General features: G+C 42.9%; 1 protein-coding gene and 1 long non-coding RNA gene across 2 annotated transcripts; both read left to right on the top strand.

The window, feature by feature from the left end:
• The first annotated feature begins 8,527 nt into the window (after positions 1-8,527).
• Positions 8,528-56,810, top strand: LOC120990681 (zinc finger protein 260-like). The gene is made up of 5 exons (XM_040419588.1): positions 8,528-8,578; positions 31,986-32,110; positions 54,694-54,823; positions 54,892-56,406; positions 56,641-56,810. Exons 1-5 carry the CDS (start codon positions 8,545-8,547, stop codon positions 56,808-56,810), a joined length of 1,974 nt encoding a protein of 657 aa, XP_040275522.1. The 5' UTR covers positions 8,528-8,544.
• On the top strand, positions 11,450-15,493 carry LOC120992084. The gene is made up of 3 exons (XR_005776918.1): positions 11,450-11,628; positions 12,877-12,882; positions 15,482-15,493. It is a non-coding gene; the product is annotated as an uncharacterized LOC120992084 (long non-coding RNA).
• Positions 56,811-72,089: the final 15,279 nt, after the last annotated feature.

Genomic DNA, 72,089 nt, shown 5'->3' on the forward strand with positions numbered 1-72,089 from the left:
ATTGCATGCAAACATCTGTAGATCCTTTACCGCTGTGAAGAGATTAAAGCCAGTTTTGGGGATATAGACCCAAACGCAAAACTTCAAGTTGGTCGTCACTCAGCGTCTGATCAGATAAATTATTTACCTGTAGGCGTTGACCATTGGAGTCACCCGTACCCTGAAATCTCTTGGTTGGGGGGGGCGGTTCCTCACTGTCTCCTTCCGTTTCCTCCCAAGCCGTGAGGTATACGATCTTGTATTGGTATCAGAATTTTTCCCTTACTCCGTTGAGAAGAGCGAAGATACCGAAGTGCTTTTACTACGTGGTTCATGTTTCTTCTGTTTCCACTAGTACTTCCTACTCAGTTCAAAGTCCTGTAGATCTCTTTCGTCTTTCGTTCCTTTATTTGTTTCTCCAATACTTTATAGGCTTCATCAATTTCACACTTAAACTTCTCACGTTCGGTGTCCTTCAATACTTGATTCAACTGTTCATCTAAAATTCTAAACTCCTTATCAACTTCAGAAAGCATTATATCATTAGTATGGATGAGTACCGGAATAAATGTCATGGAGCAGAGGTTGCAGGCTTCCTTCCATTTTGTGTTTAGCTGTTCCATACCCAAATTTTGTGAAGGAAAAACCTTCACCCTCAAACCACGAGGGATCAAATTCCTCAAAATATATTGCTCCAGTGAGGTCCTGTTCCACCAAATCTTTAGATGTACAGTACAGACCAAAAGTTTGGACACACCTTCTCATTCAAAGATTTTTTATTTTATTTTCATGACTATGAAGGCATCAAAACTATGAATTAACACATGTGGAATTATATACATAACAAACAAGTGTGAAACAACTCAAAATATGTCATATTCTAGGTTCTTCAAAGTAGCCACCTTTTGCTTTGATTACTGCTTTGCACACTCTTGGCATTCTCTTGATGAGCTTCAAGAGGTAGTCACCTGAAATGGTCTTCCAACAGTCTTGAAGGAGTTCCCAGAGATGCTTAGCACTTGTTGGCCCTTTTGCCTTCACTCTGCGGTCCAGCTCACCCCAAACCATCTCGATTGGGTTCAGGTCCGGTGACTGTGGAGGCCAGGTCATCTGGCGCAGCACCCCATCACTCTCCTTCATGGTCAAATAGCCCTTACTTTCAAAGTTTTCCCAATTTTTCGGCTGACTGACTGACCTTCATTTCTTAAAGTAATGATGGCCACTCGTTTTTCTTTACTTAGCTGCTTTTTTCTTGCCATAGTACAAATTCTAACAGTCTATTCAGTAGGACTATCAGCTGTGTATCCACCTGAGTTCTCCCCAACGCAACTGATGGTCCCAACCCCATTTATAAGGCAAAAAATCCCACTTATTAAACATGACAGGCCACACCTGTGAAGTGAAAACCATTTCAGGGGACTACCTCTTGAAGCTCATCAAGAGAATGCCAAGAGTCTGCAAAGCAGTAATCAAAGCAAAAGGGGGCTACTTCGAAGAACCTAGAATATGACATATTTTCAGTTGTTTCACACTTGTTTGTTATGTATATAATTCCACATGTGTTAATTCATAGTTTTGATGCCTTCAGTGTGAATCTACAATTTTCATAGTCATGAAAATAAAGAAAACTCTTTGAATGAGAAGGTGTGTCCAAACTTTTGGTCTGTACTGTATGTGTAAAAGATTCTTAAATTTCACCTTAATTTCCCGTGAATTCCTCTGTTCCACATCCTGTGAACTACTGCTGCCTCCATTGAAAATGGCTTCCACCTGGGACTTCCACGAGGCCTCCCGGGCTAAAAAAATCCATGATTATGGAATCTACACTTTTGCGAAAAGAAACAAATCTTCTTATGCAGGTAAACACACACCCAATACTCAAGGCAAAACGCCCGATGTAAAGCTGTCTTATAAGACATTAACAATATACCCCAAAGCTAAAGAAAACAACAGCAATTGTATAATACAAAGGATAACAAACTTTATTAGACATATAGTTTACAATAGCGTTTCATATACGTTAGCAGCATTACATTCACAGGACAAATGCCCACAGGACCACTATTCATGATACATACAGGTTAAAATTTCTCCTATTGATAGGGGATATCAATAAACCCCAACCATAAATAAAGTACAAAGTGCCATAGAATGGATCAATACATACAGGAGACCTGACCTGACCCAAGCCTGCTGTCACCGCCAGTTCTGTGAGAAGGTCTGGCAGACGTCCTTCTCTACCTCTTGCATGATGTTCTTTGTTTTGGTTTCACTTTGTCATCTCCTTTCCTTCTTCCAGGTGTCACCTATTTAAACTAATTGTCTCCCTTTATATTCCCTCCCATACTGCCTCATTTTGCGGTTTATACTACTTCCTGGATGAAGTGTTCACTGCTGGAGGCTGCTGCTGCTGTTTACTCAGATAAGTCTTTTTATGTATTGTGTTTCCTTGCTGGCTTGATTCTAGGTGACCCTGACTCCGTCCGTATTAAGTGCAGGGAGCCGGTGGTCGTGTCCCCTCACTATTATAGGGTTTTCAGGTGTCACACAGTCTTAGGTACGTGGGCATGCAATCGTCTACCATTGAGACCCTTGCATGGGTATAGCAGTCAGGGAGAGTATAGCAGTCGGACGTTTATTCATAAGTTCCAGCTATCTGCAACATCATCCGTGACATTATAAACCGCCGTAACCAGTGGTCGTGTCCCCTCACTATTATAGGGTTTTCAGGTGTCACACAGTCTTAGGTACGTGGGCATGCAATCGTCTACCATTGAGACCCTTGCATGGGTATAGCAGTCAGGGAGAGTATAGCAGTCGGACGTTTATTCATAAGTTCCAGCTATATGCAACATCATCCGTGACATTATAAACCGCCGTAACCGGTGGTCGTGTCCCCTCACTATTATAGGGTTTTCAGGTGTCACACAGTCTTAGGTACGTGGGCATGCAATCGTCTACCATTGAGACCCTTGCATGGGTATAGCAGTCAGGGAGAGTATAGCAGTCGGACGTTTATTCATAAGTTCCAGCTATCTGCAACATCATCCGTGACATTATAAACCGCCGTAACCGTCTTAAGCATGGATCCGGTTTCAGCCTTGATTGACCGCATGCAAGGTCTTTCGCTGGAGGTAGCAGATCTCCGTAAAACTGTGTCTCAGTTTCAGGTGACCGGTTCTGCTGGTCTTAATGGAGTTTGTTCCGAGCCTAAGATCTCGCTTCCAGATACGTTAGTGAGAATTTTGTTTGCTTTAGAGAGGCTTGCAAACTCCATTTTCGCCTACTTCCCCATTCCTCTGGTGATGAGGAGCAGAGGGTGGGGATCATCATCTTGCTGCTCAGGGATAACGCTCGGTCTTGGGCCTTTTCGCTGCCGGTGGGTGCACGGCCCCTCCGATCGGTGGATGCATTTTTTGTAGCCCTGGGGCAGATATATGATGACCCGGATCATATTGCTCTGGCTGAATCTAAACTGCGTCTTTTATGCCAGGGATGGGCAGCTGCCCAGAGATGGGCAGCTGATACTGGTTGGAATGATGCTGCACTCCGAAGTCAATTTTGCCATTGTCTTTCGGAAAGATTGAAAGATGCATTTGCTTTTCATGAGAGACCAGCCTCATTAGAATCTGCCATGTCTCTAGCTGTTTGTATTGACAGGCGTCTTAGAGAGAGAGAGGAGACGACTCTTTCCTGTCATATTCAGCCCAAGGACAGTGGGGCTGTCTCATTCAGTGCACAGGGGTCTCAGTCTGTCTCAATCCCCTCTGAGGAGGAGGCCATGCAGCTGGGTTTGCTTGCCTCTTATAGTAGAGGATTTAGCTCTCAGAGGAGGGTTTGTTTCTGTTGTGGGGGTATAAATCATTTGGCTAATGTTTGCCCCTCTAGGAGATTCATGGAGTTTTCTGAGGGTAATAAAAAAAAAAAAGAAAGAAACCCTTTAAAAAACTTTCCATTTGCTACTATTGGCAAGGTTGTTGCGGAAATTGAAGGTTTGTAGTCTGCTTGTAGTTCCCGTTTTCTCCTACCTGCCAGGGTGGCGCTAGACAGCAAGAACATTGTTTTGATTTTTGTAGATAGTGAAGCAGCTGTCAATCTCATTGATAATCAATTTGCAATAACGCATGGTTTCCAGGTATGCACTTTGGAAAAGGATATACCTGTTTTTGCTATCCATTCCGCTCCACTTTCTCAAAGATCGTTAAAGGGCATAGTTCACAATATCCATTTGACTGTGGGTGACGCTCATGTTGAGGATATGTCATGTTTCGTCCTAAGCGGATTACCTACTCCTCTAGTGTTGGGCTACCCTGGCTGACTAAACATAACCCCACCATTAATTGGCAAGCAAGGCAAATAAATGGTTGGAGTGAGTTTTGCAGAGAGAATTGCCTCACAGCGTCTCTTTCAGAGGTTTCTACCAAGACTGTACCATCTTTTCTCTCTGAATTTTCGGATGTGTTTTCCGAGAGTGGTGTCCAGGAGTTGCCCCCTTACCGGGAGTACAACTGCCCTATTAATCTCATCCCAGGCGCCAAGCTGCCAAAATCACATTTATACAATCTCTCCTAACCTGAAAGAGTCGCTATGCGTACTTATATCTCTGAGAGCCTGAGAAAGGGACACATCCGACCCTCGAAGTCACCTGTTGCCGCTGTTTTTTTTTTTTGTTAGGAAAAAAGATGGTTCTTTAAGACCTTGTCTGGATTTCAGGGAGCTGAACTGTATCACAATTTGTGACCCATATCCGCTTCCTCTGATCCCGAACCTGTTTAACCAGATTGTTGGGGCTAAAGTTTTTTCTAAATTGGATTTAAGAGGGGCATGCAACCTAGTCAGGGTCAGGAAAGGGGACGAATGGAAGACGGCCTTCCATACCCCTGAGGGTCATTTCGAGAATTTGGTTATGCCCTTTGGTTTGATGAATGCTCCGGCTGTCTTCCAACATTTTGTGAACAGCATTTTTTATCATTTAATGGGTAAATTTTGTTCTGGTGTATCTAGATGACATTTTGATTTTTTTCTCCTGATTTCAAGACTCATCTGCAGGAGAATAAATTGTACGCTAAACTGGAAAAATGTGTGTTTGCGGTTCCGGAGCCAGACACCCTATTACCGTGTTTACCGACCATAAGAATCTGGCCTACTTGGAATCGGACAAGCGTCTGAACCCGAGACAGGCCAGATGGTCTTTGTTCTTTTCTAGGTTTAATTTTGTTGTCACGTTCCGCCCTGGGGTTAAAAATGTGAAGGCGGATGCCCTGTCATGTTGTTTTCCGGGAGGGGGGAACTTTGAAGACCCGGGTCCCATTTTTACTGAAGGGGTGGTCGTCTCTGCTCTTTATCCTTATTTGGAGGCAGAGGTTCAGGCAGCCCAGGCAGAGGCTCCTGATCTTTGTCCTCCTGGGAGGTTGTTTGTGCCTCTCGCTTTACGACACAAGGTTTTAAGGAGCACCACGATACTGTCCTTACTGGACACCCGGGGAGTAGAGCCACATTGCTCGGAGATTCTGGTGGCAGGCTCTTCGTAAGACGGTTGACGGTTTTGTGGCAGCCTGCGAGACCTGCGCTCGTGCCAAGGTCCCTCACTCACGGCCATCGGGTTCTCTCCTCCCGTTACCCATTCCTTCCCGTCCTTGGACGCATCTGTCCATGGACTTCATTACGAACCTGCCTCATTCCTCGGGGAAGACTGTGATTCTGGTGGTAGTGGACCGTTTTAGCAAAATGGCGCATTTCATTCCTTTCTTGGGTTACCCAATGCTAAGACGTTGGCACAAGCGTTTGTTGATCACATTGTAAATTGCATGGCATTCCTTCAGACATCGTTTCTGATAGGGGCACGCAATTTGTTTCCAGATTCTGGAAGGCCTTCTGTTCTCGCTTGGGGATTTGGTTGTCGTTCTCTTCTGCTTTTCACCCGCAGTTGAATGGTCAGACCGAACGCGTCAATCAGAATCTGGAGACATATCTGCGCTGTTTTGTGGCGGAGAATCAGGAGGATTGGTATTCTTTTTTGTCCCTTGCTGAGTTTGCTTTAAATAACCGTGGCCAGGAGTCCTCTGATAAGTCACCATTTTTTGGTGCATATGGGTTTCATCCGCAGTTTGGGGCATTCTCTGGAGAGGGGTCTTCTGGTTTACCTGATGAGGAGAGATTTTCCTCGTCTTTGTCATTTATTTGGCAAAAGATTCAGGGTAATCTGAAGAGGATGAGTGAGAGATATAAGGGTGTGGCGGATAAGAGACGTGTGCCTGGACCGGACCTGAATGTGGGTGATCTGGTGTGGTTGTCTATAAAGAATATCAAACTGAAGGTTCCCTCCTGGAAGTTGGGTCCTAAGTTTATTGGGCCTTACAAGATCTTGTCATCAATCCCGTTGTCTTCCGTCTTGATCTTCCTCAGACTTGGAAGATCCATAATGTTTTTCACAGGTCCCTATTAAAACCTTATGTCCAACCCACTGTACCCTCCTCTTTGCCTCCTCCTCCGATTGTTGTTGATGGTAATCTTTAATTTCAGGTCTCTAGGATTGTGGATTCTCGCATTATCCGCGGTTCTCTCCAGTACCTTGTTCATTGGGAGGGTTATGGTCCTGAGGAGAAGATGTGGGTCCCAGTGGCGGACATTAAGGCCACTCGTCTCATCAGGGATTTTCATAGGTCTCCTCCTGAGAAGGTGGGCTCTGAGTGTCCGGAGTCCACCCGTAGAGGGAGGGGTACTGTCACCGCCAGTTCTGTGAGAAGGTCTGGCAGACGTCCTTCTCTACCTCTTGCATGATGTTCTTTGTTTTGGTTTCACTTTGTCATCTCCTTTCCTTCTCTCAGGTGTCACCTATTTAGACTAATTGTCTTCCTTTATATTCCCTCCCATACTGCATCACTTTGCGGTTTATACTACTTCCTGGATGAAGTGTTCACTGCTGGAGGCTGCTGCTGCTGTTTACTCAGATAAATCTTTTTATGTATTGTGTTTCCTTGCTGGCTTGATTCTAGGTGACCCTGACTCCATCCGTATTAAGTGCAGGGAGTCGGTGGTCGTGTCCCCTCACTATTATAGGGTTTTTAGGTGTCACACAGTCTTAGGTACGTGGGCATGCAATCGTCTACCATTGAGACCCTTGCATGGGCATAGCAGTCAGGGAGAGCTCTTAGGGTTTTATAGGGCTCACCTATATGCTCCTTAGTTTGGGATCAAGCCAGTCGACGTTTATTCATAAGTTCCAGCTATCTGCAACATCATCCGTGACACCTGCTTACCGTACTGACCCTGTGGACTGACCTGTGGACTGTCTCATGGATTCACACATGGACTGCCCACTTTGACCTCAGCCTGTTATTGACTACAAGATTTGCCTGTTCACATATTGTCTATGATCTTTGTTGGTCAGCAGCCAACCACATGGAGACTACTCCATGAGGTAGCAGCCCAGTGCGTTCTCTGCAACGAAGAACAGATCCCTGTATAGGGGATAAAGTGTGAATACCAGGGAGCCGCCAGGATAATGCCCTTAGGTTCAGCCCTAAGTCACGTCCATTGGTTTGAACAGCGGTTCCACAACCATTTTTTGTAAAACATTAACGCTTATGTAAACCCACATTCACACGTCAGGGTTCGGTCAGTGATTGTGAGCCAAAACCAGGTGCGGCTCTAAATACAGAACAGGCACCGATCTTTCCCTTATACCTCATGTCTGTGGAGGCTTCAATCCTGGTTTTAGCTCACAATCACTGATGGAAATCTCTGACCAAACATTGATGTGTGAATGAGGCTTATCTGTGTAAACTGTGTAGAAGTCTGGTTCTCACTCCTCTTTCCTAAAATTCAGTTCTCAACCCATCCCTTGGTTGAACTTCAGGGACTTATGCTGTTTTTTAACCATATTAGCTATGTAACTAGTTGACCAGCTATATAGACATCTAGAAGATGACAATAGGAGGAAAGACCATGGCTACCTTAATAATCAGTCATACTGCCTGGTTGGGTTGATCCTGCTAATTAAAATTATGTTTGTCTTGTGAAAATCACTTCCCGCGTTCCTGAGAACAAAGATGTTTATTCTTTATGCAAACGAGGTCTTCAGTGCACAGAGGGGCGGAAATACTGCACTTGATTTTCACAAGACAGGTATCATTTTAGTTAGCAGGGTCATCCCTACCAGCCAGTATACCTGGAGTAGTAGTATTGAGCCTGCTGACAGATCTTCTGTAAGGATTGTTTCCCTCTTCATTCATAGGAGTACACAATAGTGAAGAAGACTTCGGGGGACTGTGTGACTCCCATCATCCATCTCAAGGAGTCAGGTGGGCGAAGCAGGACCCCTTACCCCCTGATACATGAGCAGAAGATCCTAGAACTCACCCACAAGATGATGGAGCTGCTGACTGGAGAGGTGACACTGCTGGGAATGCTGGGAAATTCTCCAGTAACAGCACTGGAGGGGTCTGGGTGATGACGGTGTCATTGTGTTGTCAGGTTCCTATAAGGTGTCAGGATGTCACTGTCTATTTCTCCATGGAAGAGTGGGAGTATATAGAAGGACACAAGGATCTGTACAAGGAGGCCATGATGGAGGAGCACCAGCCTCTTATATCACAAGGTAAGAGCCGTCATGTGCAGTGTATACACGTGTGTGCAGTGACATGTAATGGAGGACCACCAGCCTCTTATATCACAAGGTAAGACCTGTCATGCAGTATACACACGTGTGTGCATGTAATAGAGGAGCTACGCAAATCTACAGGCTCTTTTAACATCATGTTAGGGCCCTGCATTTGCCTTATAAGTTAAACATAATCATAGGGCTTTATTCACCTTACAGATAGTAAATAGGTGTCGTATTGGCACTGCGATATTCGTGTAGACTGCTTAATGATGACATCATACACCAGACCACCGCAGAAGGACGCATGTGTTACTGTGAGCTTAGGCAATTGCAACTTATCAGGGACATGTGTCGAGTTCTCCGGCCTCTCAAAGCTACCGCCAGATGTGAGGGTAGAGAAAACATTGAGATCAACTAGGTCATCCCTGATCTTGATATTGGAGAAAAGCTCATACTGATTCCACAAGAGATGTTGAAAGTAGAACAGCTTACACCTCTTGATCACCGCCCTGTAGCTGTTGAGGACCCACATGGATGAAGTTGCATGGAGAAGCAAGGGGGAGGATGAGGAGCTACGACTGGTGGGGAGGATGTTTAGGAGAAGTTGCTGGTGCAGGGGGAAATGAAGTTTTCCCAGAGACAGCTAGGGGATGATGATGATGATAATGACGATGACACTGGCCGTGACCAACCATCTCAATGCAGCTCAAAACATGAAAGCTGTTTGCTTGATTGCTGATGATTGTTATCATCCAGCAAAATGATGACTACTGCTTTTAGACCCTTGCTATAGAAGTTGAACGGGGAAATGTTTTTCTGATACTGAAAGAGGCTAAATTGTTGGATTACTAGGATATGCTCATTACCCAGCTTGCCACTGATTTTGCTGAGCAGATGCCTCCCACCAGGAGGCCTCTTTCTGCTGACTTCCCGCCATCTTCAAGTAGCAGAAGCCACAGCAATTTTTTTTTAACAAAGCAGGTGATAAAATAGAACTAAACCCCATATTTATTACCCTGATTCAGATTTATTACCCAGATTGTAGAAATATCCCATATGTGACCCTAGAGTTCTACTTGACTCCAATACGAATCTCAGAATTGAAGGAGCACTTTGTAGATTTTAGGGGTCATTATTTTTTAGGACATTTTTCAGGCACCATTTCAGATTTGCACAGGCGTTGAGGGTCTAAAGCCTAAACAAAACACCCCTAAAAACCACATTTTGTTAACTATTCCTCTCAAGGAATTAATATAGTGGGGGATTCCTACCACAGTGGACACCTGAAGCCTATCTACACTACTAGGAGTAGCTATTAGCACAACAGTACTGCTGGACCAGTATTTGGACATTCTCCTTTCCCAATGCCCGAAATCACCCTCCGCTAATAAGAGAATAAGGAAGGAAAACGAGCCCTCATAGCTACTGACTTGGGTTCAGCTTGTTTCAGTTTGCCTTTTGTTTTTCTTTGCCATCTTTTTTCTTCTATGTTGCCGTCTTGCTTCTCCTGAGTTGCATCTAGAGCAGGGGTGCACAACCTGTGGGCCGCATGCGACCTCCGGAGCCATGGTTTACGGCCCCCATCCTGCTGGGCAGAAACACAGCAGATCGTGCGATCAGCTGTGCTTCTGCCTGGGGCCGCACAATTGCAGGATTACAGCTCCTGCTCCCGCACTGTAGCAGGAGCAGGACGGTCCCTCGGGGAAGCCGAGGAGAAGGCAGAGGCATTGTATCAGCACTTCTGCCTTCTCCTCACACAGGTGAGCGGCTCGCTGAGCAGTTTAGACCCGGCGATCACGTGATGTCAGGGGCAGAGGCCATTACAGAAAAAGATGCCGGCCCCCATTCACTACACAGGGCCCCTTATGGGGGATCTGTGGATGACACATAAGATGCTATATACACTCACCTAAAGAATTATTAGGAACACCTGTTCTATTTCTCATTAATGCAATTATCTAGTCAACCAATCACATGGCAGTTGCTTCAATGCATTTAGGGGGGTGGTCCTGGTCAAGAGAATCTCCTGAACTCCAAACTGAATGTCAGAATGGGAAAGAAAGGTGATTTAAGTAATTTTGAGCGTGGCATGGTTGTTGGTGCCAGACGGGCCGGTCTGAGTATTTCACAATCTGCTCAGTTACTGGGATTTTCACGCACAACCATTTCTAGGGTTTACAAAGAATGGTGTGAAAAGGGAAAAACATCCAGTATGCGGCAGTCCTGTGGGCAAAAATGCCTTGTGGATGCTAGAGGTCAGAGGAAAATGAGCTTCAGCTGGTGGACAGATGGCCTTAAGTTCTCCTGCAAAATGTCTTGATAAACTTGGGAATTCATTTTTCCTTTAATGATAGCAATCCGTCCAGGCGATGATGCAGCAAAGCAGCCCCAAAAGATGATTCCCCTACCACCATACTTCACAGTTGGGATGAGGTTTTAATGTTGGTGTAAGTAAAATAGAAAAATAGAAAAAAACGGCTGGCACTCGCTATGTGGTTTCCCATCAAACAACAATTTATTATAACTATACCGCTAAGTCAACAGTAAAATACATATTATCTTAAAAACATAATAGTTAAAAAAATCCCCTAAAAAATAAATAATAAAATACAATATATACTGTTATATTGGATCATAAACCGCACAAGAATAAAGTCTCTTGAAAAAGTATAATATTTCTTTGCCTGTTTAGGCAGTATGTATCCAATTCGATATAACAAGGATACTGTCACTTTAAATGAAAAATGCAGCCAAGTCCACAAGCTGTATTGATTACTGCTGGGGGATAGTGTCTCCCTCTCTATATTTCTCTTCAGCAGTTCTTACGTAAGTAAGTCTTGTAGATTTCAGTTTTTAGATATATAATCGATTTGCAGGGTAATTGTTTGGCTTACCCACCCAGACGAAACTCCGGCCGTCTGCTTAAGCCGCTGCTGCTCGCTCTCGGCGTCCCCGCTCTCCGGCGTTTGACACGTGATGTACCAGAGTTATCGCGGGATTTGGGAGTTTCAATCCGAAGATCTAATGAGAGCTGCAGAGTAGATGTAAGAATGAAAGACTTTATTCTTTCATTCTTACATCAGGATGGATATGTGGAGTCATATTGAACTAAAGAAACAAAAAGTGGACACCTTTCTATTTGAAGTTCCACTATTGGACAATACAGAGACCAAATCTGTACAGGATACATTTAGAGAATTAGAACATTTGGTTATAAAACAACTGAAACATAATTGGGAGATCAAATCCCTACGCCAATATTTAGATCAAGATAGGATCCCAAAAGGCTTGCAACTATTGAAAACTCCAGCACAGGATTTATATGGGGAGGAATTTAACCTTGAATGGACTAACCTCCTGCATATGCAATCAAGGTCACTAGTTGAACTAATTATAAAAAGGAGAGCACAAATTTTGGGAAATATCACAGATGAAATTAACAAGATGAAAATAAAAATAGATCAATTACCTAAAGACAGTGTTCTGGATTTATGGCAGGACAGAATATGTAAGAGTTTGGATAGAACTGAATCCGAAATAATTATAAAAAAGAGTAAAAAACACAATTTTGTCCCGAAAATAATACAGAATGATTATAACAAATTAGACAACAGAATTAGACCCCCTGTGGAACAAATAAAACCTATAATACCAACTAGAAATAGGTTTTAAACATTAGCGCAGCAGCCTTTTTTAGATGGGACCCCACCTCACCATTCACCAAGAGTAAAATCCAGACACGTACGGACACCAGAACACAACAGGAGAGCACAAACACCACAGAAACACCAATACAATTTGAGACACCACAATTATCACAGACAGGAGGAATCCTATTACACACCGCACCAAGCACGTCCATCAGGACAGAGGGATCACCAGAGAACACCACCAATATACACTCAGAGGGAAGGTCAGAAACAAACGTACCACAATCACCAATCAGAAATAATAAGACACGAAGGGGGAGGAAAAAGAAGGATTCACAGGTAAATACACATAGCACAGAATTGGATAACATTATCAATTTGAGCAACACGAGTTTAACACCAGCACAAAGTTCCCTTTTAAATAAAGGATTAAAATTCTCACCTAGCGCACAACTAAATAAATTTGATACCTACATCGGGATCCAAAAATTTATGAGGAACATATGTCTAAAAAAATATTTCATTAAAAATCCGATCTCTACAACTGTACAAACAGAAGTAAGATTCAAACACACGAATTTAAAGAAAAAGTCAAAAAAATTTCCCAGAAATGAAATTGGCCCAGAAATGGGAAGCTTCCAGAAAAATGTTGAAGCTGATCTCAGAAGAATAAAAGAAAAACAATTACACAGAAAAAATTTAACTAATGGAGAAGTGTCCACAATTAAAGAATTCCAAAAAAATGAGAAAATTACGATTCGCCCCGCAGACAAAGGGGGGGCGATCGTAATTTTGGATACCGCTAAATATATACAGGAATGCTTGAGACAACTATCTGACAAATTGACATAAAAAATTGGATACAGATCCTACAAAAAGATTCAATGATAAATTAGAAGAATATTGCCAGAAAGGTGCCCAGATGGGTATTTTGTCTCAACAAGAATCTGATTATATTATGGGGACGCCGGGAAGACTCCCGGTCTTTTATTGCCTTCCTAAGGTACACAAGGACATGGAGAGTCCTCCCGGCCGCCCCATAGTATCAGGTATTGGCTCTTTAACATCGAATTTATCTAGGTACATCGATACATGGCTACAACCCATGGTAAAAACCACTACATCATACCTGAGGGATACTACACAAATCATCCAGGTATTAGAAGGGTTAAACGTGGGAGAGGACTGGATTATGACTACACTTGATATCCAGTCCCTCTACACGGTAATAGACCATGAAGCTGGAATAAGAGCCATTAAAACCCAATTGGAAAACAGTAAGTCAATGAAAAAACAACAATCAGATTTTATTTTAGAAGGTATTAAACACATCTTACAACATAATTATTTTTATTTTGAAGGATGTTTTTATCTACAGATTAGAGGAACAGCCATGGGCACCAGGTTTGCCCCCAGCTATGCAAACCTGTTCCTAGCACAATGGGAACGTGAAACTATTGATTTGCATAGAGGGGGTGACCTGGTGCTCTGGCGTCGTTATATTGACGACGTTCTTTTAATTTGGAAGGGAGATCAAGATAGTCTTAATAGTTTTTTAACAGAACTCAATGCAAATAGCTTGAATTTAGTTTTTACCCAAAATATTAGGACGACAGAAATAGAATTTTTAGATCTGGCAATTACGAGGGTAGCGGATAAATACATTTGCAAGACATATCAAAAGCCTTCCGCCCGGAATGCATTTATCCTGAATTCTAGTTGTCATCTGCCCAACTGGCTGTTAAATGTACCCTTCGGACAGTTCCGTAGGCTAAAACGGAACTGTACCGAAGAGGCTCAATTCGAATTAGAAGCAATGCACCTGAGGGATAAATTCCTGGCTAAACAATACCCAACCAACATACTAGAAGGATCATTGGAAAAAGTTAGGAAATTACCGAGGAGCTTATTACTAACTGTAAAAACAGTAGAGCAAAATGAAGCAGATTCCCAATTCAGGATTATCCTTCCGTATACAACACAAAGAAGGAAGGTGGAAGAAATCATCAAACGGCATTGGCACCACCTACTACAAGACAAAACAATAGGTAGGATAATACCAGCCAGACCACAAATAATATATACTAGAGCAGCCAACTTAGGGATAAAAGTAGCCCCATCGATTAAAACTAGAAAGAGAGCTACATTGAATACCGGGAGACTAACTAATTTGAAAGGTTTTTACAAATGCGGACATTGTATCTGTTGCAAAACTACAAAAATTCCCAGGAATACTAAGACGGTATCTTCCACACAAAATTCTTTTGTGTGGGAGATTGAACAATTCCTTACATGTAACTCTGTGAGCGTGATTTATTTAGCATAATGTCCGTGCTCAAGGCAATACATTGGACGGACGAAAAGGGCCTTGAGAGTGAGGATATCTGAACACATTTCCAATATTAAGAAAGGGTATGAAAAACACTCACTCTCAAGGCACTTTAAAGAAGCCCATGGACAAGACCCTACAGGTCTGTCCTTTGTGGCTCTAGAAAAAATTGATAAACACTGGAGAGGTGGAAACCATATCGAGCGGATGTCTAGGGCAGAATCCAAACAAATATATAATTTTGGAAGTCTGATACCAGTTGGCTTAAACGCAGAACTGGAAATTTTTGGATTCTTATAGATTAGGCGGTGTGCCCCTCATTCAATTGGGGATCACATGGTTGGCCGTTTAGCGGCGCTGTGGTCCCCTCTTGTTTGATGTGCACGCCGCCATTTACGTTATTCTCCAGTACTAATATCAACATTGCAAGAGAGATAAGAATATAACTTATGGAGGATGAGGCCCTTTGCTACATAAACGTCCTTTATGAACTAGTATTTGTTACAAATTATCATGTAGTTCTTAATTATTTATAAAGTATTGATCTCCTGGGATATATTGTAAACTGTTTTTTATAATTTTACATATTGATTATTATTTTTGTGTTTTTATATTTGAGAATGACTGTGTTTGGGTAGATTTATACTAAATAAGAGGTTGCGGTTTCGATGCCATGAAAAACGCACATGCGATTTTAAAACCGCACCAGAAATGCACCAAAAACCGCATTAAGAGTAAAAGTGATTCCAGCCCAGATTTTGTGGACTGCTGATGATGATATAAAAGGAGGGGATTCGACAACAGGGATATAGCTACTGAGGAAGAGGATTGAAGTCCTCGAAACGCGTTTAGCGTTATATCCCTGCCAACAACAAGCTTCTGGATATGATCGACGAAATTTGAAGTATTTTCTACAAGTGGAGCGCTCCATTCTTACATCAACTCTGCAGCTCTCATTAGATCTTCGGATTAAAACTCCCAAATCCCGCGATAACTCTGGTACATCACGTGTCAAACGCCGGAGAGCGGGGACGCCGAGAGCGAGCAGCAGCGGCTTAAGCAGACGGCCGGAGTTTCGTCTGGGTGGGTAAGCCAAACAATTACCCTGCAAATCGATTATATATCTAAAAACTGAAATCTACAAGACTTACTTACGTAAGAACTGCTGAAGAGAAATATAGAGAGGGAGACACTATCCCCCAGCAGTAATCAATACAGCTTGTGGACTTGGCTGCATTTTTCATTTAAAGTGACAGTATCCTTGTTATATCGAATTGGATACATACTGCCTAAACAGGCAAAGAAATATTATACTTTTTCAAGAGACTTTATTCTTGTGCGGTTTATGATCCAATATAACAGTATATATTGTATTTTATTATTTATTTTTTAGGGGATTTTTTAACTATTATGTTTTTAAGATAATATGTATTTTACTGTTGACTTAGCGGTATAGTTATAATAAATTGTTGTTTGATGTGAAACCACATAGCGAGTGCCAGCCGTTTTTTTCGATTTTACTTATCCCTTCTGGACTGATTGAGTGAGCAGTCTTTCGGCTAGAGCACCCCTACCTTACTGAGGAGGGTGGTGAGCTATCCACATATCTTTCTAGTTTTAATGTTGGTGTGCTGTGCCTCTTTTTCTCCACACATAGTGTTGTGTGTTTCTTCCAAACAACTCAACTTTGGTTTCATCTGTCCACAGAATATTTTGCCAGTACTGCTGTGGAACATCCAGGTGCTCCTGTGCAAACTGTAAACGTGCAGCAATGTTTTTATTGGACAGCAGTGGCTTCCTCTGTGGTATCCTCCCATGAAATCCATTCTTGTTTAGTGTTTTACGTATTGTAGATTCGCTAACAGGGATGTTAGCATATGCCAGAGACTTTTGTAAGTCTTTAGCTGACACTCTAGGATTCTTCTTCACCTCATTGAGCAGTCTGCGCTGTGCTCTTGCAGTCATCTTTACAGGACGGCGACTCCTAGGGAGAGTAGCAGCAGTGCTGAACTTTCTCCATTTATAGACAATTAGTCTTACCGTGGCCTGATGAACAGCAAGGCTTTTGGAGATACTTTTATAACCCTTTCCAGCTTTATGCAAGTCAACAATTCTTAATCGTAGGTCTTCTGAGAGCTCTTTTGTGCAAGGCATCATTCACATTAGGCAATGCTTCTTGTGAAAAGCAAACCCAGAACTGGTGTGTATTTTATAGGGCAGGGCAGCTGTAACCAACACCTCCAATCTCATCTCATTGATTGGACTCCAGTTGGCTGACACCTCACTCCAATTAGCTCTTGGAGATGTCATTAGTCTAGGGGTTCACATACTTTTTTCACCTGCACTGTGAATGTTTACATGGTGTGTTCAATAAAAACATGGTAACATTTAATTCTTTGTGTGTTATTAGTTTAAGCAGACTGTGATTGTCTATTGTTGTGACTTAGATGAAGATCAGATCACATTTTATGACCAATTTGTGAAGAAATCCATATCATTCCAAAGGGTTCACATACTTTTTCTTGCAACTGTAGTTATGTTCAGCTGACATTAGCACATCGCTAATGTCAACCAGCTTAATACCCATTTTTCAGGTGACAGAAACCCTTTAAAGGAGTTTCCTAGTTAAAATGATTTTTACCTAGTTCCTGCAGCATGGTCCCTGACACAGAAGATTCCTACTTTCCTGCTCCATGCTGCTCTCGCTGTCTCCATCCTCCGGTCTCGGAGCACTTCTCCAGCAAATGACTGACTTTAGCGGTGACATGCTGCTTGTGGCCACATCACCACTGAAGCCAGTCATTGGCTGGAGAGGTACAAGTGACTCTGCCCATAGCCAGCCAGATGTAAACCGCGCCGGGAGCAGGAAAGTATGCATCTTCTGTTTCAGGCCCATGCTGCAGGAACGTGTTAAAAATCATGTTTTACCAGGAAATCTCTAAGCCCCTGTTACACGGCACAATATTCAGGACAATTACTGGGAACAAGTGTTCATAGGAGCGCTCATTCCTGATATCTGGCGGTATAATCAGCTGCTGATCAGCCGATAAACAAGGAATCACTCATTTGTCGACTGATTTGCCTATTTTATCAGGATGAAATAAAAAACAATTATCATCGGCACATCCACCCGTGTAATCAGGAATCGGCTACCGATAATCGATAGAAGTGAATGAGGGAGGAATGACTGTGGTAGCGATCATTCCTCCCAGTCACTTTGCAGTAGCCTGTGTAATAGGCTGATGCAAACAAGCGCTGATTAACTTTTTTTTTGTGGCCCCTTAAAATAGTGCAATGTGACAATGCGGCCCCCAGACCAAAAAAGGTTGTGCACTCCTGATCTAGAGTCACAAGTACACTGCTCCTTTCCCTTACTGGGAACTGCTGCCATCTAATGCTCATATGCCATATATCAGCTCAGTGGTCAACTTGGAATGTTTTTCCTTTGACAGCCTCCTATCCGTTGTGTATTATAGTGCCTAACCCTTCTGCGGCATCGGGACCCTTTTTGTTTACCAGTCTGGCTTAATTGCATAATTGTTTCTATTATGTAGCCTACAAAGTTGCGAAGAAGAAACTCAAGTAGAAGTCTCCTTCATGGCAAACTCTATCTAAGCTTTTCCGTAGACCTCAACCACCTGAAATGGAACAACCAGTCTCTCCCAGCGGGAGTTCGAGTTCTTTGATACCATCTGAGCCTGACCCAGCTATAGGGTCCCACGCACCAGCATTTGACCCTACTGAACTACAAACCGGATTCCAAAAAAGTTGGGACACTAAACAAATTGTGAATAAAAACTGAATGCAATGATGTGGAGATGGCAAATGTCAATATTTTATTTGTAATAGAACGTAGATGACAGATCAAACGTTTAATCCGAGTAAATGTATCATTTTAAAGGAAAAATACGTTGATTCAAAATTTCACGGTGTCAACAAATCCCCAAAAAGTTGGGACAAGTAGCAATAAGAGGCTGGAAAAAGTAAATTTGAGCATAACGAAGAGCTGGAAGACCAATTAACACTAATTAGGTCAATTGGCAACATGATTGGGTATAAAAAGAGCTTCTCAGAGTGGCAGTGTCTCTCAGAAGCCAAGATGGGTAGAGGATCACCAATTCCCACAATGTTGCGCAGAAAGATAGTGGAGCAATATCAGAAAGGTGTTGCCCAGCAAAAAATTGCAAAGACTTTGCATCTATCATCATCAACTGTGCATAACATCATCCGAAGATTCAGAGAATCTGGAACAATCTCTGTGCGTAAGGGTCAAGGCCGTAAAACCATACTGGATGCCCGTGATCTCTGGGCCCTTAAACGACACTGCACCACAAACAGGAATGCTACTGTAAAGGAAATCGCAGAATGGGAATACTTCCAGAAACCATTGTCAGTGAACACAATCCACCGTGCCATCCGCCGTTGCCAGCTGAAACTCTACAGTGCAAAGAAGAAGCCATTTCTAAGCAAGATCCACAAGCTCAGGCATTTTCACTGGGCCAGGGATCATTTAAAATGGAGTGTGGCAAAATGGAAGACTGTTCTGTGGTCAGACGAGTCAATATTCAAAGTTCTTTTTGGAAATCTGGGACGCCATGTCATCCAGACCAAAGAGGACAAGGACAACCCAAGTTGTTATCAACGCTCAGTTCAGAAGCCAGCATCTCTGATGTTATGGGGTTGCATGAGTGCGTGTGGCATGGGCAGCTTGCATGTCTGGAAAGGCACCATCAATGCAGAAAAATATATTCAGGTTCTAGAACAACATATGCTCCCATCAAGACGTCATCTCTTTCAGGGAAGACCCTGCATTATTCAACAAGATAATGCCAGACCACATTCTGCATCAATCACAACATCATGGCTGCGTAGGAGAAGGATCCGGGTACTGAAATGGCCAGTCTGCAGTCCAGATTTTTCACCTTTCACCTATAGAGAACATTTGGCGCATCATAAAGAGGAAGGTGCAACAAAGAAGGCCCAAGACGATTGAACAGTTAGAGGCCTGTATTAGACAAGATTGGGAGAGCATTCCTATTTCTAAACTTGAGAAACTGGTCTCCTCGGTCCCCAGACGTCTGTTGAGTGTTGTAAGAAGAAGGGGAGATGCCACACAGTGGTGAAAATGGCCTTGTCCCAACTTTTTGGGGATTTGTTGACACCATGAAATTCTGATTCAACATATTTTTCCCTTAAAATGGTACATTTTCTCAGTTTAAACTTTTGTTCCAGGATTTATGTTCTATTCTGAATAAAATATTTGAAGTTTGAACCTCCACATCATTGCATTCAGTTTTTATTCACGATTTGTATAGTGTCCCAACTTTTTTGGAATCCGGTTTGTACATTTTTGCACTTTTGGCCTGGGACATCTCATAGAGTCCCATGGCTTTCAGTATCATTCTTATGCTGACGACACACAAATGTACCTCTCTGGTCCAGACATCACCACCTTATTATCCCGAATCCCACAATGTCTATCTTCTATATCATCCTTCTTCTCCTCTCACTTTCTAAAACTAACATGGATAAAACAGTATTCACCCATTTTGCTCAACCCTCCCCCCAACAGACCTATCTATCACGATCAATGGCTGCACACTCTCTCCAGTCAACTAAGACCGCTGCCTTGGAGTGACTTTGGATTCTGGCCTCTCCTTCCAACTGCACATCCAAGCCCTTTCCACCACCTCCAACTTAAACACATCTCCCGCATCCGCGCTTTCCTTAACTTTCAATCTTCGAAAATGCTTGTACATGCCCTCATTATCTCCCGCCTAGACTACTGCAACATTCTCCTCTGTGGTCTTCCATCTAGCACTGTCGCACCCATCCAATCTATCCTCAACTCTGCTGCCCGACTAATCCACCTCTCACCCTGTTACTCCTCTGCCAATCCCTTCACTGGCTCCCCACTGCCCAGCGATTTCAGTTTAAAATACTAACAAATACATACAAAACCATCCACAACCTGGCCCCTTCCTACATCTCTGAGCTACTTTCCCGATACATCCCCACACGCAATCTCCGATCCTCACAAGACCTCCTTCTCTCTTCTCCTCTTATCACCGCTTCCCACAATTGCCTCCAAGATTTCTCCCCTGCATCCCCCACACTCTGGAACTCGCTACCCTAACATATCAGACTCTCACCTAATGTGGAATCCTTCAAAAGAAACCTAAAAACCCACCTCTTCAGACAAGCCTACAACCAGTGACCCTGCTGCCTCTAGACCGCCATGACCAACTTCACTCTCACCTACTGTGTCCTTCTCCCATTCCATGTACAGTCGTGGCCAAAAGTTTTGAGAATTACACAAATATTCGTTTTCACAAAGTTTGCTGCTAAACTGCTTTTAGATCTTTGTTTCAGTTGTTTCTGTGATGTAGTGAAATATAATTACACGCACTTCAAACGTTTCAAAGGCTTTTATCGACAATTACATTACATTTATGCAAAGAGTCTGTATTTGTAGTGTTGGCCCTTCTTTTTCAGGACCTCTGCAATTCGACGGGGCATGCTCTCAATCAACTTCTGGGCCAATTCCTGACTGATAGCAACCCATTCTTTCATAATCACTTCTTGGAGTTTGTCAGAATTAGTGGGTTTTTGTTTGTCCACCCGCCTCTTGAGGATTGACCACAAGTTCTCAATGGGATTAAGATCTGGGAAGTTTCCAGGCCATGGACCCAAAATGTCAACGTTTTGGTCCCTGAGCCACTTAGTTATCACTTTTGCCTTATGGCACGGTGCTCCATCGTGTTGGAAAATGCATTGTTCTTCACCAAACTGTTGTTGGATTGTTGAAAGAAGTTGCTGTCGGAGGGTGTTTTGGTACCATTCTTTATTCATGGCTGTGTTTTTGGGCAAAATTGTGAGTGAGCCCACTCCCTTGGATGAGAAGCAACCCCACACATGAATGGTCTCAGAATGCTTTACTGTTGGCATGACACAGGACTGATGGTAGCGCTCACCTTTTCTTCTCCGGACAAGCCTTTTTCCAGATGCCCCAAACAATCAGAAAGAGTCTTCATCGGAGAATATGACTTTGCCGCAGTCCTCAGCAGTCCATTCACCAAACTTTCTGCAGAAGATCAATCTGTCCCTGATGTTTTTTTTGGAGAAAAGTGGCTTCTTTGCTGCCCTTCTTGACACCAGGCCATCTTCCAAAAGTCTTTGCCTCACTGTGCGTGCAGATGCGCTCACACCTGCCTGCTGCCATTCCTGAGCAAGCTCTGCACTGGTGGCCCTCCGATCCCGCAGCTGAATCCTCTTTAGGAGACGATCCTGGTGCTTGCTGGACTTTCTTGGACGCCCTGAAGCCTTCTTAACAAGAATTGAACCTCTTTCCTTGAAGTTCTTGATGATCCTATAAATTGGTGATTGAGGTGCAATCTTAGTAGCCACAATATCCTTGCCTGTGAAGCCATTTTTATGCAACGCAATGATGGCTGCACACGTTTCTTTGCAGGTCACCATGGTTAACACTGGAAGAACAATGATTTCAAGCATCACCCTCCTTTTAACATGTCAAGTCTGCCATTTTAACGCAATCAGCCTGACATAATGATCTCCAGCCTTGTGCTCGTCAACATTCTCACCTGAGTTAACAAGACGATTACTGAAATGATCTCAGCAGGTCCTTTAATGACAGCAATGAAATGCAGTGGAAAGGTTTTTTTGGGATTAAGTTAATTTTCATGGCAAAGAAGGACTATGCAATTCATCTGATCACTCTTCATAACATTCTGGAGTATATGCAAATTGCTATTATAAAAACTTAAGCAGCAACTTTTCCAATTTCCAATATTTATGTAATTCTCAAAACTTTTGGCCATGACTGTAGATTGTAAGCCCTCATCGGCAGGGCCCTCTCTCCTTCTGTACCAGTTTGTAACTATGTATGTATACCCCTTTTCATATGTACAGCGCTATGGAATGAATGGTGCTTTAATAATAAATAATAATAATATGGGAAAAATGTTTTGTAAGGAAATCAAATTCTAAAACTTATCAGATGAAAATAAACCATGTTAGGGTACTTTCACACTTACGTTAAACTTTTTCGGTATTGAGTTCCGTTCTAGGGGCTCAATACCAGAAAAAAACTGATCAGTTTTATCCTAATGCATTCCTAATGGAGAGCAATCCATTCAGTATGCATCAGGATGTCTTCAGTTCAATCACTGTACAGTTTTTGGATGGAGAAAATACTGCAGCATGCTGCGATATTTTCTCAGTCTGAAATTCCGGAACACTTGTCCGAATTCCTGATCCGGCATTATTATACATTGAAATGCATTAATGCCGGATCCCGCTGTCATGCCCCGCTCAGACTATGTGCGGAGGTCTGCCAGATTAGCAGCACGTGTCTATTCATTTGTTTCGTTTTGGAGTCGTGCTAGATCCGCCTCCCTTCAGGTGCACTGGGTGGGGTCGTTGGTTTAAATTACTCCCCTCCCAGTGTTCCGTGTGGGTTATAGCTTCTGTCAGGCTGTGGAAGCAAGGAGGGAAGGATTGGCTTTTCCTGCTTAGATAAGATAAGTTGGTTTCTGATTTCTTTGGTTTGCTGTCTAGGCTGTTTGAGTGTCGTCTGTCCCCTCCTGGTTCTGAGGGAGCAGGCTGCCCCTTTTCCCCTTTCACCATCTCAGGGATTCTAGGGTATTTTCAGCCCAAGCACGAGGACACATTATTCCCACCTTTAGGGTCTGAATGTGGGCATAGCAGTATAGGGAGAGCTGGGAGGTGACCTTATCCCCAGCTTCTCGCCTAGAAAACTTGTTTGTTTAGTTATCTGTGTATCTTATATCCTGTCCGCCGTGACACCCGCCCCAAGTGTTCTGGAAAAACAGATCCAGTTTTGCGTGGACCTTTAAAAATGTGAAAAAGTTAAATACGGTATTGCAATGCATTTGTGAGACGGATCTGCATCCGGATCGTCTACAAATGGTATCAGTTTGCCTACAGATTGCCGGAATCTAGCAACTCAAGTGTGAAAGTTCCTTTAGGTTTTGTAATATGGGAAATGCTATAGGAGCAAAAACTAAATTTTATCTCCAGTTATTCACAGATATTAATGGTATATTCAGGTTTCATGGAATCGATCTATTCTCAGGATCTTCAGACTGGTGGTGGTCTGACTCGTGACTCCCTTGGCATCCTGAAAAAAGATCAACATACATAGTAATGTAGTAATATAGCTTGTAAGTCTGAAGAAAGACATATTCCATCCACTTCAGTCTATTTTCCTACAAAGTGCATCCAGAGGAAGGCAAAAAAAAAAAAAAAAACGTGGTAGAAGCCAATTTTTCTAATTTCAGGGGAAAAAATTCCTTCCCAGCTACAATCAGGCAGAATAACTTCATTGATCAACTACCAATCTCCAGAATACAAGTGTGTATAATCTGTGATATTATTTAACTCCAGAAATACATCCACGCCCCTCTTAAACTCTTTTAGTGAGTTCAAGCCCCCCTTCCCCCGTGGCAGAGAGCTCCATAGTCTCACTGCTCTTACAGTAAAGAACCATTTTCTATGTTCGTGTAGAAAGATTCTTTCCTCTAGACATAGATGAGTCCCCTTGTCACAGTCACAGCCCTGGCGTATGAATAGATGATAGGGGTGATCTCTGTATTGACTCCTGATATATTTATACATGGGTATTAGATCTCCTCTCTGGTATCTTTTAACCCTTTCAGTACTGGGCCACTTTTCACCTTAAATCCCAGGCCGATTTTTGCAAATCTGACATATGTTACTTATCCAAGCAATTTTCTAAATTTGAATTTCTTTACTTTTAAGTTATACCTCATAAAATGGTTATCAGTCAACATTGCCCATATGTCTGCTTTCTGTTGGCATAATTTTGTAAATGTCATTTTATTTTATTAGAACGTTAGAAGGCTTGGAAGTTTAGAAGCTTTTTTCAAATTTTCAACAACATTTCCCAAACCATTTTTTTAAGCACCAATTCAGTTATAAAGTGATTTTGAGGGACTTACATAATGGAAACCACCCATAAATTACCCCATTTTAGAAACTAAACCCCTCAAATTATTCAAAACTGATGTTACAAACTTTGTTAACCCTTGAGGTGTTCCACAAGAATTAGGCTAGGTCTACACGACATTTGTCGCACAACAATTTTTATAATGATAGTCTATGGTTTCGCACTGCGACATGCTGCGACGCGACAGTTGCAAAAAGTCCATTCGAGATGGATTTTTCTGCGACTGTCGAGTCGCAGTATGTCGCGGTGCGACACCATAGACTATCATTATAAAAATTGTTGCGTGACATTGGTGCGACAAAATGTCATGCAACAAATGTTGCAGTGTGGTTGTGCCCTATCTGTCGTGCGACTTATTGTCGTCGTATAGACCTAGCCTTAAAGGAAGATGGAGGTGAAATATCCAAATTTTACTTTTTTGATAGATTTTTTTATGTTGATCAATTTTTTCTTGCAACACAGCAAGGGTTAACAGCAAAATAAACCTCAATATATATTACGCTGATTCTGCAGTTTATAGAAACTGCTGTCGGGCATAAGGCTGTGGTCAGAAGGAAAGGAGCGCCATATGGATTTCGGAGGCAGATTTTGCTAGAATGTTTTTTAGGCACCATTTTGTATTTGAAGAGAACCTGATGTACCCCTACAGTGGAAACCCTCAAAAAGTGATCCTAGTTTGGAAACTACACCCTTTAAAGAATATATTAAGGGGCTACTAAGCACTTTGACCCCCTAAGCGGTTTACGGAATTGTGAAACTCTTGGCTGTAAAAATTAAAAGTTTTGTTTCTTCCAATAAAATGTTGCTGTAACCCCAAATTTTTCATTTTCACAAGGGGTAACAGGAGAAAAAGCACCCCATAATTTGTTACCCATTTTCTCCTGAATACAGCAACACCCCATATATGGTGGTAAACTGCTGTGGGGGCACATGGCAGGACTCAAAACGGAAGGAGCGCCATATGGTTTTGCAGTGCAGATTTTGATGGATAGGATTGTCTTATGTGGAGGCCAATTTTTTGCGAGATGATGTGACGGTTTGACTGGTACCATTTTTGGGTACATAAGACTTTTTGATCGCTTGGTATCGCTAGGTGAAAAAAATGTTTTTGGCATAGTTTTTTATTTTTTATTTTTTTTATTTACAGCATTCATCTGAGGATTCATGTAATGTGATATTTTTATAGAGCAGGTTGTTACGGATGCAGCCATACCGAATATGTCTATCATTTTTATTTTTGTTAAGTTTTACACAGTGAATTCATTTTTGAACAGAATAAAATCTTGTTTTAGTGTTGACATTTTCTGAGAGTCCTATTTTTTTTATTTTTTGGGCGATTGTCTTACATAGGGGCTAATTTTTTGCAGGATGAGATGACTGATTTGTACCATTTTGGGGTACATAAGACTTTTTGATCAATTGGCATTACACATTTTGTGAGGCAAGGTAACCAAAAAATAGCTTTTTTGACAGTTTTTTTTTTTTTTTTTACGGCGTTCATCTGATGGGGTGAATCATGTGATATTTTTACCGAGTCGGTCGATACGGACGTGGCGATACCTAATATGTCTACTTTTCTTTTCTTTTTTTCCTATTTTTTACAAATTTATTTTATTTTATTTTGGAAAAAGGACGCTTTTTTTTTCTTGAAACTTTTTAAATTTTTTTGTAAAACTTTATTTTTTTAACTTCTTTTTTCACTTGTCACTATTTTTCACTATTTTTTGTCCCAATCTGGGACTTCAACTTTTGGGGGTTTGATCCCCTTTACAATGCATTACAATACTTCTGTATTGTAATACATTGGCTGTAAGTGTATTACTTACTGTAATACACTAACAGCTTGCTGCCTGTGAGATCCAGGGGGCTGAAACTCACAGGCTCTTACGGAAGGCAGCCACGATGCCTAAGGAAGGGTTAAGGCGCCGGCATCAGTGTTTTCACCGATGCCGGCGCATACAGCAGGGGTCCGGCTATCCGTGACTACCTAACTCCTGCAGCTGATCGAATCACCGTAGCTGTATGGTGCTGGGATTTCTGTCCCAGTTTCCAGTGCCTTACATGTACAGGGCTGGTATCCTACGGGTTTAAGAGGTTTTGTCAGCATGATTAACCCTATTATACCAGGCACACTGCCTGGTAAGGGCCATCATGCTGATTAAAACAATACTTTTCTTTTGTCTGTATGCTAAACATAGATAAGAAAGATATCAGGGTTTTTCTATTTATATGCAAATTAGCAACTTTGAGCACCAGAAGGCAGGGCTGAGTCCTTGGAGCACTGCTTTGTCACATTCCATTTGCTTTGCACACTTCCCCTCCTCTTTATCGACAGGGCTAGATATCAGCATGCGGAGGGCAGAGCTATCTCCTAGCATCTACATATCATATACACTATGTACTATGAGGGTAATTTACGATCATAAATATGTTATATTTGTGGCACAGATTGCGGCACAAAGGTTATTTGCACCGCAATCTGTGATTATTTTTTTTCCCCTACTCACACCAGGTCTAAAAAAGTGGGCGTGGTATGGGTGGGGATGGGCCGGCCTGATTTTAGCATGTAGAGATCCTTGGATTGAATCTTGGGAGAGATTTTCAGATTTTTTTTTTCAGTCCAGCCCCCCCCCCCCCCCCATATTTGACTCATAATAAATGTCTATATCGTTATCATATTAAGATTAAATAATTATTGCTGATTTCTTTATAATCATATATATTGTCTGTAAATAAAGCAGTGATATGTAGATTTCTGAGCAGATCTCAGTGTGGTAAGGTAAGTAGTATATATGATATGTAGATGCCAGGACACGGCTCTGCCCTTAGCATACTGATGTCTAGTTCTGTCAATCAAGGGGAGGGGAGAGTCCCCCTGTGTAACGAAGCATACAGACAAAAGAAAAGTATAGTTTTAATCAGCATTATGAGCCCCACCAGGCAGTATGTCTGGTTTAATAGCATTGATCATGCTGTCAGAGCCTCTATAAATAATTCTAATTTTGATAGTCTTTCTGAGTCCTGTAGTCCACCCATTCCAGACATTACTTTAGTTGCCCTCCTCTGAACCCTCTCTAGCTCTGCTATGTTTGCCTTGTTCACAGGAGCCCAGAACTGTACACAGTCCTCCATGTGTGGTCTGATTAGTGATTTGTAAAGTGGTAGGACTATGTTTTTATCACGGCCATCTATGCCTCTTTTGATGCAACCCATTATCTTATTGGCCTTGGCAGCAGCTGCCTGACACTGGTTTCTACAGCTTTGTGTGCTGTCTACTAAAATTCCTAAGTCCTTTTCCATGTCAGTGTTACCCAGTGTTTTACCATTTAGTATGTACGGGTGGCTTGCATTATTCCTTCTCATGTGCATAACCTTACATTTGTCAGTGTTAAACCTCATCTTCCACTTCTCTGCCCAAACATAGCCAGATCCATCTGTAGCAGGTATACTGTCCTCTGTAGTATATATACAGTATACTGTCCTTTGTAGTATATATACAGTATACTGTCCTCTGTAGTAGATATACTGTATATTGTCCTCTGTATTATATATATACTGTATACTGTCCTTTTTAGTATATATACAGTATACTAGGGCTGCATGATATATCGCAAAAATAATCGAATCGCGATAATCTGCAAATGGGATATGGCGATTCGGCCGACCCGAAAATGCCACGATTATATATGAAGGGGCCCCTATTGATAAAATGGCCAGCCTCTGTACTTACTTTCACGATGAATGCACTGCAGCGAGCGGTAGTGATGGCTTCTTTTTTGTGAAGAAAAAAGATTGTTCTCTCCGGCCATGCATCGATTATAGGGGTCTAAATAAGATCACAATCTAGAACAAATACCCTCTTCCCCTTATTCCAGAGTTGTTTGACCGCCTCAGAAGGGCTAAGATCGTCTCCAAATTAGATCTGCATGGGGCCTACAACTAGATCCGAATTTATCAAGGGGATGAGTGGAAGACCGCCTTTAACACCTGTGACAGTCACTATGAATATCTAGTGATGCCCTTCGGGCTAAGCAATGCCCCGACAGTATTTAAAGAAGTCGTCCATGATATCTTCAGAGACTTACTCTATTCCAGTGTTGTGGTCTATCTTGACGATATTCTAATCTTGTCTCCCGATTTGGCTACTCACCGGAGGAAGGTTCGTCTGGTTCTTCAAAGGCTAAGAGAGAATAATCTGTACACCAAATTTGAAAAATGTATCTTCGAACAATCCTCGCTTCCATTTCTGGGGTACATAATATCTGATACTGGCCTGCAGATGGATCCTGAGAAGCTGTCCATGATTTTGAAGTGGCCTCGTTCTTCTGGTTTAAAGGTAATTCAACGTTTCCTGGGGTTCGCCAACTACCAGTTTGTGCCACACTTCTCTTCTTTGACAGCTCCCATCTCAACCTTGATGCGCAAAGGGGCGAATCCCAAAAGTTGGACTGCTGAGGCTGAATCAGCCTTTCAAGCCTTGAAGCAGGCCTTCTCTAAGGCTCCAGTACTCCATCATCCTGATGGCAGTAATACATTTTTTCTGGAGGGGGATGCATCGTCTATTGGAGCTGGGGCGGTGCTTCCACAAAAGTATCCCTCAGGTAAGATGATTACCTGTGCCTTCTTCTCCGGGGCCTTCTCCGCTCCTGAGCCCAACTACTTGATTGGGGACAGAGAGTTGTTGGCCATCAAGATGGCATTGGAGGAATGGTGATACATTCTGGAGGGAGCCAGTCATCCTGTGGTAATCTATACCGACCACAAGAACCTCAAGTATTTGCAGTCTGCACAGAGACGTAATCCTCGACAAGCTAGATGGTCCCTGTTCTTTGCCCATTTTGATTTTGTTCTTTACTTTTGTGCTGCAGATAAGAACATCAAAGCAAATGCTCTCTCGGGATCCTTTGATTCTACCGACCAAGAGGAGCCCCTATATTTAATGAATCCCGCTAAAATCTCGGCCTGTCCTGTCAAGCTATCCAAAATTCCTTCTGGAAAGACCTTTGTTGCAGAGTCTCAGAAAGCAGGTCTTACTATGGGGTCATTCATCTAAAGTGGTGGGTCATGCCGGTCAGCGAAAGACCTTCAGGTTCATTGTACAGCGGTATTGGTGGCCGTCCATGCGACAAGACATCCAAGAATTTGTCACTGCTTGTCCGTCCTGTGCACATAATAAGACTTCCAAGCAACGCCCAGCTGGCCTTCTGCTTCTTGTTCCTGAGGTTCCCTGGCAACAAATAGCCATGGACTTTATTAGGGATCTACCCACTTCCTCTGATTTTTCTGTGATTTGGGTAGTGGTAGACCGCTTCTATAAAATGGAGCATTTCGTTCCTCTACCTGGACTCCCTTCTGCTCCCCAACTAGCCAAGAAATATATTTCCGTCTCCATGGCTTCCCAGAAAATCAAGTGAACATCAATGCCCCTCTTCTTCTAAAAAATTTTTTGTCTAGAGCCAGGCCTCAGGAGAGCGAGTGTAAGAGGGTGTGGGGGGGGGGGGGGGGTTACTGTTAGCCCAGCGGTCTGTGCTGGTGCTGCTGCCCCTACCCACGGGCACGGGTGCCAGGCTCCCTCTTTCTCTCCTGCTGCCATGTGCCATGCTGACAAGCGCTGGCAGCTTAACTGTTGTATCTATGCTCCATGCCAGAGTTTACTTTCTGCTGGAGACCTGTAGTGTTGTTAGGGCTTGTATGGATGTGTGTCTCCTCACTTGTGAGGCAGCACGTACACACCCTCTGTCTCACCAGCCTATGGCTCGATTGCAGGAAGTATTTAAAGGCGCTTCCTACCCCAGGAACATGCCTGAGCAACTCATGGTCACTAGCTTGTCTAGTTCTGCTTTGCTGTGTACCGGACCCTGCTTTTGGAACTATCGGATTTTGTCTGTTTGCCACCTGTCTCTGACTTAGTTTACAGACCTTGCTTATTTGACGTCTGCCTCTGACCTTTTGACTTCGTTTACAGACCTTGCTTATTTGCTGCCTGCCTCTGACCTTGGACTTCATATACAGACCTTGCTTGATCGCTGCCTGCCCTGATCCTGGACTTCCTAACCACGTACTTCCCCTCGGTGCTTGCACCGGTATCTCTGACTTCCTGGTCAGCTGCCACTGACTGGGGGACTGCTCTGAAGCGACACATGGCTACTACCCTAACGGCCCAAGCCTATCCTCACCATCAGAGACTCTAGTGAAGACCAGGTAGTTGCTTAGTATCACCCCTCCAGGGTATAGCCAGTCAGTGGCGCAGCATCTCATTATTAGCTAGAAAGTCTAAAAAGTCTCTCAGTATTCATTAAATGAAGAGGATATATATCACAACAAACATATAAAATGCAGTTACACAGTGTTAAACAATGCAAGTTAACCCTTTAAAGTGCAATAAAATAAAGAGTTGATGACTTTGCATAGAGGAAACAGGGGCAAATGTCCACAAACATCCAGACTACAGTTCCTCTGCTGGAGGCCTCTACCAACAGGTGTGTGATATTCCACCCAACAGCTGGTGCCAGGTGGCCTCCTCCCGAAGAATAAAGCACAGTTTAAAGGGTTTCTACCACCTCATTTGCACCTAATTAGCTGTCGGACACTAGCGATCTGCTAGTGTCTGCTCTACCTAACCATGCTATTCTAAGACCTTTGTGTGCAGCCGTTACACTAAAAAACCAACTTTTATTGCTATGCAAATGAGCCTCTAGGTTTTATGGGGGCGTCTTTTCAGCACCTAAAGGCTCCGTCTACTCACCCTGTATTCCGCCCCGCTCGTCCGTCAAGCCCGCCCATCTCTAGATTGCCAGCCTCCATCTCATCCATCGGCCTTATTCTCGCGCCTGCGCCGTGTGCGTCTGTATTCAGGGCAGGCGCAGTGACTGTCTGACTGCTCCCGAACAGACGACGCCCGGCCGGTCAGACAGTCAGTACGCCTGCGCCGAATACAGACGCACACGGCGCAGGCGCGAGAATAAGGCCGATGGATGAGATGGAGGCTGGCAATCTAGAGATGGGCGGGCTTGACAGACGAGCGGGGCGGAATACAGGGTGAGTAGACGGAGCCTCTAGGTGCTGAAAAGACGCCCCCAAAGCACCTAGAGGCTCATTTGCATAGCAATAAAAGTTGGTTTTTTAGTGTAACGGCTGCACACAAAGGTCTTAGAAAAGCATGGTTAGGTAGAGCAGACACTAGCAGATCGCTAGTGTCTGACAGCTAATTAGGTCCAAATGAGGTGGTAGAAACCCTTTAATTAATGATTTGCAGATGGTATTTTTTCTAGGGAAGGGACAGCCTCCTAGCTCCAGCCGCCCTCCTGATGTCCAACCTATTTAGGTTTCCTGTAGCAAGGAATAGTAAGGCCTGAGTGTTACAAGTAGAGGACATGGAACTCACTGATTAACCTTTATTCCTGTTTTTTGGAGGTGTCATGAAGAAAACCAGCAATATGACCCTTCTCCTGAATAAGCCACCAAGGATGGACAGGAAGGAGATCAGCAGAAGAATATTAGACCTCACCTTGGAGATCATCTCCCTGCTGATCCGAGAGGTAAACTTTTCTAGATTTCTCTCCTCTTTATTGTATTCTGTAACAAGTCAGACATCGGGAAGGAGAATCCATCATAGGAAGTGATAGGAAGAGTCCAGGGTCCTGGAGAACGGCCTCCAGACCTTCCAAGTGATGGAGAACCTGAAGATCAGCCCCTTAATGGTGAATGATGTATCATGTGACCAGTGACCAATAGTCATGTTGTAGGAGCCATGAGAAGGTAAGTAGGCACGTTGTACCCAGGAGGAAAGGGCTGCTGTGTGCTGCTAGTGGCGTTACAAATACATTGTTCAAAGCAGGATTTAAAATCCTAAGAACAATTCCTGTTCTCTGTTGTATCTGGGGTAATCGCTAGCAGGACTGGAGACTTTCTTCGGTGCACACTGTCATATGTTAAAGGTATACAGAACTGGAGCAGGAGGTCTGAATACCGCTGTGACAGGTGGGAGCATGCTGCCCATCTGAAAGTTCACATTAGAGTTCAGAATGAGAAAATTGGTAATCTGGAGAGGAGCATGCTGCTCATTGAGCAAGCATTCAGTGGAGTAGAAATGGCAGCTGGAGATAAGGGTCAGGAGGAGCAGGTAGGTAGCTGGGTCAACGTATACAGGGGGAGTAGAAAGGGATCCAAGAAAAGAGAGGCTGATCATATTTCTGTGCATCTAAGCAAAATTGCCAAGTTGGGTAATGATACAAGGGTGTCAGTCCCAGAAATGGCAACCCTAGAGGATACTGCTCTAACAGCCAGGATGGGAGGGGGTGGGGGTGCAAGTACAGGTGGGCCTGTACAGTTAGGACTTATAAGGGATTTTATTATCAGGACGGCGGATAGTATACCTGAATGGTTTGCCATCTCCCTCGTACCAGGGTTCGGCATGTGGTGGAACAGGTGGATATGCTACTGGGAGGAACTGGTGATGACTCAACTGTCTTGGTTCATGTTGAAACCAATGACAGAATACATGGAAGTTGAGAGAGGGTCCTTAAGAATAATTTTGAAGAAGTAGGTTGCAAACTTAAGGGAAGGACCCGAAAGATGGTAATTTCTGGAATACTGCCTTTGCCATATGCAACACGGGACCCACAGCGGGTCCTCAGTGAGCTAAATGAATGGCTGAAGTCTGGGTGTAGGGCAGAAGGGTTTTGGTTCTTAGAGCACTGGGCCGACTTTTTATTTGGGTACAAACTGTATTCTTTGTATAATATGCCCCTTATTGGAAGGGGGTCTGCTGTGCTGGGAGATAATTCCATAGAGATGTGAGGGTGAGACAGAAAATGAAGTGATAGATAGGTGACAGAGGGGTCAGAATATATTGGAGGGTGGAGAATCGATTATGGGGGTTTATTAAGGCAGTGGACAGGGAGATCCACATGTTACCAACCACCAATAAAAACCAGAACATGAATGTGGAACATTAAATAGTAACTTTAAATGTATGTTCACAAATCCAAATCTACATGCATCCTTACTACATGCGAGTAAGGACCTCTTTACAAAGCATTGGTGCAGCCTCATCCGGAATATGCAGTTCAGTTTGGGGCATCAGTTTATAGAAAGGATGCCCTGGAGCTGAAAAAATTCCAAAAAGAGCAACTAAACTGATAAGGGGTATGGAGGGTCTTAGTTATGAGGTGTCTGGGATATAAAGCAAATGGCTTTATATGAAAGGATCAAAGAAAAAATTTCAAAGGCAGTTGATCCTCGAGGTGGACATACATAACACCTCAAAAGAGTTTGATCGGTTATTTAATTATATTGTGCAATCAGTAAAACAAGGTACAGGCATCTATGCAAAAATATAAATGATTTATTATACTATAATTTAAAATACAGAGATTAATCAATGGGAAACTCAATAATCTGCAAAGATACACAATGATATGCAGTACCAAAAATTCGCCACTATATGGCACCACACAAATACCAGCATATACACAGTTCCTCTCAGACAGAATAATATAATACAATCCGCCTCGACCACAATTTTTAGATATAAAAACTCAATAACGTTAATAAAAGATATGAATCCTTGCTCTGCACCCAACTATGACAAATCACGGATAATGGGGTAGCAATATAAATGATCAAGTTTGGTATTGACTATGGAATGAGATTATTCCAATCAGAGAGTTACCTCTGAAATAAATATTTAGGTCTTTCATTCAGATATAATTATATATATATACAGTACAGACCAAAAGTTTGGACACACCTTCTCATTCAAAGAGTTTTCTTTATTTTCATGACTATGAAAATTGTAGATTCACACTGAAGGCATCAAAACTATGAATTAACACATGTGGAAATATATACATAACAAACAAGTGTGAAACAACTGAAAATATGTCATATTCTAGGTTCTTCAAAGTAGCCACCTTTTGCTTTGATTACTGCTTTGCACACTCTTGGCATTCTCTTGATGAGCTTCAAGAGGTAGTCCCCTGAAATGGTTTTCACTTCACAGGTGTGCCCTGTCAGGTTTAATAAGTGGGATTTCTTGCCTTATAAATGGGGTTGGGACCATCAGTGGCGTTGAGGAGAAGTCAGGTGGATACACAGCTGATAGTCCTACTGAATAGACTGTTAGCTGCTTTTTTCTTGCCATAATACAAATTCTAAGTAAATAAAAACGAGTGGCCATCATTACTTTAAGAAATGAAGGTCAGTCAGTCAGCCGAAAAATTGGGAAAACTTTGAAAGTAAGGGCTATTTGACCATGAAGGAGAGTGATGGGGTGCTGCGCCAGATGACCTGGCCTCCACAGTCACCGGACCTGAACCCAATCGAGATGGTTTGGGGTGGGCTGGACCGCATAGTGAAGGCAAAAGGGCCAACAACTGCTAAGCATCTCTGGGAACTCCTTCAAGACTGTTGGAAGACCATTTCAGGGGACTACCTCTTGATGCTCATCAAGAGAATGCCAAGAGTGTGCAAAGCAGTAATCAAAGCAAAAGGTGGCTACTTTGAAGAACCTAGAATATGACATATTTTCAGTTGTTTCACACTTGTTTGTTATGTATATAATTCCACATGTGTTAATTCATAGTTTTGATGCCTTCATAGTCATGAAAATAAAGAAAACTCTTTGAATGAGAAGGTGTGTCCAAACTTTTGGTCTGTACTGTATATATATATGATAACAGATACATAAACGTCCTTAACCCTTTCGCTACTAGTGCCGTACATGTATGGCGCTGGTAGCGCTGTGCAAGCATGATGCCCGCTCTCTCGTAATTAAATGCTTTAGATGCCGTAATCAAGTGAGATCACGGCACCTGAATGCGCAAAAACTTAGTACTGAAGCCCCGTGCGGCCAATCAGGACTTCAGTACATGCGCTGAATGCTCCGAGTCTCTATGAAGAAATTTAGAGCATTAATGCTGCAATTCTTATTTTGGCCACCAGATGGCAGGCCAATATAAGAAATGAGCAAAATGCAAAGAAATTGTAATTTTTTTATCCATTACAGGTCAAAATGAAAAATTTAAAACATCATTTATAAGGTCATTTATGAGCCTTAAAATGATTATAAAAAATAAAAGTTGCAAAATATATAAAAAAATATATAATAAAAAATATATAATAAATATATAATATATAATATTATAATAATATAATAATATAAAATATATAATAAAAAAAAAACACCTAAATAACAATAAATATAAACATCCTGGGTATCACTGCGACCGAAAACGCCAATAATATTAAAATCTAAAAAAAAAAATCCAATACGGCGAATGGTGTAACGGAAAAAAGGGTCAAAATGGCCAATTTGCCATTTTTTCATTGCTTCTCTTACCCCAAAAAATGAAATAAAATGTGATCCAAAAGTCATGCACACTCCAAAATGATATCAATAAAAACTATGAATTGTCCCGCAAGAAATGAGCCTCTAAACAGCTCAGTAGACATAAGTATAAAAAGTTATGGGGGTCAGAATATGGTCATGTAAAAAAAAAAAATTAAGTCTCAAAGTTTAAATGTATTTTTACACTTTTTACACATAAAAAACCTATACATATGGGGTATCGTTGTAATTGTACTGACACAGAGAATGAACGGCATAGGTCAGTTTGGCCGTAAACAATACGCCGTGGGAACAAAACCTGCAAAACAGTGGAGGGATTGCGTTTTTTTTTCCATTTCCACCCTATTTGGAATTTTTTTCTAGCTTCCCACTACATTTTATGCCATAATATATGATGGCATTAGAAAGTAAAACTTGTCCTGCAAAAAATAAGCCCTCATACAGCTATGTGACTGGAAATATAAAAAAGTTATGGCTCACGGAAAATAGGGAAGAAAAATGAAAACGCAAAAATGAAAAAAGAGATCTGTGGATGGCACTGTTACAGGGGGGATCTGTGGATGGCACTGTTATATATGTGCCATCCACAGACCCCCCCACCCCATAACAGTGCCATCCACAGACCCCCCAGCCCATAACAGTGCCATCCACAGACCCCCCACCCCTTAACTGTGCCATCCACGGATCAGCCCCTGCCCCCCCCCCAGTATACAAATATAAGATGTCTTATTTAATTAAAATTTATTACATATGCCCCCTCACTCCTAAATTCCTAATAGTACCTTACATCCTATTCCTAATAGGTTCTGTACAATGCCGGCAGGCAGGCCGGGCGGGCGGCAGCGTAACTCCCTGATGTCACGTGCCTGCTCCGCCTACTTTATGAATGAAGCAGGCGGCGCAGGCAAGTGACGTCAGTGAGTGACGCGCCGGTCGCCCGGCCTGCCTGCCGACATTGTACAGAACCTATTAGGAATAGGATGTAAGGTACTATTAGGAATTTAGGAGTGAGGGGGCATATGTAATACATTTTAATTGAATAAGACATTTAATATTACTATACCGGAGGGGCGGGGCTATAGTACACTGACTGCACCGCCCCGCCGCTATTCCGCATCCAGCGATGTTAAACTGTCAGCATTCGCCCCATAAGACGCAGGGGCATTTCCCCCCCATTTACGGTATTCATACATTTCATAAAACAGTGCCAATTAATCGTCAGACCATGATGAATCAATATGTGTAAAAAGTACCAAGTACATATAATAAAGCGCTACAGTGCTATAATATGCATAGATATTAATACATAATGACCAGAATGGTATAAAGCCATATTGATAGTGTATATATATGCAGAAAATATGCAAAGAATATATATATAAAAAGAGGGTGATAAACATTTACCAAAACCATATACTAAAGTGCAAATGTGCAATATAGACAACGACACTGAGTGTTTGACCAAACAACTACCCCCCCATATAAAGTGCTAAATACATGATCATTCATAGGTACAATCATCAGTAGTGCATCCTAAAGTCACCGCAGTATGCCAACATGATATGCAGACCGAAAGGATATCACATACAGTATGTATAGGTACTAAAATAATACTGGTAAGTTCCTATTGTTCCATTGTTAATATTTGTTCCCAGAATCCAGATCTCCTATATTTCATAGTTGGATCTCAAAATGTCACAGCTGATTTAGATGTACAGGGTGAGCCATTTATATGGATACACCTTAATAAAATGGGATTGGTTGGTGATATTAACTTCCTGTTTGTGGCACATTAGTATATGTGAGGGGGGAAACTTTTCAAGATGGGTGGTGACCATGGTGGCCATTTTGAAGTCGGCCATTTTGAATCCAACTTTTGTTTTTTCAATAGGGAGAGGGTCATGTGACACATCAAACTTATTGGGAATTTCACAAGAAAAACAATGGTGTGCTTGGTTTTAACGTAACTTGAGTTATTTACAAGTTTCTGACCACTTATAAAATGTGTTCAATGTTCTGCCCATTGTGTTGGATTGTCAATGCAACCCTCTTCTCCCACTCTTCACACACTGATAGCAACACCGCAGGAGAAATGCTAGCACAGGCTTCCAGTATCCGTAGTTTCAGGTGCTGCACATCTCGTATCTTCACAGCATAGACAATTGCCTTCAGATGACCCCAAAGATAAAATGTCAGGTCCGAGCATTCCTAGATGAACAGTTTCCTGGAAAGTGGATTGGTCATCGTGGGCCAGTTGAATGGCCCCCAAGGTCTCCCGATCTGACCCCCTTAGACTTTTATCTTTGGGGTCATCTGAAGGCAATTGTCTATGCTGTAAAGATACGAGATGTGCAGCACCTGAAACTACGGATACTGGAAGCCTGTGCTAGCATTTCTCCTGTGGTGTTGCTATCAGTGTGTGAAGAGTGGGGGAAGAGGGTTGCATTGACAATCCAACACAATGGGCAGCACATTGAACACATTTTATAAGTGGTCAGAAACTAGCATACGGAGACGTGTGGGCGAACACCTTTTGGACATTAAGAACAAGCGCGATACATCTGTTGCACGTCACGTCTGTGAGTCTCATGAGGGCAATCCAGACGTGCTTCGTGTCCAGGGGATTGAACATGTCACCACATCCATCCGCGGAGGTGACCTAGACGTGTCACTGCTCCGCAAGGAGACACAGTGGATCTTCAAATTAGACACTGTCCACCCCAAGGGACTTAATGAGGCTCTGTCCTTTGCAAGCTTTATCTAGAGCCCATATGCATGCCTCAGTAGCGCTCTTATATGTCCTCTAGGTTATTATTTTTAAACACTAGTCCTCACATTATCTACTGTATAGGGATGTACTCTGCCAGACCCTCCAACTTTAATATGTCTCTTATCTGCTGTATATTGGGTATATATGGCTGTCCTTTTCCTTCATTAACCCCCTTGTAATACCCTGATCATCTTATCTTAGCGCTGTCACTTGCCTGGTTCGTGACCGCATTGTAAGTATTCCCTCAGATGCAGAGAGCAGAATGATGGTCCTCCCCGTGCTGGCACTATGCTGGAAAGAGCGACGGCATCGTCAGGGAGCGCATCAGAGGAGGCGTTCCTATCCCTGATTGGATGCTGGAGCCGGCACCCACCGGCATGGGGGCGGGTCTTAGATTACTTAGTCTCGGCGTGCGGCTGGCCACACATGGCCAGCACAGTGCCGAGAGACGCACGTTACAGTGCAGTGTTCAGATGACATCTAATAGAAAGTGTAGCTCGCTCCTGATGAGACATGCGGTCACCCTAGCATGTTGAAACGCGTAGAGCGCAGCACTGATGTCAGCTGTGCTTAGGGCAGAGGGCATATCTATTTAGTGATATCCATATCACGAGTGCCGCTGTGAGAGCACAGTTTGCTGATACCTCGCTCAGCCTATAGGGGAGCAGTCTTTGGGACAAACTAGCCTAATGGACTGCAACTACCAATACATGCTATTACTAGTCTGCTAGATCCCACTTTTAGCAGCTACTATAACACTTGCATATTATTTGGTAATCCCAGGCTGAGTACTGTATCCACCACACCTTATATATTAAGGCTAGGATATCAATCAGTGTGCCCCAATACTTGATTCCTGCCATATATATATATAGGTGCTTCATTAAGGCTATCAGAGTTGTGGATGGTATAATTCTGTTCCCTCTCCACACTACTGATTCCTGTACGCCTGATTTTATCTACACTTTATTTCCTAATAAAATATTTATTGTTTTGTTATCAACGTTCTGTCAGGCTGTGATTTGATTTATTAGTAGTGAACGTGTACCCCATACCCTTTTTTCGTGTGTGCTGTGTGGTCAGAAACTTGTAATTAACTCATGAAAGAATAAAGTTACGTTAAAACCAAGCACACCATTGTTTTTCTTGTGAAATTCCCAATAAGTTTGATGTGTCACATGACCCTCTTTCTATTGAAAAAACAAAAGTTGGATTCAAAATGGCCGACTTCAAAATGGCCGCCATGGTCACCACCCATCTTGAAAAGTTTCCCCCCTCACATATACTAATGTGCCACAAACAGGAAGTTAATATTACCAACCATTCCCATTTTATTAAGGTGTATCCATATAAATGGCCCACCCTGTACTATAAAAAGACAAATTGACATACAGTAAATATAATACATAGGGACAACAAAAATAAAAACATTGATTTTCTTATCCAAAACTAACGTTGATTATAATCGTATATAGATATCACAGATTTTCTGCTTCATTAATAAACACCAAACTGTAGAGGTTATTAGCACCAGCTGCGTCTAGAGACCACCCTTATCTCCTGTCATAAATCCATAAGGAGACAAGAAGGCCTCTGTTCAGACTGGTACATCCATGAGAAGAAATCTTATTAACAACACAATAAGTACAGCTCTGGACACTGTTACCCCCTCACACACAACAAGACCAGAAAAAACAACAGACAACCCTGGCACACCAACCTGACCAAAAAACTCAGACAAGCTTCCAGGGCTGCTGAGCGGCAATGGAAGAAATCCCATTCTAAAGATCATTTTACCGCATACAAGCAATCCCTCTTCATATTTAAATCCTCACTCGCTGATGCAAAACAGGCCTACTTCTCATCTCTCATATCTTCCTTGTCACACAGCCCTAAACAACTTTGTAGCACTTTTAACTCCCTTCTCCATTCCCCAGTGCCCCCACCCTCTCCTCTCTTCTCAGCTGAGGACTTTGCCAAATATTTCCAACAAAAGATAGTCAACATCAGAGAAAACTTTACTACACAGTCCCCACAGACTTTCTACAAAACTGCTCAGTCCTCTTCTCCCAAAACCCGCTTCTCCACCATTACAGAAGAAAAACTCTCCACTCTACTCTCCAAATCTCATCTGACCACCTGTGCACTTGACCCAATCCCATCCCACCTCATCCCTAACCTCACCACAGTGTTTATCCCAGCCCTAACTCATCTCTTCAACCTATCACTAAACTCTGGTGTCTTCCCCTCTGCTTTTAAACATGCTACCATTACACCCATCCTCAAACAGCCTTCACTTGACCCATCTTCCTTGTCCAGTTATCGCCCCATATCACTTCTTCCGTATGCCTCAAAGCTACTTGAATAACATGTCCATTCCGAACTGTCCTCCCACCTCTCCTCCTGCTCCCTCTTTGACCGCATACAATCTGGCTTCCGACCCCACCACTCGACCGAGACTGCCCTTACCAAAGTCACCAATGACCTACTGACAGCCAAAACCAAGAAACAATACTCTGTCCTCCTTCTCCTTGACCTGTCCTCTGCCTTTGACACTGTTGACCACTCCCTTCTGTTGCAAACTCTCTCTCATCTCTTGGCATCACCGAAGTGGCCCTCTCCTGGATCACATCATACCTCACAGACCGGACGTTTAGCATCTCCCACTCTCGCACCACCTCCTCGTCTCATTCCCTCTCTGTTGGTGTCCCGCAAGGCTCTGTCCTAGGACCCCTGCTCTTCTCTACCTACACTTTTGGCCTGGGACAGCTCATAGAGTCCCATGGCTTTCAGTATCACTCCTACGCTGACGACACACAAATCTACCTCTCTGGTCCAGACATCACCACCTTACTATCCTGAATCCCAAAATGTCTATCTTCTATATCATCCTTCTTCGCCTCTTGCTTTCTAAAACTTAACATGGATAAGACAGAATTCATAATCTTTCCCCCATCTTGTTCAACCCCCCCAACAGACCTATCTATTATGATCAATGGCTGCACACTCTCCCCGGTCAACAAGTCCGCTTCCTTGGAGTGACCTTGGATTCTGCCCTTTCCTTCCGACCGCAAATCCAAGCCCTTTCCACCACCTGCTGCCTCCAACTCTAAAACATCTCCCGCATCCGTGCTTTCCTTAACTTTGAATCTGCAAAAATTCTTGTACATGCCCTTATTATCTCCCGCCTAGACTACTGCAACCTTCTCCTCTGTGGCCTTCCATCTAGCACTCTCGCACCCCTCCAATCTATCCTCAACTCTGCTGCCCAACTAATCCACCTCTCACCCTATTACTCCTCTGCCTCTCCCCTCTGCCAATCCCTTCACTGGCTCTCCATTGCCCAGCGAATTCACTTCAAAGTACTAACAAATACATACAAAGCCGTCCATAACCTGTCACCTCCTTACATCTCTGAGCTACTTTCCCGATACACCCCCCCACGCACTCTCCGATCCTCACAAGACCTCCTTCTCTCCTCTCCTCTTATCGCCTCTTCCAACAATCGTCTCCAAGATTTCTCCCGTGCATCCCCCATACTCTGGAACTCGCTACCCCAACATATCAGACTCTCACCTACATTGGAATCCTTCAAAAGAAACCTGAAAACCTACCTCTTCAGACAAGCCTACAACCAGTGACCCTGCTGCCTCTATACCGCCATGACCAACTTAACCCGTACCTACTGTGTCCTTCTCCCATACCATGTAGATTGTAAGCCCTCACGGGCAGGGTTCTCTCTCCTTCTGTACCAGTTTGTAACTTGTCTTGTTTATGATTAGTACAAAACAAAGCAACAGTAGAAAACTGTAGTCCGTGTATACCCCAAAAGATTATTAATGATGGCAGCAGTCCAGATGACAGGAGCCGGTCCTCTCTCCTGTATGTAATAGTAGAAGAAAATGGATTCTGGTCCGCGCTTCTCCCAGCAAACACGTAGCCACTTTTGCACACAGGAAAAAGTTGATTTATCACAGACAGATGCCCTGTTCACCGCTCCATGCTGCCCAGCGAAAACTCATACACTCCAGCACCTTCAAAGAAACGGCAACATAGTGCAGCATCCACGGTACTTATAAATGAAATTATTGTACTCACAAACAAGCACTTGATATCAGCATTAAAATATTTAGTCAGTCCGCTGTCCGCCCGACCCGGGTTTCGCCCAATGGCTTCGTCAGGGGCTCTACATAGCATAACACCGACACCTATTTAAGTCCTCCATTAAACACTTCCGTGTCAAACCACCTGTGTCAGGGGTCAATCTTCTTCTTTTTTTAATTTTCTTTCTTTCGGACAATTAGGTGACTATTTCTCCATTATACAACATTTAAACATGCACAATTAATATACATAAAAGTTAATGTTATAAAATCGAACATAATTTCATCATAAAAATCCTCTATAAAAAGATATTAAATAGAAAAACACTTAATTATTTACAGTTTTCAAGCAATTACCGTTCCCTACTTCTATAGCTATATTTTACCTATTGGGAAGCTAATTAAAAACTACCTATATAAAAACCTACATAGCTGCTCTAATATCCCAATCAATATTCAACCCATTTGACATAGGCACCCTCCAACCAAATGGGTTGAATATTGATTGGGATATTAGAGCAGCAATGTAGGTTTTTATCTAGGTAGTTTTTAATTAGCTTCCCAATAGGTAAAAAAAAAAAAAGATTGACCCCTGACATAGGAGGTTTGACACGGAAGTGTTTAATGGAGGACTTAAATAGGTGCCGGTGTTATGCTATGTAGAGCCCCTGACGAAGCCATTGGGCGAAACCCGGGTCGGGCGGACAGCGGACTGACTAAATATTTTAATGCTGATATCAAGTGCTTGTTTGTGAGTACAATAAATAGAATTTCATTTATAAGTACCGTGTATGCTGCACTATGTTGCCGTTTCTTTGAAGGTGCTGGAGTGTATGAGTTTTCGCTGGGCAGCATGGAGCGGTGAACAGGGCGTCTGTCTGTGATAAATCAACTTTTTCCTGTGTGCACAAGTGGCTAGGTGTTTGCTGGGAGAAGCGCGGACCAGAATCCATTTTCTTCTTGTTTATGATTAGTGCAATTGTCTGTATTATGTATGTGCACCGCTTATCATATGTACAGCGCTATGGAATGAATGGCGCTTTAATAATTAATAATAAATAATAATATTAACAATGACCTTTCCATGAACTTCTCTCGGCCATCTTTAAAATACATACATATAACAATATGGCCTCTTATAGGTATATATAATCAAATCCACTATAACTAGGATACTTAGATAAATGTTTTATACATTTGAAAAAATAAATTTTTTATAGTCTTGCATAAAGGCGTCTAAGACGGGACATGATTAACCTATATGTATAAATAAATGTGCCACAAGCCAGGCACTCCCATTCTCTGCTCTGAGGACCTGAGGATGGGACTGGTAGTGATTCTGGCTGCAACAGTTGTTCACAATGGCAGTTCTCACACTGATGCTTTCTGGGGCCACGGCAGTGATAGGAGGGCGCACCCTTTGTTCCCTCAGGTCACACCCTGAGGTTGGGAGTCCTGCTTGATGGTAGTTGGGGTCCCCTTGCTATTGTGAGTTTGATGTGGGTGCATGACAGGAGATGTAGGTGCAGTGGCCGGCGAATAGTGCTGAAATCAGTACCCGGGCCAGTTATAGAAAATAAACAAGTCTCTCATTACTGAATTGCAAAATGAGGGTTGTAGTGCATCCAACTGTACCAAACAAAGTTCCCAACAATATGTAAAGCCTCATTCACACGTCAGGGTTCGGTCAGTGATTGTGAGCCAAAACCAGGTGCGGCTCTAAATACAGAACAGGCGCAGATCTTTCCCTTATACCTTATGTCTGTGGAGGCTCCAATCCTGGTTTTAGCTCACAAACACTGATGGAAATCACTGACCAAACACTGACGTGTGAATGAGGTTTATCTGTGTAAACTGTGTAGAATTCTGGTTCTCACTCCTCTTTCCTAAAATTCAGTTCTCAACCCATCACTTGGTTGAACTTCAGGGACTTATGCTGTTTTTTAACCATACTAGCTATGTAACTAGTTGACCAGCTATATAGACATATAGAAGATGACAATAGGAGGAAAGCCCATGGATACCTTTATTAATCAGTCATACTGCCTGGTTGGGTTGATACTGCTAATTAAAATGACTTCCCGCGTTCCTGAGAACAAAGAAGTTTATTCTTTATGCAAACGAGGTCTTCAGTGCACAGAGGGGCGGAAATACTGGACTTGATTTTCACAAGACAGGTATCATTTTAGTTAGCAGGGTCAACCCTACCAGCCAGTATACCTGGAGTAGTAGTAGTATTGAGCCTGCTGACAGATCTTCTGTAAGGATTGTTTCCCTCTTCATCCACAGGAGTACACAATAGTGAAGAAGACATCGGGGGACTGTGTGACTCCCATCATCCATCTCCAGGAGTCAGGAGGGCGGAGCAGGACCCCTCTCCCCATCACAGAGCCTCCCCCTCACCCCCTGATACATGAGCAGAAGATCCTAGAACTCACCCACAAGATAATGGAGCTGCTGACTGGAGAGGTGACACTGCTGGGAATGCTGGGAAATTCTCCAGTAACAGCACTGGAGGGGTCTGGGTGATGACGGTGTCATTGTGTTGTCAGGTTCCTATAAGGTGTGAGGATGTCACTGTCTATTTCTCCATGGAGGAGTGGGAGTATGTAGAAGGACACAAGGATCTGTACAAGGAGGTCATGATGGAGGAGCACCAGCCTCTTATATCACAAGGTAAGAGCCGTCATGTGCAGTGTATACACGTGAGTGCAGTGACATGTAATGGAGGACCACCAGCCTCTTATATCACAAGGTAAGACCTGTCATGCAGTATACACATGTGTGTGCATGTAATAGAGGAGCTACACAAATCTACAGGCTCTTTTAACATCATGTTAGGGCCCTGCATTTGCCTTATAAGTTGAACATAATCATAGGGCTTTATTCACTTGACAGATAGTAAATAGGTGTCGTATTGGCACTGCGAAATTCGTGTAGACTGCTTAATGATGACATCATGCACCAGACCACCGCAGCAGGACGCATGTGTTACTGTGAGCTTAGGCAATTGCAACTTATCAGGGACATGTGTCGAGTTCTCCGGCCTCTCAAAGCCACCGCCAGATGTGAGAGTAGAGAAAACATTGAGATCAACTAGGTCATCCCTGATCTTGATATTGGAGCAAAAGCACTTACTGATTCCACAAGAGATGTTGAAAGTAGAACAGCTTACACCTCTTGATCACCGCCCTGTAGCTGTTGAGGACCCACATGGATGAAGTTGCATGGAGAAGGAAGGTGGAGGATGAGGAGCTACGACTGGTGGGGGAGGATGTTTAGGAGAAGTTGCTGGTGCAGGGGGAAAAGGAGATTTTTGTATAACTTACCAGTAAAATCTCTTTCTCGCTCTTCATTGGGGGACACAGGAACCGTGGGTATAGCTATGTCCTCTAGGAGGCTTTGACACTAGTAAAAGCTGTTAGCTCCTCCCCTGGGAGCTATACCCCCTCCAGCCTGGAGAGAGAGCTTCAGTTTGTGTACAAGCAGTAGGAGAAGCAAGCCAACCAAAGAAAAACACGTGGAAAACCACCCATGTCAAAGGACCCAACTGGGTTCAAACCAGCAACAGCCACAACAGTAGCCGGACAATAATACTGGATGGGTGCTGTGTTCCCCAATGAAGAGCGAGAAAGAGATTTTACTGGTAAGTTATACAAAAATCTCCTTTTCTCGCCCATATTCATTGGGAAACACAGGAACCGTGGGACGTCCAAAAGCAGTCCACAGGGAGGGAAAAACCACAGACCCATGGAATCAAGCGTCCATGCAGGCATCTAAGAACTGTCGCCTGCAAGACCACACGGCCCAAGACAGGGACCGCCGATGCATAAGTATGCACCTGGTAAATTTTTGTGAACGTGTGTATGGAGGACCAGTAGCCTCCCTACACAACTGAGCAGCCAAAGCTTGATTCCCCCGAGCCCAAGAAGCGCCCACCGCTCAGCGGAGTGAGCAGTGACACCTAAGGGCGGAATCCTGCTCCAGCGCGGTGTGTTTCAGCAGTTGCAGATCGAATCCAACGTGCAATCGCCACCTTGGAGGCCGCCAATCCCTAGCGAGGACCCTTCAGAAGACAAAAAGGGGTTCCTTACGCCGGAAGAGACTGGAGGCTGCCAAATAATGATCGGAGCTCTGACAATGTCAAATAATCAAACTCCCTTCCGTAGGGTGTGAAGGGGAGGGACAGTGAAGGAAAGGCAATATTCTCATTGATATGGAAGTCAGAGACCACCTTTGGGAGAAGAAGGAATGAGCCGGGGAACCGCCTTATCCTTGTGAAGAACCAGGAAGGGCTCTCTGCAAGAGAGCGCCCCCAACTCGGACGCCCGTCAGATGGATGTGATAGCCACAAGAAAGGACTACCTTCTAGGACAGTAGCCGGAGTGAGATCTCCCGCAAGGGCTCAAAGGGAGAAGACTGGAACGCTGAGAAAACTATATTCGGATCCCAAGGCGGTAAAGGACGGTACGGAGGAACCATATGTGCCACTCCCTGAGGAAGGTTTCCATGGCACCAGGGAAACCAGAGTACACTGGAGGCCGCCCCAGGATAGAAGCGCCAACACCTGACCCATCAAGGACTAAGGGCTAAACCGGGTCCAACCCTGATAGTAGAAAGGATAGGATGGCGGGGAGAGAAAAAACGGAGTGAGGGGATGTCCCGGCTTTCACAGAATAATAGATCCTGGGCGATGCAGGCTTCCTGGCCTGAACCATAGTGCGAATTACGTCCGCCGAAAACCCTCTCCACGTCAGAATGGCGGTTTCAATAGCCACGCCGTCAAACAAGACCCTAAATGCTGATGTAGGACCGGACCCTGTGAAGAAGGTCGTCTCTGAGCGGCAGTGACCAAGGGACGTCTCCTAGAAGGAGAACGAGGTCGGCGTACCACGTGCGACAGGGTCAATTCGGAGCGACTAGGATTTGTCGGAATGTCCTCCAGCTTGAGATTTTGTAGAACCCTGGGAAGGAGGGAAAGTAACACGTAAGGAGGGAGAACTCCCGCCAAGGAGAAATCAGGGTGTCCGCGTCACATTCTTCCGGAACACTGGCTCTGGAGAGAAGGTGGGAAACTCTCGCTGGAACGTACTCACCATATACAGTACAGACCAAAAGTTTGGACACACCTTCTCATTCAAAGAGTTTTCTTTATTTTCATGACTATGAAAATTGTAGATTCACACTGAAGGCATCAAAACTATGAATTAACACATGTGGAATTTTATATACATAGCAAACAAGTGTGAAACAACTGAAAATATGTCACCTTTTGCTTTGATTACTGCTTTGCACACTCTTGGCATTCTCTTGATGAGCTTCAAGAGGTAGTCCCCTGAAATGCTTTTCACTTCACAGGTGTGCCCTGTCAGGTTTAATAAGTGGGATTTCTTGCCTTATAAATGGGGTTAGGACCATCAGTTGCGTTGAGGAGAAGTCAGGTGGATACACAGCTGATAGTCCTACTGAATAGACTGTTAGAATTGGTATTATGGCAAGAAAAAAGCAGCTAAGTAATAAGTAAGTAATAAAATGAAGGTCAGTCAGTCAGCCGAAAAATTGGGAAAACTTTGAAAGTAAGGGCTATTTGACCATGAAGGAGAGTGATGGGGTGCTGCGCCAGATGACCTGGCCTCCACAGTCACCGGACCTGAACCCAATCGAGATGGTTTGGGGTGAGCTGGACCGCATAGTGAAGGCAAAAGGGCCAACAAGTGCTAAGCATCTCTGGGAACTCCTTCAAGACTGCTGGAAGACCATTTCAAGGGACTACCTCTTGAAGCTTATCAAGAGAATGCCAAGATTGTGCAAAGCTGTAATCAAAGCAAAAGGTAGCTACTTTGAAGAACCTAGAATATGACATATTTTCAGTTGTTTCACACTTGTTTGTTATGTATATAATTCCACATGTGTTAATTCATAGTTTTGATACCTTCATAGTCATGAAAATAAAGAAAACTCTTTGAATGAGAAGGTGTGTCCAAACTTTTGGTCTGTACTGTATGTGCAATGGAGTAGGCACTACGTATTGATTCGGACAAGATCATGACCGACTGGAACAACGGGGGCCCATGGAGACGGGGTCTCTAGGACACAGAAGTGATGCTAGGAACCCCCTGAGAAGACAGAGGATGTTATAATCCTGCACAAAACCAGCACCAAAGGAAAAGAAGGAAAAACCACCGTGTCCACTGATGGCACCCATATAGCACTAGAGTAACAGTTCCGGCACCTGCGAGTTCCAACTGTTGCCATGCCCCCTTGTGAAATAAGCGAAGGCACCTAGAGCTGTGGCGCCGCAGAATTGCAGCATCTGAGGATGTTTAGTTATTCCCCCGCTAATGATCCTTGTGGAAGGGGGTAATGCAACAGAAAAACACGGTGATGTGGAAGGATAGCGTGACAGTCGGAACCGTATTCAATGGTAGTGCAATTACCTACCTAAGGAAGGTGGAAGCATACGGCAAGTACTAGCCAGTGAAAGGGAGAATACTCCACCTATGCAGGGGGAGCGAATGCCCACAGCGAGAGCTAGTGCATAAGGCGAGTCCTGTACCCCGTGGGAGTGCAATTGTTGCACCTAAGTAAGGGGCTAATGCATACAGCACACAATGTAACCAGTGATAATGTCATCGCGTCATCAATGGATATGCATATGGCAGGTCCCGAACCCCATGTCATTGTACTTAGTCCACCTATGGCAGGGGACAATGTATGAGGCAGGTACTGTATCCCGAAGTAGTGCAGTTACTCCGCCTAAGGAAGGGGTAATGCATAGGACAAGTACTGCTGGCCACCTTAGACGCAACCTCAGGAGATTGCTTCGGACTCATGTCAGGGTCTGAATCAGTGATTTCCCCCCCCCCCCTCTCCTCCGGACGGGTCCTTCCCTGTGAGGGAGGATGTGTCTGAGCGTGACCCAGGGAGGAAAGGTGGGGGTGCGAGATATTCGAGGAGAAAGATGTCCTGCTGAGGTACGCTTGCGCGTAGGGCTACCCCTCAGAATCTCGCCCCTGGCAGTTGTGGACTGCACAGGTGGGGATTTATCAACCGAACTACCCAGGGGGTGGAATGGGACCTTCTAGAGGTCTCTCCACCGGATCGTGAAGGCGGTGCATTATCAACCAAACAACCCCGGAGGGTGGACTGGAAAGTTCCAGCGGTCCCCCACTGGATTGCGCAGGTGGAGAATTATCAACCAACGACCCAGGAGGGTGGATTGGGAATTCCAGAGGTTCTCTACTGTATGGCGCAGGCGGAGAATTATCAACCAAACGTCCCCAGAAGACGGATTGGAAATCCTGCAGAGGTCCTTCACTGGATTGCGCAAGTGGAGAATTATCAACCAAACGACCTGGAGGGTGGATTGGGAATACTTCAGCTGTCGTCCACGGGACTTGCGAAGGTGTAGAATTATCAACCAAATGGCCCCGAAGGTCAGATTGGGAACTATGCGAGGTCCTCCTTATCCGAAAAAGGACACGGGCCCAGGCTGGGACCACACAGACAGGGTGGCCTGCGGTGATGAGGGCTGAGGAGGGGGACCCGTATGAACGCACATTTCATTTTATTTTATTTATTTATTTTTTAAAAACTAGGAAGCCGGCCATTAAAATATTTTAAAAAATCAAGAACATAATAAGATTCAGAATAAAAACTATTCCGACTGGCACTAGCTAATCAAAGACAACCTTCACTGTATCTTATTTAAGCTTTTTGTGATGTTAAACTACAGCTGATTGCCACCCTCTTATACCGTACTGAAAAGGCGCATGGATGGACCCAGGCAAAATTTTATAAATTAGCCAACAAACTGGATAAAATGCTTACAGTGCAGCTTTGCACCTGCCAGCAAATTAATATATCTATCAAATTTGAGATGAGAGAGGTCAGGTCACATCACATCCAATCCTGTCGAGATACGGTATATCACCAATTCCATGCATTTTGCCAAAAGCTGTTTTCTGACCCTATGGATGCTCCTGTTTCTGAGGTGTCTTCAATTTTAGCTCATTTACCAATTCCAAAACTGTTGCCTTCGGACACTGCCACTCTTAATCTCCCCATCAGTGATGAGGAACTAGACTCCACTATAATGTCCTTGAAAAGTGCGAAATCACTGGAAAAGGACGGGTTCTCTTCACTTTATTTTAAAAAATGTAAAGATATTCTTTTGCCACATTTGAAGAGTTTCTGTGATTATATGGTGCAGGGTGGTCCACTACTTTCAGATCTTTTAACTGCATTAATTACAGTAATCCCTAAACCTGACAAAGATCACTCACTCCCGGGAAATTATAGCTCAATATCCCTCCTTAAGAGTGATGAGCGGCAGGGGCTATATTCAAATTCTCGATATTTCACAAATATTTTGTAGAATATTCGTCATATTATCGCGAATTTCGAGAATTTGAGATTATTTTATCGAATGCGATAATTCAGCCATGTAAAAATCGTGTAATGTGAATTCATAACATGAAAAACAGGCTTGGGTCACTTTGGCTACATTTTTCAAGCTGGTATAAGTTTTCTGAGACTGGAGAAAATGGTTGGCACGGCAGAACATTATAATAGCTTTATATGCAGATAGAGTCAAGTGCTCCAATATATTCGCAATTGCGCTAATCGGCAGTGATGAGAATTTTTTTTCGCACTACGTGCAACTTCATATTTTAGCAGGTATGACTACAGATTACTGATTGGTGCACTAAGTATTGTTGTGAACTTGACATTGCTTCCTTCTCATTGGCCTGCAAGCAAGAAGCAGAGAGGAATCATGTGTTCAGATGGAAAGAAATGGCAAATATATAGCACTATATTCTAAATATTCGCGAATTCTCGAAGTGGCGATATTTGCAATAAAAATGAGCTATTTCAATATTCGTGCTCAACACTACTTAACATTGATTTGAAAATCTTCACCTCCATATTGGCTACCCGCCTAAATCGTTTCCTCCCCTCTTTAATACACGCTGACCAGGTGGGATTCATCCCTGGTAGAAAAGCCCCTGATAATGTGAGGAAAATATGTAACGTTATCTAGCGGGCTAATACAAAGTCTAAAGCCTGTATTACACTGCCCGATTTTTCGTCAGATAATCGCTAACGAGAGTTCGTATGAAGTAAATCTTTTTGCGGATGACATGTGTAACGTTCCTAATCCAGTGACCTTGTTACCCAAATTATTAGATAGGCTCACCGTTTTTGGTCATATGTCAGGACTACATATTCAAACTTCTAAATCTGAAGTTTTACACTGTAATAAGCCATCCCAGACACAAAGAGTTGATTCGCTGTTCATTTTGGATTCAAAACTTAAGATGAATACTTACCATATTTGGGGGTAAATATACCTAACTCTCTTGATTCCATTTTTAAATGGAAATATGTTCGCCTTATCCCAAAATTATGTCAAGAATTTATTTCCTGGAATTTTCTTCTTGGTTGGGCAGAATCCATACTGTGAAGATGGTCACACTGCCTTGTATCCTACATTATTTTAGAAACCTTATGGTACTTGTTTCGGAATCTGCACTGAAGCTCCTTCAAAATTAGATTTTCTGGTTTAAATGGGCATACAATCGCCCCTGGATCTCCAGATGAATTTTGCACCTCCATAAAAAAGTAGGAGGATTCTCTATGCCTCACCTCTACAGGTAATATTATAGCGGCTTGGTTATCTCAACTGGTGATGACACCTGCAACTTCTAATCCCCCACAATGGGTGCTTTTAGAGTCTGATCTCCTAGCACCAGTGAGTCCACTCACTTTTATTTTGGCCCCAGACATTCCCCTAGCGGATATGGACCCTTCTGTGAAAGTCCCTTTCTTTATGCTTCAGCCATGGCAGACATTCCATTTCAAATCTAAAATAAAGGGTACAACATCAACGATGCTGCCTATATTCCAGAACCGCCTTTTTCACCTGGATTATCTTTCTTTGGTGGAAGCATGCCAAACTACGCCAGATTGGAGATTTCCTGCTCAACTCAAAACTCACATCCAGGGACTATTTTCTTTCTTGCTTTTCTCCCCCACCCAGTGAACTTTTCCATTTTTTTTTTAACCTCCTTAGTTCCGAGAGATAAGATGGTTGAATATACCACCTTTAGAGGTTTTGTCAGTATAAAGGAGTAGAAAAAGGATCCCTTTCTTTCATTTATTCCATGGTCAATTCCACTCTTTCTGATACATGTATTGATGGAAATCGTATATGGGGGACACTCTTACTCTGGAACAATGGAATGAATGTTGTACGGTGATCAGCAATGAAGGTTGTCAGGTGACGTTGACGGAAACCTTGCTGAAGGTACTTCATAGGGTGCAATTGGTACCTTCCAGATTGCATATTATATATCAGTCATTCTCTTCTTTATGTTTTAGAGCAGGCATGCTCAACCTGCGGCCTTCCAGCTGTTGAAAAACTACAACTCCCAGCATGCCTGAACAGCATACAGCTATCGGCCTACAGCAGGGCATGGTGGGAGTTGTAGATTTACAACGGCTGGAGGGCCGAAGATTGAGCATCCCTGTTTTAGGGGATGCCAAGAGACAGGTAATACCCTTCACATATGATGGACCTGTCCTATAGTTCATAGATTTTGGGCCAGTATTCAGAAAGGACTGTTTGAGGTCGTTCATAGATGTCCCTCTGTCAGCTCTTGTCTACCTATTAGGTCTTATATATTAATGCAACGTATACATTTTTACTATATATTTTGATGGTCGCGTGCATACATGTTGCTTCCAGATAGAGGCCCCCTATTTATTCATCTTAGCAGTTATCCAGAGAATTAACCAAATTATGAAAAGTGACCCTCTCGGAAACTAGAAAACAGTTCTCTAAGATATGGAATCTATGGATGATTTGTGCTATGTCCCCTACTTTTTGTCCCCATGACTGTAAGAGGGGGGGGGTTTCCTCTTTCTCTCTCTTCGCTCTCTCTTTTACATATATCCCTAGTTGGCCGAGGGGTGGGAGGACACAGCCCCTATCATTATTCTACAGATAACTCCTTTATTTGCTTTCTTTATTGTACTTTTTTGCTTTATCCACTTGCATATTTATGTATTTCCGTTCAACATTACCAGTAAATACTTTTGAAACATAATTCGATTTTTTAGGAGGTGAGACGGGACAAAAATTGCAATTCTTTCCAACACTAAATGAAGCATTAACTGGACACCGTTAAGAAAAGATGGGCGGGGCTAACTAGCAACCAGTCTGTAATGTTAGTGCCACCCACACAGAACATCTTCATGTTGGCCCCTGTGTCAGGACTGTGGAGGAGAAAATATGTCATGGAGTGACATGGCAATGATAAGTCATACAGATTAAAGAGCCTACCGCAGGCAGCAAATCGTATAAATTACAGGGGCCACCAGAACTGGCAACTCACTTAAGTTCCAGACAACACAGCCCACTGGGAATCTGCTGCTGATATTTGACACATGCTCAGTACAGGCTGCAGGAAAATAAGCAGTAGATGGAATTAGAAGCTGCAATTCCAACTGAAACAGCTGCTGGAAAATGGAGGATCTCAGTGCAGAACCAGGAAAAATGAAGCTTGTACTGAGCATGTGTGAAAGTTCAGTAGCAGCAGTGGAGGAGGTGCACTGAAAAGTGCTTGACAATTAAGCTTTAGGTGGGCATTATAACATTATTTTTTTTGTGAATCCACCTGAGAGATCTAGTCAATAATGCAGTTTGTGTTCAGGAATGTGGGGACTGATCAGAATCCTGAACTTTGTCAGTGTATAGAAAGCGTTATAAGGCTGAAATTACATGTGTAATTTTTTCAACCTGTAGTTACTGCTGGATCTTAATTACAGCCTAATAGGAATGTTATATGTTTTTCCTGCGGTTTGGAATTTATTTTTATTTTTTTATCTTAACAGAAAATCCCAGTAAGAATTCTGAAGAAAACATCATGTTATCACAAAATTATAAAGCAGAAGATGAAGATATCATGCAGCGCTCTTCAGGAGAAAACGTCAATGTACATTTTGGACTTCACAATACAGATCTGTTATCTAATCCCTCTAATTATGAGGAACCTTCTCCTGACCGATCACAGATTGTTACCACAAGTACAGGTCAGAAAGGGGGTAAAAGGCTCCAGTGTGGTAAAGTGGTTTCAGAAAGCGCAGGCATTTCTACATACAGAAGCGAGAAACCATATTCATGTTCAGAATGTGGGAAGTGCTTTACGGAGAAATCAAATCTTCTCAGACATGAGAGAAGTCACACAGGAAAAAAACCGTATTCATGTTCAAAATGTGAGAAATGTTTTTATCAAAAATCTGATCTTGTCAAACATGAAATAATTCACACAGGAGAGAAGCCATACTCATGTACAGAATGTGGGAAATGTTTTAATCAAAAATCAGATCTTGTTAAACATAAGAGAATTCACACAGGAGAGAAGCCATATTCATGTTCAAAATGTGGGAAGCGCTTTACTGAGACGTCAAATCTTCTTAGACATGAGAGAAGTCACATAGGAGAAAAACCGTATTCATGTTCAGAATGTGGGAAATGTTTTGCACGAAAATCAAATCTTGTTAATCATGAGAGAATTCACACAGCTGAGAAACCATATTCATGTTCAGAATGTGGGAGAAGTTTTAAAGATAAAGCAAGTCTTGTTATTCATGAGAGAAGTCACATAGGAGAAAAACCATATTCATTTTCAGAATGTGGGAACAAAAAATCACAAACATCAGACCTTGTTGCCCATGAGAGAATCCACACAGGAGAGAAGCCTTATTCGTGTTCAGAATGTGATAAGTGCTTTACAGGGAAATCAAATCTTCTTAGACATACGAGATGTCACACAGGAGAAAAAACATATTCATGTTCAGAATGTGGGAAATGTTTTAAACAAAAATCTGATCTTGTTAAACATGAGAGAATTCACACAGGAGAGAAGGCATATTCATGTTCAGATTGTGGGAAATGTTTTAATAGAAAATCAGTTCTTGTTAAACATGAGAGAATTCACACAGGAGAGAAGCCGTATTCCTGTTCAGAATGTGGGAAGTGCTTTACAGAAAAATCAAATCTTGTTAAACATGAAAGAATTCACACAGGTGAGAAACCATATTCATGTTCAGAATGTGGGAAATGCTTTATAGATAAATCAGATCTTGTTATTCATGAGAGAATTCACACAGGAGAGAAGCCATATTCATGTTCAGATTGTGGGAAATGTTTTAATAGAAAATCAGATCTTGCTAATCATGAGAGAATGCACACAGGAGAAACATATTCATGTTCAGAATGTAAGAAATGTTTTAAACAAAAATCAGTTCTTGTTAAACATGAGAGAATTCACACAGGAGAGAAGCCGTATTCCTGTTCAGAATGTGGGAAGTGCTTTACAGATAAATCAAATCTTGTTAAACATGAGAGAATTCACACAGGTGAGAAACCATATTCATGTTCAGAATGTGGGAAATGCTTTATAGATAAACCAAGTCTTGTTATTCATGAGAGAATTCACACAGGAGAGAAGCCATATTCATGTTCAGAATGTGGGAAGTGCTTTACAGCAAATTCAAATCTTCGTAAACATAAGAGAAGTCACACAGGAAAAAAAACATATTCATGTTCAGAATGTGAATAATCTTTTACACAGAAATCAAGACTTGTTAGTCATGAGAGAATTCACACAATGGGAATGCCATACTCTTGTTCAGAATTTAGAAAGTGCTTTACAAATAAATCTCATCTTGTTACACACAAGAAACATCACACAGCAGAGAAAACATACTCATGTTTAGAATGTGGGAAATGTTTTAAACAAAAATAATATCTTATTACAGATGAGTGAAATCATACAGCTGAGAGGCCATTTTCATGTTCAGAATGTGAGAAATGTTTTAAACAAAAATCTAATCTTGTTAAACATGAGAGAATTCACACAGGAGAGAAACCCTATTCATGTTCAGAATGTGGGAAATGTTTTTCAGATAAGTCAAATCTGGTTAGACATGAGAGAAGTCACACATGAGAGAAGCTATTTTCGTGCTCAGAATGTGGGAAATGTTTTATATCTAAAGCAGAACTTAACCACCTCAGTTCCCCTAGCTTAAACCCCCTTAATGACCAGACCACTTTTTACAATTCTGCACTACACTACTTTCACGGTTTATTGCTTGGTCTTACAACTTACCACCTAAATGAATTTTACCTCCTTTTCTTCTCACTAATAGAGCTTTCATTTGGTAGTATTTCATTGCTGCTGACATTTTTACTTTTTTTATATTAATTAAAATTGACCGAAATTTTTGCAAAAAAATTACATTTTCACTTTCTGTTGTAAAATTTTTCAAATAAAACTACATTTCTATATAAAAAAAATTCTAAATTTATTGTTCTACATGTCTTTGATTAAAAAAAAATGCAATAAGTGTATATTTATTGGTTTGGGTAAAAGTTATAGCGTTTACAATCTATGGTGCAAAAATGTGAATTTACGCACTTTGACTTTCTGAGCACCTGTCATGTTTCCTGAGGTTCTACAATGCCCAGACAGTAGAAACACCCCAATAATGACCCCATTTCTGAAAGTAGACACCCTAAGGTATTCGCTGATGGGCATAGTGAGTTCATGGAAGTTTTTATTTTTTGTCACAAGTTAGCAGAAAAAGATTATTATTTTTTTTTCTTACAAAGTCTCCATATTCCACTAACTTGTGACAAAAAATACAATTTTACATGAACTCGCCATGCCCCTCACGAAATACCTTGCGGTCTATTCTTTCCAAAATGGGGTCACTTGTGGGGTATTTATACTCCCCTGGCATTTTAGGGGACCTAAAGCGTGAGAAGTAGTTTGGAATCCAAATGCGTAAAAAATGCTCATTGGAATTTGGGCCTTTTTGTGCACCTAGGCTGCAAAAAAGTGTCACACATGTGGTATCGCCGTACTCAGGAGAAGTAGGGCAATGTGTTTAGGGGGGTCTTTTTACATATACCCATGCTGGGTGAGAGAAATATCTCTGTAAAAGACAACTTTTCCCATTTTTTTATACAAGGTTGTCATTTTACAGAGATATTTCTCTCACCCAGCATGGGTATATATAAAAAGACACCACAAAACACATTGCCCTACTTCTCCTGAGTACGGCGATACCACATGTGTGACACTTTTTTGCAGCCTAGGTGCGCAAAGGGGCCCAAATTCCAATGAGTACCTTTTAGGAGGGCATTTTTAGACATTTGGATTCCAGACTTCTTCTCACACTTTAGGGCCCCTAAAATGCCAGGGCAGTATAAATACCCCACATGTTACCCCATTTTGGCAAGAAGACACCCCAAGGTATTCCGCGAGGGGCATGGCGAGTTCATAGAATATATTTTTTGGTACAAGTTAGCGGAAATTGATTTTTTTTTTGTTTATTCTCACAAAGTCTCCCTTTCCGCTAACTTGGGACAAAAAGTTCAATCTTTCATGGACTCAATATGCCCCTCAGCGAATACCTTGGGGTGTCTTCTTTCCAAAATGGGGTCATTTGTGGGGTGTTTGTACTGCCCTGGCATTTGAGGGTCTCCACAATCATTACATGTATGGCCAGCATTAGGAGTTTCTGCTATTCTCCTTATATTGAGCATACGGGTAATGAGATTTTTTTTTTTCGTTCAGCCTCTGGGCTGAAAGAAAAAATTAACGGCACAGATTTCTTAATTCGCATCGATCAATGTGGATGAAAAAGTCTCTGCCAAAAAATTGGCAAAAAAAAAAAAGGAGGGGAAAGGCATCTGCCAGGACATAGGAGCTCCACCCAACATCCAAACCTACTCAGCCCGTATGCCCTGGCAAACCCGATTTCTCCATTCACATCAATCGATGTGGATGAATAAATCATTGCCGGAATTATAATTTTTTTTTATATACAAAGTGTTTGCCAAAGCATATGAACACCGCTCCTCAGCTCATAAGCCTCGGCAAACGTATCTTTTTTACTGGAGAGGAGAAATCTCGTCTTGCAGCGCCGCATACACCGACTTTTGTGTAATCTGACAGCAGCGCAATGCTTCTGGCAGAATGCACATCAGTGCTGCAGCTGGTTCATCGGTTGGTCCACCTAGAAGGTAAAAAAACAGGCCGCAACGCAATAAATTTATTAACATTAACTTTATATAACATTTGAAACAGAACATTAACTTTTATAAACTTTATTGAACTTTTGGAACATGAACTTTTTTGCTTACCTGTGATTTTTATTTTATTTTATTACCTTTTATAGGACAAACCTCTCCTTCCCCATGGGACAATGTGCAAAGCACAAATCGCCCAGGTGAAAGGAGAGGTTTTCAGCAGCTCTGTGTGAAAGGGCCCTAAGACCCCTGTGTGCCTGTCCTGTGTCACGCAATCTCTATACTAAGTGTACCTGTGTGTGGTACTTCTGGAAACACTCCCCTAAGCATAGGGCAGGGTGGTCAGGACAGAAATAGCGGGTGTCACACCTTATTCCACTCCTGCTACAGACACAACATCTTTTTCGGGGTGGCGCTTGGTTTGAGGTACCAGCAACAAAATTGGGGAAATGTCGCTCGTGTAGACGGCTCACTACACTGGTGGTTGGAGCCACGGAACCTTTTGGATACAGGAGGTTCTCGATGATCTCTTCCTGAAATTTGAGGAAGGATCCTGTTCTCCCAGCCTTACTGTAGAGAACAAAACTATTGTACATAGCCAATTGAATTAGGTATACAGACACCTTCTTATACCAGCGTCTGGTCCTGCGGGAGAGTAAATAAGGAGCCAACATCTGGTCATTGAAGTCCACCCCTCCCATGAGCAAATTATAGTTGTGGACACAGAGGGGCTTTTCAATGACTCCAGTTGCTCGTTCAATTTGGATTGTTGTGTCTGCGTGAATGGAGGAGAGCATGTAAACGTCACGCTTGTCTCTCCATTTCACCGCGAGCAGTTCTTCGTTACACAAGGCAGCCCTCTCCTCCCTTGCAAGACGGGTGGTAACGAGCCGTTGGGGGAAGCCCCGGTGACTAGGTCGCGCGGTGCCACAGCAGCCAATCTGTTCTAGAAATGAATGCCTAAAGAGGGGAACACTTGTGTAGAAATTGTCCACATAAAGGTGGTACCCCTTGCCAAATAAGGGTGACACCAAGTCCCAGACTGTCTTCCCACTGCTCCCCAGGTAGTCAGGGCAACCGACCGGCTCCAGGGTCTGATCTTTACCCTCATAGACACTAAATTTGTGCGTATAGCCTGTGGCCCTTTCACAGACCTTATACAATTTGACCCCATACCGGGCGCGCTTGATTGGGATGTATTGTTTGAAGCCAAGGCGCCCGGTAAAGGGACTCGTCTATGCAGATGTTTTGCTCAGGGGTATACAAATCTGCAAATTTGGTGTTAAAGTGGTCTATGAGGGGCCGAATTTTGTGGAGCCGGTCAAAAGCTGGGTGGCCTCTGGGACGAGAGGTGCTATTATCACGAAAGTGCAGGATGGTCTCAAATCGTGTCCTGGACATGGCAACAGAGAACATGGGCATGTGGTGAATTGGGTTCGTGGACCAATATGACCGCAATTCATGCTTTTTTGTCAGGCCCATGTTGAGGAGAAGGCCCAGAAAAATTTGAAATTCGGAAACTTGGACGGGTTTCCACCGGAAAGACTGGGCATAAAAGCTTCCCGGGTTGGCGGCTATAAATTGAGTGGCATACCGGTTTCTTCCTGCCACGACTAAGTCAAAGAGCTCCGCAGTGAAGAACAGCTCAAGAAACCCCAGTGCTGATCCGATCTGAGCTGTCTCAACCCGAACTCCAGACTGGGCGGTGAAAGGGGGATCTACTGGTGCGGCTGAAGATGGGGGCTGCCAATCAGGGTTTGCCAGCACCTCAGGGACTCTAGGGGCTCTACGGGCCTGTCTGTGCAGTGGCTGCGACGGGGGAACTACTGCACGTGCCACCGTACCAGCTTCAACTGCCCCTCTGGTGCTCGCAACTTCACCATGTTCTACGGCAGTGCTGGTACTAGGTCCAGAATGGGCTGCGCTGCTGGTGTATGCCTCACCACGTAATCCGACAGCACCAGCCCCACTCTGCTGCCCTTGAAACGGATCCTGCGCAACCTGTGGTCTAGCAACACGGGGACGGTTACGCCTGGTGGTATCAGGGACCTCAACCTCATCGTCCGAACTTTGGGTCAGACTGCCACTGCTTTCTACAGGTTCGTATTCTAACCCGCTGGATTCGTCAGATGAGGGTTCCCATTCCTCATCCGACTGGGTCAGAAGCCTGTAGCCCTCTTCAGAAGAATACCCCTTCCTTGCCATTTGGTCAACTAAATTTAGGGGGTATTCCCTGAGACTACCCAAGAAAAAAAGCAAGCCTGACTTAAAAATGGGAGGCTAGCGAAGTACAGGAAGCCGCTGCAATTGCTAAAAAATATAAAAACGGATTTTTTTTTATCGCCGCAGTGCTTGTGTAGTGATTGTGCAGTGATAAAAAAAATATATAAAATTTTGTCACTGCGGCGGGGCGGGCGTGGGTGAACGCATGTGTGGGGCGACCGATCAGGCCTGATCGGGCAAACACTGCGTTTTGGGTGGAGGGCGAGCTAAGGTGACACTAATACTATTATAGATCTGACTGTGATCAGTTCTGATCACTTACAGATACTATAAAAGTACCAATGCTGATTAGCGATACGCTAATCAGCGAATCTGTGACTGCGGTGCGGTGTGGTGGGCTGGGCGCTAACTGAAGCTACCTGCCAAAGGGGCCTAAACTAATCTAAACCTAACAGTAAAATACTGATCACTTTTTTCCCTTTCACTAGTGATTGACAGGGGTGATGGGAGGTGATCTGTGGCTAAATGTGTTGTGCTTGGTGTACTCAGTGATCTGTGCTCTCTGCTGGGACCAACCTGACGAAAAGGACCCAGCAGAGAGCACAGAAGCCATTTAACACATTATATTTATAAATATAATGTGTTAAATGGCTTGTCATTCGATTTTTTAAAAGTCACCAACCTGCCAGCGCTGATCATTGGCTGGCAGGCTGGTGACGAACTTCTCCTGCAACTTTTCCCGGCCCGCACTGCGCATGTGCGGGCCGGCTATGCGCGTAATCTCGCGTCTTGCGAGATGACGCGCCGATGCGTCTATGAGGAACAAACCGACCGCCCGCAGGACGCATCCCTGCGTTAGGCGGTCGGGAGGCGGTAAAGGAACATCAGACAAGTCACACAGGAGAGAAGCTGATTTGATGTAATTTCTTCTATATGCCTCAAAGCTACTTGAACAACATGTCCATTCGAAACTGTCCTCTCACCTCTCCTCCTGCTCCCACCACTTGACTGAGACTGCCCTTACCAAAGTCACCAATGACCTACTAACAGCCAAAACCATAAAACATTACTCTGTACTCCTTCTCCTTGACCTGTTCTCTGTCTTTGACACTGTCGACCACTCCCTTCTGTTGCAAACTCTCTCATCTCTTGGCATCACTGACCTGGCCCTCTCCTGAGTCACATCATACCACACATACCGGACATTTAGCGTCTCCCACTCTCACACCACCTCCTCGCCGCATTCCCTCTTTGTTGGTGTCCCACAAGGCTCTGTCCTAGGACCCCTGCTCTTCTCTATTTATGCTTTTGGCCTGAGACATCTCATAGAGTCCCATGGCTTTCAGTATCACTCTTATGCTGACGACACACAAATCTACCTCTCTGGTCCATACATCACCACCTTTTTATCCAGAATCCCACAATGTCTATCTTCTATATCATCCTTCTTCTACTCTCACTTCCTAAAACTTAACATGGATAAAACAGAATTCATCGTATTTCCCCCATCTTGCTCAACCCCTCGATCAATGGCTGCACACTCTCCCCGGTCAAACAATTCTACTGCCTTGGAGTGACCTTGGATTCTGCCCGCTCCTTTCAACCGCACATCCAAACCCTTTCCACCACCTGCTGCCTCCAACTCAAAAACATCTCCCGCATCCGCGCTTTCCTTAACTTTGAATCTGCAAAAATGTTTGTACATGCCCTCATCATCTCCCGCCTAGACTACTGCAACATTCTCCTCTGTGGTCTTCCATCTAGCACTCTCGCGCCCCTCCAATCTATCCTTAACTCTGCTGCCCGACTAATCCACCTCTTACCCTGTTACTCCTCTGCCTCTCCCCTCTGCCAATCTCTTCACTGGCTCCCCACTGCCCAGTGAATTCAGTTCAAAATGCTAACAAATACATACAAAGCCGTCCACAACCTGTCCCCTCCCTACATCTCTGAGCTACTTTCCCAATACATCCCCACACGCAATCTCCGATCCTCACAAGACCTCCTCCTATCCTCTTATCACCTCTTCCCACAATCGCCTCCAAGATTTCTCCCATGCATCCCCCACACTCTGGAACTTGCTACCTCAACATATCAGACTCTCACCTAATGTGGAATCCTTCAAAAGAAACCTAAAAACCCACCTCTTCAGACAATCCTACAACCAGAAAACCTGCGGCCTCTATACCGCCATGACCAACCTTACCCTCATCTACTGTGTCCTTCTCCCATTCCATGTAGATTGTAAGCCCTCATGGGCAGGGCTCTCTCTCCTTCTGTACCAGTTTGTAACTCGTCTTGTTTATGCTTAGTGCAATTGTCTGTATTATGTATATATACCCCTTTTTATATGTACAGCACTATGGGATTAATGGCGCTTTAATAATAAATAATAATAATATGGGAAAAATGTTTTGTAAGGAAATCAAATTCTAAAACTTATCAGATGAAAAGAAACCATGTTAGGGTACTTTCACACTTACGTTAAACTTTTCCGGTATTGAGTACCATCCTAGGGGCTCAATACCAGAAAAAAATGATCAGTTTTATCCTAATGCATTCTGAATGTAGAGCAATCCGTTCAGTATGCATCAGGATATCTTCAGTTCAGTCATTGTACAGTTTTTGGATGGAGAAAATACAGCAGCATGCTGCGGTTTTTTCTCCTTCCAAAATTCCGGAACACTTGCCAGAATTCCGTATCCGGCATTATTATACATTGAAATGCATTAATGCCGGATTCGGCCCCAAGTGCTCTGGAAAAAAGGATCCAGTTTTGCGAAAAAGTTAAAAACGGTATTGCAATGCATTTGTGAGACGGATCTGCTTCCCGATCGTCTACAAATGGTATCAGTTTGCATACAGATTGCTGGAATCTGGGAAATGCTATAGGAGCAAAAACTACATTTTAACTCCAGTTATTCACAGATATTCAGGTTTCATGGAATCGATCTATTCTCAGGATCTTCAGACTGGTGGCGGTCTGGCTCTTGACTCCCTTGGCATCCTGAAAAAAGATCAACATACATAGTAATGTTGTAATATAGCTTGTAAGTCTGAAGAAAGAGATATGTCCATCCACTTGAGTCTATTTTTCTACAAAGTGCATCTAGAGGAAGGCAAAAAAAAAAAATGTGGTAGAAGCCAATTTTTCTAATTTTAGGGGAAAAATTTCCTTCCCAGCTACAATCAGGCAGAATAACTTCCTTGATCAACTACCAATCTCCAGAATACTAGTGTGTATAACCTATGATATTATTTAACTCCAGAAATACATCCAGGCCCCTCTAAAACTCTTTTAGTGAGTTCAAGCCCATCTTCCCCCGTGGCAGAGAGCTCCATAGTCTCTCTGCTCTTACAGTAAAAAAAACATTTCCTCTAGACATAGATAAGTCCCCTTGTCACAGTCACAGCCCTGGCATATAAATAGATGATAGGGGTGATCTCTGTATTGACCCCTGATATATTTATACATGGTTATTAGATCTCCTCTCTGGTATCTTTTAACCCTTTCAGTACCAGGCCACTTTTCACCTTAAATCCCAGGCCGATTTTTGCAAGTCTGACATATGTGACTTTATATGGTAATAACTTTAGAACGCTTTTACTTATCCAAGCCATTCTGAGATTGTTTTCTTGTGACACATTGTATACTTCATGACAGTGGTAAATTTGAGTCAATATATTTTACCTTCATTTATAAAATAAACCAAAATGCACCAAAAATGTGGAAAAATTCACAATTTTCTAAATTAGATTTTTTTAACTTTTAAGTTATACCTCATAAAATGGTTATCAGTCAACATTGCCCATGTGTCTGCTTTATGTTGGCATAATTTTGTAAATGTCATGTTCTTTTTTTAGGACATTAGAAGGCTTTGAAATATAGAAGCTATTTTTTTTACATTTTCAACAAAATTTCCCAAACCATTTTTTTAAGCACCAATTCAGTTATAAAGTGATTTTGAGGGGCTAACATAATGGAAACTGAAGGGAAATGTGACTCCATCTTGTCTTCTCTTACATGTACAGAATTGTTATAATATCTCACCCATGCACATCACATCCCCCCGCTGTGAGTTAGGTTCACTTATCTGTCTCAGGACAGATTCTGGGAATCTCCCAGAACTAGAACAAATGTTCTGTTTCATTCAGGGTCATTCGGCACATCTGCGTACATTCTTATTTGTGACGTATTACATACCATAAAAGGATGTTCCGGTAGTATCTGTGTGAGCACCAATGTTTATCTTTCTGATTGGTTTAACGCTGTTGTTATGCAAACTTTTCTACTGCCTATATAAGGCCAAGCTATAGCATAATAAAATTAGAGTGTTTCTCAGTGATGTGTGTGTGTGTGTCTATTATTGCCAACTGAGAAACATCTCTCCTGACGTCAGTGTCTCAAACCAAGGTTGTCATAGAGGTCCAGAAAGGTCCAAATCCCTTCAGTTTGGGGGCTCCGTCCGGGATAGAGAAGGCCATCCTCGTGTCCGGTAAGACATCCCTTTTGTCCACTGCCCGGTCTGAGGGCACTGGCCACATCTCTACCCGTGAGTTTTTATTATGTATCCGGGATACATTGTTAAGTCTTAAAAATAGACTCCGGGAGTTTATAATAAGTACTTGGAGTACTTTCATGAATAAGGCCGGCACTTGGAGTGCCATGCACGGCATAGAGTCTTAGGAAGATCTATCCGTAAGTTGGTTTGTGTCAGGGACACACCATAGGATCTCCGGGAGATCTATTTACTTTATCTAACTGTCGACAGAGATTTTTTAGTACCAGGGGTTACATGTAAGGGAACAGTCTCAGGGAGACTGACCTACCTTGGTTTGACGCATACCTATATTTAGAGTATAAGATACATAGAGTGTTAAGATTAATCTGTTTGTGTGAGAGCTATTGTTCTGGTGGTAAGTGTAAGAACATATCTCACTGTAATATTATCACTCTGTCATTTGATGCATTTTCTTACTGTGGGTGGAGGAAAATCTAAGTGTGAGTTTCCCCCTCCCAACCAGAGACTGAAGGCTGCAAATAGGGACAGCCTAGTTCTCCTTCCCAATCTCATGTTGATTGTAAAGCAGAGCGTTTTCTCATGGACCTCACACAAAATACAAGACTTTGAGAAACATTTATATGACAAGGAGGCAGCGGGATGCTTTGAGATCAGGAAGATACAGACCCCCCACACATAGTTACAAAAGTTCAGGAGCCAAAACCGTGAGTAAACAGAGACAGCCGACACATTTCTCAGTTGCTGTCAGCCATTTACTGCAGATGCTGTCTGTTTCAGCGTGATAGACTTGAAAAATGCTTTCTTCTCTATCTCGGTTGACAAGTAGACCAGACTTTTTTTGCTTTTTCCTTTGAGGGTTGTCAACTCACCTGGTGCAGGATGCCCCAGGGATATGCTGATTCACCTATAGTGTACAGCATTGTCCTCCAAGCCAATTTAAAACCATGGCACCCCCCCCCAGGGTTCTGTGTTCTTGCAATACGTGGATTATTTGTTATTGTGTAGTATGTCAGAGGAGGCCAATGTAACAGATGGTTTATCTCTGTTGAAATGGTTGTCTGAATGTGGACACAAGGTGTCACACAAGAAAATGCAATGGTGTAAAAAGCAAGTTGAATACTTGGGCTTTGTTCTCACAAAGGGAGAAAGGAGAATCAGCACAGAAAGAGTCCACCCCGCAAACCAAGAAAGAAATGTTATCTTTCCTTGGTATGATAAACTGCAGACAATGGATTCCTGATTGCTCCTACTATGACAATGTAATGAGACAAGCCACTCTGGCAGACATGCCAGATCTCATCAGGTGGTTTAATGCATTTGATTATTTGAAATGTTCTTTAATGACAAGTCCAGGTTTGGGCCTCCCTGACTACAGATTCACATTCCATGTATATGCTCGACAAAATTGTAAAACCATGGCGGGTGTGCTGACACAATATCACAGAGGCAAGTTACGTCCTTATGCCTTTTTCTCAAAGGTGGTTCCGGCATCCGTCCAAGGAATGCCGGCCTGTCTGAGATCTCTTGCAGCCTGTGCTATGATGGTTGAGCTTGCAACGCCACTCACAATGGGACATGAGACTATCCTGTACACCACACATGATGTAGTAGGTCTTCTCAAAGGCATACACACACAGCACATGTCCGCACAAAGACAATCTGGATGTGAGATTCTACTCCTCAGCAATCCCTCCCTCCAAATCAAATACGCAACACACACCTCAGGTCCAGCTCCTATCTTGAATGCCCTATTAGGACTTAAAGGACCTGAGGATCACTTGACAGAGGCACATGATTGTATACACGCCATACAACATGACACACATATTGTCCTGGAAGCCAGACCCATCACATACCAATCTGCACAAGCAGCAGAATTAATTGCACTCACGAGAGCATGCATACTACATGAAGGCAAGCCAGTCACCATTTACACTGACAGCAGGTACGCACATGAAGTGTTCTGGAACCACGGGGTCATTTGGCAAAGGAGAGGATTCATTGCAGCTGATGGTAAGCACATCTCACATTCACAACATGTCATACAACTTTTAGAAGCCATAAGATAGCCCTCACAGATTGCAATTCTCCACTGCAGGGCGCATACTGGTGGTAAAGATCATGTGTCCCAAGGCAATGCCCTGGCAGACGCGGAGGCCAAGAAGGCTGCACTGATGGCCCCGGCCACATTGCAAATGGTGAAATTAGTACCTCCTTCACTTGAGTTAACTCAGATGCTTGTGGATCCCCAGTCCTAAGCTACTGACGATGAAATGGCCGATTGGTGTTATCCAATCTTGCTGAAGAATCCTAGGACAGGATTAATCTGCAAAGAGGGGGAAACATGCATACCACAGCACAGCTCCCCTCTGTTCATTGCACATTTTCATGGAGTAGGACACAACAGCATTCAAACAACACACATGCTGCTAGCATAGAATTTCTATATTTCAGGCATTAAACAGTTAGTGTCAGATTATGTGGGAAGGTGTATCACATGTTTGAGGAACAACCCAAACACCAATGTAACCAGATTGATTAAAGTCCTAAGTGAAATTGAGGAAAAAAGTTGCTTGTAAGTCTCGTTGTCTTCCACAGGAACCAACTCACCCATTCCAAGTGGGAGATATCGTGCTGATAAAGAAATTAAAGAAAGTAAAATTCGCAGGAGACTTCACCTACGGACCACCGACTACAGTGGTAGCTGCGACCCGCACAGCAGTACAGTCCTGACCTCGAAAAAGGACAAATTGAGGTACTAACGGGAGCAGACAGCTCTGACCTCCACCAGGATGCACTCCCTCAATTCTGGAAGATGGCACAGATGGTCCACTTGGACTGTGGGATTACTGACGATCCTAATGACTCTGCCGGAGGATAACAAAGCTGAAGTTGCTATAACTCAGAAAGGTGGAATCACTACCTTCTGGTACAATTCCTCCAGTACTCACGTTGCAACTTACTCCTTCTGTTTATGCAGCATAATGAAGTGCAGTCCTTCCACGAGATGTGCCAACCACTATAAGAATGGACATCAGAAACAAACAAACCTCCTCAAACCCCGTATCTTAACTTTTAACAATATGAGAGCAATATCTGACCCAACATATGAGGATACCCTGGCAGCAGAAACTGGGTTCTCTGATGCCAACCTATGGTTAGAATGGATGAAGTACAGTGCTGCTTCAGTAAATAAAAGTAATTGTTATATATGTGGGACCGCTAAGCCTCACCTAGGTACTGTGCCCTTAATATTGCCCTCTAGTGTTGAGGAAATTTTTTTGCAATTATTCTCAAATTCATCTAGTAACCAGTCTGCATGTGAAGAATGGAAGGAAAAATACCCACTCCTCATGAAAACTCCCCGCCCTGGTGCAGGTATACATATCTATCCTGGTAACTATACCTGTCACAGAGGGGGAGATCAAGGAAGATCCCTGGGTAATTTCACTGAAGGATACTGTGCAACTTACAGTGAAACAGATACCTCCCTCACACAGAATCAAGTATACTCGATTGGAGATGTATATTGGATCTGTGGGGATGGAAAGATAGGATCTAGATTAGAGGGTTCCTGGAAAGGTGAATGTGCCCTTGCTAAAGCCATCATAAACATACACATCTTCACTGAAAATGAAAAAGACACCAACACACATATACGCAACAGTCGCGCCCTCCCAAAAGGTAGCTTCGACCCACACGTGTATATTGATGCAATCAGGGTCCCAAGAGGGGTCCCTGATGAATTCAAGGCCAGAGGTCAGGTGGCAGCAGGATTTGAATCCATAATTCCCCACATAACAATCAACAAAAATGTAGACTGGATCAACTATATTTACTATAATCAACAAAGGTTTGTAAACTACACTAGGGATGCGTTACAGGGTGTAGCAGAACAGTTACAGGCAGATTCCATTATGACATTTCAAAAACCGCATGGCACTCGATATGATACTTGCAGAAAGAGGTGGTGTCTGTAAGATATTGACAGACCCCTCATCCTGCTGCACGTTCATACCCAACAACACCGGCCCTAATGGTAAGGTCACACTGGCAATAAAGAAACTCGAGGATTTATCAATCGAGCTCAAAAGAAACTCAGGTATCGATAACCCTTGGGATGAGTATTTTGGCTGGTTCAGTACTTGGAAAAAGGCACTTGTACAGTTGGGAATTATTATCCTGATAATTATTATAGTAATAGCATTAGTTTCAACATGTATCATACCATGTGTACGGAAACTGATAATGAAAGGAGTATCAAATATGTCATTTTATGAGACTCTGCTACCTAATCCTGAAGACAACTCACATGAAGGATATAGAAAATATCTGGCGGTATACAGGGAAAAGGGCAAGGGTAAGAGCCATATTATCTAAGAAATTTGGTTCTAATAGGGGATTCAAGGGAAAGGTGACTCCATCTTGTCTTCTCTTACATGTACAGAATTGTTATAATATCTCACCCACGCACTTCACATCCCCCCGCTGTGAGTTAGGTTCACTTATCTGTCTCAGGACAGATTCTGGGAATCTCCCAGAACTAGAACAAATGTTCTGTCTCATTCAGGGTCATTCGGCACAACTGCGTACATTCTTATATGTGACGTATTACATACCATAAAAGGATGTTCCGGTAGTATCTGTGTGAGCACCAATGTTTATCTTTCTGATTGGTTTAACGCTGTTGTTATGCAAACTTTTCTACTGCCTATATAAGGCCAAGCTATAGCATAATAAAATTAGAGTGTTTCTCAGTGATGTGTGTGTGTGTGTCTATTATTGCCAACTGAGAAACATCTCTCCTGACGTCAGTGTCTCAAATCAAGGTTGTCGTAGAGGTCCAGAAAGGTCCAAATCGTTTCAGAAACCACCCATAAATGACACCATTTTAGAAACTAAACCCCTCAAATTATTCAAAACTGATGTTACAAACTTTTTTAACCCTTGAGGTGTTCCACAAGAATTAGGCTAGGTCTACACGACGACATTTTTCGCACGACAATTTTTATAATGATAGTCTATGGTGTCGCACTGCGACATGCTGCGACGCAAAAGTCGCAAAAAATCTATTCGAGATGGATTTTTCTGCGACTGACGCAGTCGCAGCATGTCGCAGTGCGACACCATAGACTTTCATTATAAAAATTGTCGCGCGACAAATGTTGCAGTGTAGTTCTGCCCTATCTGTCGTGCAGACCTAGCCTTAAAGGAAGATGGAGGTGAAATTTGAAAATTTAACTTTTTTGGTAGATTTTTTATGTTAATCAATTTTTTAACAATTGGTTAACAGCAAAATAAACCTAAATATATATTACGCTGATTCTGCAGTTTACAGAAATACCCCATATGTGGTAGTAAACTGCTGTCGGGGCATATGTCAGTGGTCAGAAGGAAAGGCGCGCCATATGGATTTTGGAGGCAGATTTCGCTAGAATGTTTTTTAGGCAACATTTTGTATTTGAAAAGAACCTGACGTACCCCTACAGTGGAAACCCTCAAAAAGTGATCCCAGTTTGAAAACTACACACCTTAAAGAATATATTAAGGGGGTACTAAGCACTTTGAACCCCTAAGCGGTTTATGGAATTTGGAAACACTTGGCTGTAAAAATGAAAAGTTTTGTTTCTTCCAATAAAATGTTTGCTTTAGCTCCAAATTTGTAATTTTCACAAGGGGTAACAGGAGAAAAAGCACCCCATGATTTGTTACCCATTTTCTCCTGAATACGGCAACACCCCATATGTGGTGGTAAACTGCTGTGGGGGCACATGGCAGGACTCAGAACGGAAGGAAAGCCATATGGTTTTTGCAGCGCAGATTTTGATGGATTGTTTTATGTGGGGGCCAGTTTTTTACGAGATGATATGACAGTTTGATTGGTACAATTTTGGGGTACATAAGACTTTTTGATCGCTTGGTATCGCTAGGTGAAAAAAAATGGCTGTTTTGGCATAGTTTTATTTATATTTTTTACAGCATTTACCTGAGGGGGCATATAATGTGATATTTTTATAGAGCAGGTTGTTACGGATGCGGCGATACCTAATATGTCTATCATTTTTATTTTTGTTCAGTTTTACACAGTGAAATCATTTTTGAACAGAATAAAATCTTGTTTTTGTGTTGACATTTTCTGAAAGTCCTATTTTTATTATTTTTTGGGCAATTGTCTTAGGTAGGGGCTCATTTTTTGCGGGATGTGATGACTGTTTGGTACCATTTTGGGGTACATAACACTTCTTGATCACTTGGCATTACATTTTTTGTGAGGCAAGGTGACCAGAAAATGGCTTTTTTGACACTGTTTTCATTTTATTTTTTTACGGCGTTCACCTGATGGGGTGGATCATTGGATATATGTCGGTCGATACGGACATGGCAATACCTAATATGTCTACTTTTTTTACTTTATTTTGGGAAAAGGATGCTTTTTTTTACTT

The sequence above is a fragment of the Bufo bufo genome, chromosome 2, assembly GCF_905171765.1.
Source record: "Bufo bufo chromosome 2, aBufBuf1.1, whole genome shotgun sequence".
Classification (NCBI taxonomy): domain Eukaryota; kingdom Metazoa; phylum Chordata; class Amphibia; order Anura; family Bufonidae; genus Bufo; species Bufo bufo.

Bases quoted from the DNA above. Each gene is read 5' to 3' on its own strand.
- LOC120990681 (XM_040419588.1), top strand. From the start codon at position 8,545: ATGATGGAGGAGCACCAGCCTCTTATATCACAAG. The intron at 32,111-54,693 runs GTAAACTTTTCT...TTATCTTAACAG, and splicing joins TCTCCCTGCTGATCCGAGAG to AAAATCCCAGTAAGAATTCT. The intron at 56,407-56,640 runs GTTCAGAATGTG...GAAATCATACAG, and splicing joins AGGAAAAAAAACATATTCAT to CTGAGAGGCCATTTTCATGT.